Here is a 71491-nt window from a genome sequence, read left to right on the forward strand (position 1 = left end):
GTGTGTGTGGTTTTGAACAAATGGCTACCGCTACTTCTATTTGAACTCGTTTTGTAATAACTATGTTTAAACGCTGATGTATCTGAGATGCGAACTTTTATGTAATATGTGATGGTGACCACTAAACTTATTACGATCTTGGCTGGTATGTGAGTTGGTTTGAAATCCTTCATGATTTCACGGACTACCGGGTTATACGGGCTTAAATTTGCTAAATCGTCAGCTCTAACGGGTGGTTTTCTTACTTAATTTCGTATAATTGGTCGGTTCTGTTACATCCATCCTGCCAGAAAGAACAATTGTCCCACTGAAACTAATGCATTACTTTGCCTTGCCAAATATAACAAGCGCCAGCCGCAACCACTTTGCTCCTCCATCGAGTCTCACTCAGTTATTGATATTTGATAACATTCACTTGAAAACACACCGATTTCACTTCTCTTTGCATAACTGGAATGATCAAAAGGAAAGATACTTCACAATGGGATGCCAAAGCATTTACCAATCCAAACAGTTGTCAATTATTAATGATACAACATATCTCATAATACAAAGTTTCCTAAAAATATTAACTCATCTTTCTACGAAACTAAAGATTTTGACATTTGCCTGATATATGTCTGTCTTACTGAAAATGATGTGCCCTGCATTATAATAAAATAAAAATATTAATAAACATAAAATGAAGAGAGCGTTAGTGCAGAAAAGAAGGGGGAAACAAGGGCTGATCTGCTCCTCTTACTGATAGCCGCAGCTTGCAAAAGTGAACTTGGCAGGAATGGCCACACAAGCGTATTGCCTCCACCAGAGGGCCATATCATATCACCATATGTATATTCCTCGGGTCGGTTACCAAAAAAAACTGCATATTTCTTTTTTAGATATATGGAACTGGGGCAATACACATCTCCTTTATAAAATAATTGGTTAGAGCATTAACAAAAAGGATTGATCATATTAGGTTGATCCCTGTGAGATAACAAACAAAGAAACGAAAATAAAACTACATATGTTGTAACTCCCATGAATTACCAATATGAGAATGTAGCTCATTTTCTTGGATGCGAGGCAATCAACTCTAATAGAGCAATGACAAAAATCGACCGCATGTAGAGTCCATTCAATTAGAGATGGACAGTGCAATACATAAATTTTTCAAGAAGATTAATGAGTGAACCGAAATTATGACAGTACTACCATATGTTACAAAACGAATTGTAATGTGAAACATTTGAAATAAATGAATTTCTTTCAGTAACTAACAAAAACCTCCAGCGAAATTCCTCTGCTCTAGCATGCAGTGAAATGGAAAGCAAACAATACGGAAATTAACATCAATAACAGGTGACGGCCTCTAACCACAACTACTACTATCCTGCTAGCACTGAGTAACAAACAGGAAGAGTATGATATCACATTTTTTTAATATTCATCAAGACGGGTGACTCAGGTGAGTAATAATGGATCGAACCTCCGTTGAGCAGGGATGGCTTGGACTTGGCAGCGTCCTCAGCTTCGGTGAGGTACTCCTCCTGGCGCCCTCGTCCTCGTCCACATAGTCAGCGAACTACAGGAAAGCCACGGACGGCTGCCCCGGTACCCCCCTCCCCCGTACCAGGTCTGGGTCAGGGTACCCCAGCACGTAGACGCAGCCGAGCAGGAGCCAAGAGAGCACCACCGCCATTAGCCAGGAACTAGCCAATCGGGCGAGGTCGTGATCGCGACGTCCAGCAACTTGTTGGGTGAGGGCGGCGCATGATCCTGGCCAGCCGACCGGGGCGGGCGGAGCAGGCGCCGGGCGAATCGGAGCGACAGCCAAAGGGGGCGGTGGCGGTGCACCATGAACACTTGTACTGAAGCTACAAAATTCTGCGAAACTGGGCGCAAGAAACACAAACCTGATCAGATCCTGGAGCTACGCACTGCAGATGAGAGACCGAGTGGGAGACGTACCAGCGCCGGAGGTGCATTGACGTGGTTGCCGGTGCTGAAAATCGTGGCCATGTTGAGCAGTTTATTAGAGTCGTAGGGCACCAATCGGAGGACACCGAATGGCTGTGCAGTCTTGGAGGCATCGTCACGTTCCCGTTGGGATCCAACTAGCGTCGGGCGTGGGGGCGTCCTCAGATCCAGCGATGGTTGGGCATGGGGTGGGCGGCGTCGGAGTCCGCGATGAGGGACGAGTGGGGGTGGCGCGGTATCGGCGGCGACGGTGGTGAGGGCGTGTGCGATGGGCTATGGAGAGGGACGGAGGAGCGAGGGCGGCGCACCATGGGATTGTGAGTGGAGAACGCCCCCTTCCTATTTACAAAGCCACGGGTGGTGAGCGTCTTCTGGGTGGGCGTCTCCCATGGGGGGGTGAAAGGTCCTTGTTTGGTTTTGGTAATTGAGTGACAACTTAGGTGGACTAATTATGTTTATGTGAGATACACAGGTGATTAGTCCACAGGTACATGTGTGTGAGCAACATATACCATGAAGGTGAAAATGGCTTGGAGATGTTGCAAAGCTCACACATGTGATGATGAAGTAGCTTAAATGCACATGAGACATGACATTGAGTCATGTGATCAAGGTGGAGAAGATCAAGACAAGACTTGGCTTGATGGACCGGTTGCAAGCGTGAAGGGCAAGTCGAAGGCTTTGGAGTGATGGACCGCGTGGCGGTGAAGCTTGAGCAAGACTTGGTGCTGATGGACGATGGCAACGGTGAAGAGCAAGTAGAGTCAAGATCGATGAACCAATATGATCATATGATGATATGAAGTGGATCATATCATTGTTGATCGTGTTGGTGCATGTGTTGCATCAACATTGAAGGAGATGGAATGGAATGCGCAAGGCAAAGGTATAACCTAGGGCATTTCATTTCACCGGTCATAGGTGTGTAGAGAAGTTTATGACCGGGTTTAGGATAGATGGCCGTACTATCAAGAGGGGCAAACTTGTTTGCATATCGGTCATCTAGTGCCACTCGAGTGATCTAACTTTGCATTATCGCTAGGATCGAGTGGCGTGGCAAGTTGAGTGGCTAACATCCTTTGGGAAATGATTGTGAAAATGCTAACACACTTACACATGGTGGTGTACACTTGGTGGTGTTGGCACATTTACAAAGGAGGTGGTGTTTGCAGGGGTGAGATGGGTTTGGGTGAAGAGAATGGAGAAGATGCTGGCATCGATCAACTGACCGGACGCTGGATCTGAATGCACCGAACGCTGGAAGGCTACGTCCGGTCAGGCTGACGTACGGTGACGCAGTAGCTGGAGAGTGACCGGACGCTGGCTGCGTCCGATCGCGTTCGACCGGACGCGTCCGGTCATGCTCGGGAGCTTACTGGAAATGACCGGACGCTGGGGGTTCAGCGTCCGGTCAGTTGAGTGCTGCTACGTTCGGTCAGGTCAAGTGACCGTTGGAACCGGGACACGTGGTCGTCTATGGGCGACCGGACGCTGAGGTCCAGCGTCCGGTCAACACGACCGGAGCGTCCGGTCGGCCCGACCGTTGCCCAGTGAAGGGGTAACGGCTAGTTTAGCCCTTGGGGCTATAAATAGAAGTGGCCTTCGGCCATGGCGTGTGTGGAGCACCTCAAGGGACTTAGTGTCCATGCTTGTGAGTGCTTGGGAGCCCTCCATCTCACACATACTTGATAGCGATCATCCGATTGTGTGAGTGAGCGATTCTAGTGCGATTGCATCGTGAGGTTGCATCGAGTGGCACTAGGTGATCGAGTTGCAAGCCGGTGGTGCTTGTTACTCTTGGAGGTTGCCACCTCCTAGACGGCTTGGTGGTGGTCTCCGTCGAAGCGCGCAAGAAGCTTGTGCGGCGCTCCGGAGAAGTGCTTGTGAGGGGCATTGTGCTCGCCCCGCGGGAGCCGCGAAGAGCAACTCTAGTAAAGCGTGTCATTGAGCTACCCTCACTCAAGGGGTAGGTTCTTGCGGTGCCCGACGTGCGGGCTTAGCGGGTGATGCTAATTAGCCGCCGAACCACCAAGTGAGCGGTCGACACAACGGGGACTAGCGTGTTGGCAAACACGTGAACCTCGGGAGAAAAATCATCGTGTCAACCTTGTTCTTCCCGTTGGTTTGCATCCCCATTACACAAGCTTGCAATTACTTTTATACATATTAAGCTTGTGTAGTTGCTCGTGTAATTAGATAGCTTGTGTAGCTTGCTAATTACCTTCTTGCTTGTGTAGCATAGAAGTAGCTCCCTTGCGTGGCTAATTTGGTTTTAGTAACCTTGTTAGTCACATTGCTTAGTTTGTGTAGCTGAGTATTTGCGCTCTCTAATTAGGCATTGGTTGCCTTGTTATTGAGCATTGCTAGTGAGCTTAGTTAGATTTGTGCTTTTGCTTACTAGCATGTGTAGGAGCTCCCTTGTCGCTTAAAGTACTAGTGGCATAGGTTTGTGTAACCTTGCTCCTAGAATTGTTTAGGAGAGCTCTAGCTAGCCCGGCACCTTTGTTGCATAATTGTTATCTTTGCAAGGTGCTAGTGAACATATATAGTGGGGTATAGTCTTGGCTAGACCGATAGTTTTAATTCCGCATTTGTATCGGTTAGCCGACGCAATTAAGTTTTAGAAAAGACTATTCACCCTCCCCCCCTCTAGTCGCCATCTCGACCCTTCAGGGGGGCGCAGCGCTGGGTCACCCCGCTGCCATCGCGATGCCGATGAAGGGAGATGGATCGACACGGAGGGGGCCACGAGCGTGGAGGGAGGCTGCAGGCGTGCGGGGCTGGCGGCGGGGGGAGGTTGGAGTGGAGCGCGTGATGCGGTATCGCACGGACGGGAAGGAGGAGCAATAAAAAAAATCACATGAAAAAATAGTCTTACTTTTGTTCTTTTTAGTTGTAGGAGATTAGATTGATACTCCCTCTCCATGCGCTCTATTGCACAAGTTTTATGTAACTATAGTCACTATATTTCTTGCCTTAAAGCTATTGTCATCTTTATCTCCTTTTCGTGTGAAATAAAGTTAAGCCGTCAGTTTTCTCTTGGTGAACTATAATCCTTGATAAACCAATGTCGAGTCTATCACAATTTTTTTAGTTTCTTGGACCTCTTGTAAAATAATTTTTTGGATCATTTTATACCTTCTTTTGAGGATTTGTAGTTTCTTCTTCTTTTTACCTAAAACATCATTGAATTCTAGTAATAATAATTAGTTGTATACCTAAAGATGTATCTTAAAATGTAGCCTTCTTTATAAATCATCACAACAAAAGAGGCTACCTTTAAGATACAAGTCTTATGTATACAATTATAACTTGAACTTCATGATACTTTTGGTAAAAAGAGAGAGAGAAAACTACAAATCTCCAAGAAAATGTACAAAATGTTCCAAAAAAATAATTTACAAAGAGGTCCAAGGAACTAAAAAAATTCTATGGGTATCCTATTTAGCTCGCACAAAATAAAAGTTGTTAGAGTTGTGCTATTTTGCTCAATTAAGGTGTGTAAAATATAATATTAACACTGTTGAGGAAAGATACATGGGTACTTTTGTAATAGAAGTGCCAAACAACAAAGAAAAAAATTGATGTTGTAAAAAAAACAAAGAAAAAATTGAAGGGGTGACAAATAGGAAAGATTTTAAGTTTACGTGTCAAATATGAAAGTTTTTCAAGTGTCAAATAATTTTTTTTCTCATTTAACTCTCCAACTTGCTACGTCAATTCGTCCATGGAGGTAGTTGCAAGCATCGTGAAGAATGGATCATGGCTAAGAATCATGATCCGTTGGATATGGTTTTCATCTTTGCAGATTACTCACTAGAATAATAGCAGATCAGGACCAGCATAGTAATATTAGTTGAACGGTGCACGACCTCGATCATCACAATTTTGTGGACTTTGTTTTGTCTGGGTAACCAGCAAACAACCCCACAAGGCCACAAGTTAGCACCTACTAATAAAATTCAATAGATCAAAAAACTGCCTAAGGAATTGTTAAACACGGGTCCTCCGCTTCATTGTTCAAAGTAGACTCTTATTAAAATGTGGAACTTGACATGGTAGTTCATTAGGAGTGCCATTTACACCAAATCCTATGGTTAGTTATTATGTGAATGGTTGAACAGACACAGGGTAGACTGGGCAACCAACTCCCAAACATCAGATTTCATCGGTCTGGATCGTTTCATTTTTTTTTGGGTACCAAGAGAGTATTCTCGTAGCGTGCTCCAAAGAATATATTTTTAAAAACACGAAACTACCATTGGTGCGCAGGATTCAGCATCCGGTAATCAAATCGTAAAACTCTTAGTACCACTAAGATCACTCATCTCAAGATAAAAGAAACAATGATGACGGTCCCGTTTGGTTCCTGTAGGTGCCACGTCGGATCTTTGATACCAACTAACATAGGCTAATTATAAAACTAATTGCATAAATAGAGGCTAATTTGTCAGACAAATCTATTAAGTCTAATTAGTCCATGATTTGACAATGTGATGCTACCATAAACATTTGCTAATGATGGATTAATTATGTTTAATAGATTTATTTGGTAAATTAACCTAGAGCTTTAACAATTAGTTTTATAATTATCATCCAAACATTTGATGTGATAAAAGCTAAAATTTAGCCACGGATCCAAACACCCCTGAAGTTGTGCCGCCTTTGTTACCAACCGGAGATGCCAAGATACCGCTTTGGGTCCCCAGCTGATGCGACGAGGGATTAGAATTTTAATTCTACCCCATCCATCGAGATGCCCCGCCGTGGAACTACCGGTGCCCGCAATTAGACAACAACTGCAAATGCCAAATGGGTCACAGTGACTCAGGCCCCGTTTACTTCCAACCCAAAAACAAAAAATTTTCAAGATTCCCCGTCACATCGAATCTTGCGGCACATGTATGGAGTACTAAATGTAAACGGAAAAAAAACTAACTACATAGTTGGCCAAGAAATCGTGAGACAAATCTTTTAAGCCTAAATAGTCCATAATTGGATAATTTTTGTCAAATACAAACAAAAGTGCTACCGTAGCCAAAAGCCAAAAATTTTCGGAACTAAACGCGCCCTCAACTCAACACCGGTGTGTCCCCAAAAACCCTTGTCCTATGACCGGAAAGTGCGCGCGCAGCCGCGCACGGCACGAGGCCGGCAGTGGCGGCCACGGTCAGTGATCGCACTCTTGCGTGGCGTCTGCTGCTGCTGCTGGCGGCCTCGAGGCACCTGCCGCCGCGGTGCGATCTCGTCGTACGTACTCTCTGCAGCGAAGCCCCTGCAACTTCTCGTGCATGTTCTGATTCGACGCCACACGGGAACACGGCGGCGGCACATACTAGCAACTGGGCAAGGCGGGGAACGAGCCAGCGGCGGCTGCGTGCGTGTATGATGGATGCATCGGTAAGCTGGCGGTGGACGCGGACAAGAGAGACGCACGCACTCGGCACTCCTGCTGTTCCCTCCCCGATGCCGATGGAGACGGTGCGTACTGCCTGCGTATGTGTCCACCTCGTCTCTCCACATCGTCACGTGCCGTTGCAGAGGTATCCGAGGCCCAGGTCGATACGCTCTCTCGCTCGCCATGAATACAGATACAGGGGACTGAGAGATTGGAGATATGAAGCGTGTGCGGTGGGATATGGGTACGTGGAGCCCGCCGCTCACACACACATGGCGGGGGCTCGCTCTCTCGCTCTCGGACTTATCATCGCTTCCGCCGGCGTGGATGCATCCTGCTCGATCCGGCGGGGACAGCCCACGATCGAACAGGAGGGCGTGCGTATCCAATAATCCCCCTCCGTCGTCCTGGCGACTGGCGAGGTGGGGCGGAAGCGGAGCAGTGGGCAATCGGCACCGCCGACCTGCCGTGCCGTGCATATGTACCACAACGTCCGGCCATTCATCACCCTTCAGCGCGAGATGGACGAACACCACATGACGTTTCAACCGTCGCGCTACAGTCGACCGGCCGGCCGACGCAGTTCCTTTTGTTCGTCACGGCAGAGGCAAAGGGCCCGTCCGTCCGTGGTGCGTCCGGTTCCTTGCGACCCCTAGGTTTCATTCGGCTATGCCGATGCCCTAATGCCCTCCCTATGTAGCAGCATGCACGAAGCAGGTGGTAGCGGGCAGGGCCACCGGCTCCCCGTCCCCGTGCCGGGCCACGAAGGTCAACACAAACACAGACACGTACCACGTCGTCACCCACCCTAACTTACCTTACCTAGTACGAGTCTACGACGAAGACTCGACTCAGGCCCCGTTTAGATGAAATTTTTTTTGGATTTTGGCTCACTGTAGCATTTCGTTTGTATTTGATAATTAGTATCTAATTATGGACTAATTAGGTTCAAAAGTTTCGTCTCGCGATTTCTCGATCAACTGTGTAATTAGTTTTTTTTTCGTCTACATTTAGTACTCCATGCATGTGCCGCAAGATTCGATGTGACGAGTACTGCGCAAAATTTTTTGGAATCTAAACAGGCCCTCAGCAAATTTCTCCCCAAACTTTTCTCATGTACATTCACTCACTCCTAGCCGTAAAACCGAGAGGTACTGCCGGTCGGTCATACCAGCTCGTCAAATGCCGGTTTTATAGGGCTACGGTACACGCCCCTGCCGCATTCATCTCGTCGAACCGCCGCGGGTAGAGAAAGAAGCGACACATGAAGAAGAGAGATGATCGGTGGCGGTGGCGTACGGGAACGTGTTTATGTGGCTCAACTGCTCAAGGTGGCACGCCGCGACTGCGATCTGACGCTGCCGGTGTCAACTGGAAGCGGCCGTAAAAGCCGTGTGGCTTCTGCAGCAAAAGGACCGTCCGTCCACGCGTGTTCCGTGCATGTGTCTGGACCGTGGTATCCCAGGAGCCAGGAGATGCGTAACCACAGACCACAGTAGGCTGCTGCCGTGTGAGTCGTCAAGACTCAAGACGACGGAAAAGGGATGATGGAGAGAGCGAGGCAATCAACCGAGAAGATATCGGATAGTAGACTTGGATCTTGGTATCCCGGAATCCAAGGAAGGCATGGGGTGACACCTGGCCTACATGTCCACTCTCATGATCCTAGTTGACAGGCAATGCAATTTGCGTTTCAGAAACAAGAATCAGCATACATAGCACCGAGCCTCTGCAGACAGCAACAAGTGAAACAACTATTTCGAGGGACTTGTTTACAGGTGAATCTTACCGTGTCAAGGACCACTTTGCAGATGTTATTGTCCAGGTAAGAACTCAGAAGATGCTGTGGCAGCTGTGCAAGTGCAACAGCAACAACAGACATTTCTGAACCTGAGTTTCAGAAACAGAACAGGCTACAGGCCCGTCTGCGCATGCCCAGTACATCTGCGTGGATGACGCCTGTTGCTCCAATGATAAGCGCGCGCAAAGAGTTCACCTGCGGTTTCTACCCCCCAGAAAAGCGATGTATTGTGGCATCGTTCTCAATTAGCTCATTTTAGATGGAAAAGCTCTCTTACGGAACTGAAGAACCAGAGTCAAGCATTCGAATCCGGATCATCTATGAATCCTAAAAAAGGGTACCGGTAGTACTATAATGTTCAGAATATGCCGTAGCACATAGCAGGTGAGTGCATATATCCGCAGAACTGACAATTACATGGGCGCCAACAATTCCTATCGCTTGACTCAATCCTGAAAAGCAGTGTGCAGTTTCATCGTCCCAGAACAATCTCCATTCCTGCAGTTTCCGCTGATGAGATCTTAACAGAGACAAGAAACTGGACATCGGCCACATCTGGCTTTAGAAGACATGAAGAGGCTCATCAGAACTAAAGAAACAAAACTATATCAAGTATAGTATCCATATGAAATTACTGTACCACATTACATGATATCAACTTCAAATAATTTTTCTTCTTATCACAGAACATCGTTTTGGACAGGATCATTCTAAACATCACGTAGATATATACAGAGTCCAGCCTTTGAGTAAACTTGACAATTCCTTACTTTTTTTTAAAAAAATGACAATTCCTTACCTTTTACTGTAGCACGCTACCACTGACATTTTAAGGCAAAAGCTGCTACAAGATATCCTGCGTTAAGGATTTCGACAAATGCTAAGAGAGTAGATGTGAGATGTGGCGCTATGAGAGAAAGAAACAGGTAGGAGAGGAGAGGTTTATTGGATGACAAATAGACCTAACATGTCACCAAATATTTTTTTGAGAATTATACGGTACGCCCACAACACGCACGCACTTACCCATGTAAACACACGTACGCAAACCAGGGGTGAGGTTTTCTTTGTATTGGACAGGTCTTTAAAAACCACAATATACTGTAGCTTCCTAATAACTACTTCTGGATCGTGGGCGGGTTTGGAACCCTTGAAAATTTTTGGATTGAGGTTCTGTTTGGAACACTTGAATTTTTTTTCTATTCCTACATTTTCTTTGAATTCAAACTGATTCAAGTGAAATCTACACAATTTTTTTTATGAAATTTCTGCATTGGTAACACAAACAGGCCCATTGTTTCGTATTGATATGCTAACTGGAGTGCAAAACTCAACCTCGGCCGAAACATGCTGCGGACTCGTTCAACAAGGTCACAATAGGCAAATCTATATTTTAACTTGGCGACGTATTAGGTGCAAACCAATTAACCTGTGCAAACTTAGAAACTATCAATCAAAACCACTGTGATGCTGATTCAATTGATGCACCAAAACCACTGTGATGCTGATTCAATTGATGCGGTGAGGGACTTAAGCGCAAAAAAAGGTCGGTGAGTGGGGGGCTTAAGCGCAAAAAAAAAAATCCCACCTCTCACCCCATCCATTGGATCAGCATGTAGTGATCCTGATTGTTAGTTTCTAAGTTTGCACAGGTTGGTTGGTTTATGCCTGATACGATGCCTTTCAACTTGCCCTATTCGCTTGGCTGATAAACCATGACTGAAAATACTGTTGACTAATTTATTGTGAGAAAAATACTATTCGTTGGCTGAAAAAATACGGCTTATAAACCAAGCGAACAGAAGGTTTTGTATTCCAAGGAGGCAAGATCGTAGTCTCGATTAAAGCTAAATCAAAGATATTACAGAAAATATCAGCAATGGGTCACAATCGCAACAAATTATATTAAAACTGTCAACCAAGAATTAAACGAGTCAAATTAGTCCATCTTAATCAGGAAGAACTGAATGAATTGAGACAGATAGAAAAAGAACAGAAATAACCATGCAACATTGCTCATTGCTGAAGCAAGGTACTCAATTCATAATAAAACATCGAGATAGGGTAGCAAAACTTTGGTTCAGCAGCAAACCAACCAGCATAACATCCAACACTGACATACTAAATATCAGTCTCCTACAAGGTTAAAATTCGGACATCATGACTGGTTTCCTCTGCCCTGATGATAACAATATGTCACAGCACTTAGTCGAACAGGCTGAAGCCCATGTCCTGCAAATAAATGTTCAACATCAGTAAGTGGCTGAGGTCAGTTTAATAGATCAGTGTTATTACGACTGGTGCCTAAAATAAGACTAAACCATGATGGCATTTGGAGTGAAATCACAAACTAACATGAAATAAGGTACTTGGTCATGAGAAAACATAGAGAACAATGCTGTGTGAGCTTACATCATCACTCTCTTCCTTCTCTTCCACCTTCTCTTCCTTCTTCTCAGCTACAGGAGCAGCACCACCAGAAGTAGGGGCAGCTGCTGCAACAGCAACACCACCGCCACCGCAAGGGAAAGAAGCAAACTTCTCCCTACCGGCAGCAATGAGCTCAGTGATGTCCTTGCCACTCAATTGGGACAGCAGGTGTTCCATCTTATCAGTGTCAATCTCAGCACCAACTGCAACAATAAGAAATTTAATTAATTATACACAGAATGCATCATATCATAAGAGCGTATTTGTATTGCAGTGATCAATTCAACACAGAAAAAAATATAATCAAACACTTGAGTAAATGATCAACCTTATCAGCATTCTACAATCAAGCATCTGCCAAACTAGATGTCTTCTTTTGACAGAAAGAAGATAAATTAATTAAGAATAATAAAAGATTGTAACGGGTATTCAGTTAAATGTAACTACCTGACTCCAGAATAGTTTTCAGATCCTCCACAGAGGGGTCATTGTTGCCAGCGAGAACAGCAAGCAGATAGGCAGCAACAAACTTCATCCTGCTCAAGCCAAAAGTAGTGTCACAATTAGTCCATATTTTTAGCACCATGAATGAAAGTAACTAAATTAAGACATATAGTGAATCAACATGAGTACATTCAGCAAACTCAATGACATGATTATACAAATTAACCTACAAATCAAATTGAAACCACATTGCAACTCTATAAGAAAAGGAAATCTACGTGTAATTGCAAAACAATGAAGTTAAGTGTTTCAAAGTACAGGGGTGATACACCACTAGGAAATATCCATCGGATCTCCATAATCCGGATACACGAATCGATATAAACCGATACACATCTACTATAGAGAGCGTTAAGTGGCGCAACAAATCTTAACCATGGTTTCGCCTGCTTGTAAAACCAGGCTAATAATTCGATAACACAAGCCAAATATAATTAGTCCTAATTGTCAACATTCGATCAGAGTACAGAGCACAAATTAAACAACTCATCCAGACCCGAACCTCCACAACCAAAAAGCATCGCAAAACACCTTTGTTTCGCCTAAAAAAAATCTAATCTACAGCGTCAATATAACACTTGAAACCATGCATTTTGCACCAAATATACCAGCACTAACAAACCCCAACACCAACAATCAGATCGCTCGCTGCAATGATCCCGAACAAGGACACGTAAACAGGAACCAGGATACGTAAAAACAGGAGAGGATTGAGGCGACGTACCTGGATCGTGGAAGGAACGAGCCGAGAAGTAGCGGCGCCGCGGCGGCGGAGGGTTTCTTCGAGCAAGGGGCTAGTGAGGTTTGAGGAGCCGCTATTTATACTGCACCTCGCAGAAACCCTTACGCGCAGGCCCAACAAGGCCCATTAGCCATAGGCCCAGCTTCTCCCAGACTGCCCCGCCGCCAAGGGCCCACGCGCAGGCACACACGCGAGTAACCCGAGTCGCCGACTTGTTCGGTCCTTCCTCCTGTCTTCTCTCTTCTCCCGTTCTCTTCTCCCCCACATTTCCAAAACCCTGGCGGCTGCGGCGGACGGCGGTGACCTGGGGCTGCGGGTGACCGCGCCTGGCGTGCAGAGCGGGCATTCGACCACCGAGCGCTCAGCGTAGGGTGTCCGGCGGTCTGCCACTCCGCCGATTGGAGCAGAGACGGTGAGCCACTGCAGATTGGAGCCTCCGCGGCCGGCAGCGCTGGGCGGCACCGAGAGGCCAGGGCGACGGGCGATTGCCGATTGGAGCAGAGCGAATGAGCTACCACTCCACCTGTCCTGTCCACCAGCACCGGTGAATTGAATTTGTAAGTTATTAATTTGGTAATAAATCACTCAATTGGCTTCTCTGTTATTATTATTGGAGTTAATTTGTGAATGACTTCAAAGGAGCAGAGCTAAAACATGTGAGAATTACTTAGAGCAAGTTGAGTTGGCTTGTAATTTGTAAGTTTTTTTAATCATTTTTGTTGTTTCATATCCTCTCTATATTTCAGACATTTTCATTTTGATATGTTGAACAGTTGGTACTTCTATGTTAAACAATTTCAAGTTATGTTCAATTCTATGAAATCGTGCTTAAATATGTGTTATATCTGCTGTGATTATACAATTACTACTATATGGTGTTATACATTGCCAAATATTACATTTTAGGTTGTAAAAAGTATTTGACGACCCTCTCCTGCCATTGCTGCAGGGTTTTCGGTGTTAACTGACTCAGGTTGCTTGTTCACTGGGGGTGTGCGAGCTTAATCAGCCACCATGGATGGTAAGGGCACACCTTCTCTCTTTCTGTTCCCATTTTGTCACTTACATGTAGGGATGAAAATGGGACGGATATTTCCCGATATCTGTCTGTCCCGAAAGGGCTTAAAGACTACATGGATAATCCGTATATGAATCTGGACATTTAATATCCGTACTGTTTCCTAATCCGAATAGTCAAAGTTAAATTTCTTATATGTATATGGAGTAGTTATTAATCTCTGCTGCATCCGACACTACGTATTTGAGATCTGCAATATCCTTTCGTATCCGATCTAGTTTCATCCCTATTTACATAAGTTATGTGGTGTCAATTTTGGGGGAGTAGTCAGATAGATTGGTAGCTGGTTACTAGTGTTGGGTTGGGAGTAAGATTTTTGTTAAATGGTTTGTTAGCAAGGTGCCAAGCCCTTGTGCTAAAGGTGATGTCAGGCAGGTTAATATAAGAACTGCTCATGGAAATAGCACATAATCTGGGAATGAAGTAGTAAAGTTTAATTGCAAAAGGAGTATAGAAGGGGCGCACAATGCGCAATGTTGCGCTGCAACACATTGAGCAGAATAGGTTTCGTATTTATAAATGAATGAGATGTGGATGATAAAAAGCTCTTTTGCTGATTATGCAAGTAGTTGATTTATGCCATCAAAGAATATAAACAAGTGGAAAAACAATTTGAATCTTCAGTTTATAGTAAGTACCTCAGCTTTGCTGAATCCAACCGCAGTTTGCAGCCTTCAACTTTGTGGAATGATTATAGCTTCTGTATCATGCGGTCAATTTCTCATGACTATTTTTCTTACAGTTGATAAGCAAGAAACAATGGAGGAGACCATCCTTGTTGGTGATGATCTCATGCGCGGGCCGCCATCCCCTGTCATACCGAAAGAGATCGCATCACATGTCCTTGAAGGTGTTGAGCTTTGTGATGGTATACTCAGGAACCTTTTCTTATGTGAGTAACTGGTTTTTGTGACATTGATATCATGTTTCTCTTATTCCGTGTGCATTTGTGAAGGAAGTGTTCTATAGAAAAAACATTATTTCTATTGTCCAGGCCTACAAATCAATGATATTGAGCCATTCTGCCAAGATGAAATTGTGTTATACCGACAATGTGCTGAGAAAAGGGTTAGTTATACTAAAACCATTTGGCCATGCCTGATCTTATTTGGTGTTTATTCAACAGTACAGCTTTGTGTCTTATAACAGGACAAGGAAATAAGAGAGCGGATGCAAAATAGTGAATATAAATTGGGGTTTTCAATGCCCCTGGAACAAGGGAAGGAGAGAGCTACTCAACTCCAATCAGAAGTAACACTGCTAGAAAGGTAGTTCAGTACTAACAAGTTTCCCTTTAATCAATCATAGCAATGATCATGTGATAAGCAGCTTGTGAAATGGTATTCCTATGATCCTATCTGCTATATGAACCTTCAAAGTTTTTTTTTTCCTCATAAAACATTTAGGAACTGTAGTGGAGTGATACACTTAACAAGGAATGCATTTGTATCAAGGTTTTTCCTCCCCATTGACACTAGTAACTAGGTAAGGAGTCTGGCATGAACATGTGCATTGGAATTTTAATTTCTTCACCATTAATCTGGATAATCCAAGTGTGTATACTGATCCAACAAGCTTTCAGAAGATTCACCAATACATATGGTAGTGTTTTTAAAATTTGATGTAACCTTCTATATCAATGGATGTCTAAACTCCCATACGAAATATTTGTCCTGTGGATGTGGTAGTCTAGTTTGTGATTTTGTCACATAATCCATTATTAGGCCATTTGATGCTTACATAGCATACAACTGTTTGCTTTCCTCGTTGCTTTGACAGTTATTGCACCTATTAGATTTAATTGCGTTGTAGCAAGCTTCAATATAGGAATTGACTATTTTATGAGCAAAAGCTTATGTAACACTACTGGGGTGAATTGCATATTTTTTTAGAGAGTAATGGTAGTAAACATAATGGGATGCCGACAACCATTTCTATCAAGTCTAATCCTCCAACATATTAGGAAGCTAAGTGTGTTCTGTCTACCTTAAACATTAATGTTCTTTTTTTTGTCTTAAATGCGCAGGAGAGCTGTGTGTCATTTCATTAAAAAGGAAATAGTAACAGAGAGTATGCAAAACATGACGCACACACTCCACATATCCACATGCACTAGAAAATAAGAACAATCACACCACGGATAGGAGAGAGATGACCACTAGAACCAGGGAGAAAGAAAAACTAGACTACTCCCAAGACCAACAGCCTGTTGGCTTGGTTGTAAATGATCGTGGATTATAAGCTAGAACAGTATTTTTCTCTCACACCAAACCAGCTAGCAGTAATAATCCACGATCATTTCAGCCGAAACGAACAGGTTCCTGAGATCCTAGGCCCAGGCTCTTAGTGAGGAACAACAGATCATAGCTGCTCTCAATGCATGTTAGCTTCATTGTGCCAAATACATATTTTCTTATTTTTCCTATATCTATTTTTAGGATAAATTTTCTACTTGACCTCACAGAGCTGTATTGACTGTTGCCAAAGAATCATGAATCATGAAAAACAAAACACACAATGTAAACATCTTTGTACAGTATGCTTCTGTGCTTTTAGATTAGATTCATAGCCCCTACACCCCCTAAAATCCTATGTTTCACCAAATCCTTTGGCATTTGAGATAGCTGCTCAGATCCTACTTAGCATACTGTTATTGTAGGAAGGAGCCCCTAGACCTTCATGTGTACACCAATTATTTGTTCTGACAAGTAGTGCTTATTCTGGTGTTCCACACACATACGTGTAACACCGGACATTCCAAAAGAATGCGCTAGTAAAACTAGCCCTGATGATATTTTACAGTTGTACCCTGTTGGTTCCATTTTTGTAAGGCATATTTTGGTCAAGCACAAGAATTAGGTGACAAACAAAGAGAATGTGAAGTGACATGTCTGGGATCCTTAGTGTTAAATCTCTTGGGACCACGTGATAGTAGATACAATGGTTAGTGTGGATGTTATTCATAAATGCTGAGAGGTCAAATAAAATTCTTAAATAAAAGAGGGCAAAAGTAATAAAAAAATTCCCTAAATATGCATGTCGATCTGATTTAAAATAATATTACATAGCTTTATTTTAAAATTGGAGACATTTTATTTTGTTTAATGTTAGTTACAGTACAGTAAATGGAGGGAATCGTGAACCATATTGAATTTCCTATTGACTCGTTCATGCAGCTTTATTCTGCTTGCGTGTGGTCTTACATGCCTTTGTAGGCGCATGATTCTTGCTAGTGGACTTGAGGGTATGGAAGGATTTCGACAGAGATGGAGCTTGCACGGACAGCTTGAAGATACAAGGTAGTTGTTTTGATTCTGTACTAGTCACATACTAGCTTGTGTTAATTTCTGTTACTCTATAACAGTTGAAAGGATTTTTCTAGTAAATATGAACTATGACATAGTGGGCTAATGGTACTTACCTCTTTCTGATTTGGAATGACAATGATCAACATAAAACCAGTAGCTTCATAATTCAAATCCCGATAATGATCTAATTTACAAAATCAAGCATCTGAAATGATCATGCCAACTTTGGCTAAGCTTCAGTTATGTATTGTGCACAGAAACGCTATGTGATCATTAACAGGAAAGTAAATTTAATTGATTATACACAGATACGTATAGTTCCGCCCTCGAGTGACTTGATACATCTTTACAGTGGTACATAGTTTCTTATTCCTGTCATCACTGTCCATCTACATTGTTGTTTTACCTTCTTGATTAATCAATATTCCTTATTGAATTTCTGTTTTGGTTTTGCCAACATATTACCGATGTGGCATTTGCTCTGGAATAGTATACTAAAGAGTGCAGAACTACGGTCTGCAAGTTACTGAACAAAGCAATATATACTGTCACTAAAGTGCTTCAATGCTTGCTTCAAATGAAAGTATTCATTGTCTTAACAGTCTGTACTTATATACTTCTAAATCTGTAATTTTGTTTTTTGCAGGAAAAGGCTAGAAGCACTGAACCATGGCATGGCAAAACGAGAGAACCAAAGTTCTACAGGGGAGAGGACAAAATCTCCAGCTGGGAGGAAGTGGTTCTTTTGGTAGGTTAGTATCATTGTTTCAAACTTGAGAAATATTGTTGCTTGAGGTGTATTATCAGCAATGCCACACACTTTTTAACTTCCACAGTACTCTGCCTCCAACTAGCCACTTAATTTGCTAACAAGTGATTTTGCTTATACATACCTGCAAAATGTTAAAATCATGTATCTGGTGATGATACAGTTACATTCCACTTTGTGACTTATGACAGCCACTTGTCCTCCCCATTGTTCGAGTGCCTATTTAGATTATGGCTATTTCATAGCCTCCATTCAGGAGTTAACGACAGTTTGTGTTTTCTATATTAGTGGAGTAAGTTGGCAAACACACTCAATCTATGCAAATTGTGGATTTACAATTCACGTTGTGTGCAATATGCAAACTCCAACGGTAGCCCAGCTGTGTGGTCCAGACTCGGGATGACTTGTTAGGAGAGTAACATCCGAAACGCCTAAACCTGAACCATGATACTATAGCAGCTAATAAAGCTAAAAGGATTTGCAACATGTGCATCTAGGGTCGTGCCCTACACAACTACACCTCCCCCTAAAGATTGTACCGTACTCATGTGTTTTTCCATTTACACCTAGCCCTCTTTGGATGCAAAGTATTTTTGGAGCATTGGAGAAAACTACGGTCTTGCTAAATACTTGTTTTTTAAAAGCTATGGACTGTTTGGATATAACAAATCTTGTAGTTTATAAAGCCATGGTTTTGTTAAAACTGTAGTTTTTGGAGTTTTTAGTAACTCTCACTCATGACCTTTTTCAAAACCCCACGGTTTTGTATATCTTTGGCTTATAATATCACAATTTTCGAAAAGTACATCCAAACAAGGCCATATTTGGATGTTGTGGTTTTGAGAAATTGTAGTATCAACTATCAAAAAACTTTGATTTTAGAACAAGATATGCGCCAAACCTTGTTTAGAGAGATGTGGAGTTTCTGAAGTTTTAGCAGTATCATGGTTTTCAGAACTCGAAGCTGAATCGGTGCCGCGGTGCGTATTCCTTTGCCTTCGTAGCAGCCGGACAGTTAAATTCTCTTTGCAGATGCTGACCATGTATATTCTGTTTGTGGTAACGTGGAGAGGATGTCACTCCACACCATTATCAAGAACAAAACAGACAGCTAGATTTCATCAGTTCGTTTCATCTTCTGACTATCCCTCTCGCCTGTGTTGCCCGGCATGACAAGCATGGAATCGTTTCATGTGATCCGGGTGAACAGTTGACTTCCCGAGACTTGATCCATGAAAAAGCCATGCTTGGTTCCAACGACACTGTTGCTAGTCAGAGACAATGGCGCATTGCACCCCCTCACCCCGACTATAAAGAAGGCCTACTACACACCGTGCCACTCACATCAGCGTGTCCACCTTCAACTATCATCGTCGTCTCATCTCCGGTCTCAGCCGGCAGGCACCCAAACTGAGATGGCGTCCGTCCGGCGGTTCGCCGTGGCCCTGCTCGCCGCCTCCTTCCTCGCCGCGGCAGTGGGAGCCCAGCCGACGGACCCTACGAATCCCATCTCGTCGGACCCCAACGTGATCCCCGTATACCCCCCCACCTACGTGACCTGCTACAACGACACCCATGGGCAGCAAGGGTCGGAGCCCAAGTGCAACGTCCTCGCGCTCCAGTGCCCTCGCGGCTGCCGGGACACCTGCTACGTCCACTGCCCGTCCTGCAAGCTCGTCTGCCGTAAGCGTCCACACATACATACTCTACGCATTCGCTCTATCCTGCTCAAAGATTTTGATCAGTTTGTGATTTTGAGCAGTGTGTGAGCTGACCGGCACGGAGTGCTACGACCCGCGCTTCGTGGGCGGCGACGGCAACAAGTTCCTGTTCCACGGCCGCCGGGACGCCGACTTCTGCCTGCTGTCGGACGCCAACCTGCACATCAACGCGCACTTCATCGGCAAGCGCAACAACGCGGGCGTGGCGCGTGACTTCACCTGGGTGCAGGCGCTGGGCATCCGCTTCGGCGGGCACCGGCTGTACCTCGGCGTCCGGAGGACGGCCACCTGGGACGACGCCGTGGACCGCTTGGCCATCACCTTCGACGGCGCGCCCGTCCCGCTGGACGCCGTGGCCGGCGCCAGCTGGAGCCCCACGTCGGCGGCGCCCGCGCTGTCCATCTTCCGCACGGGCCCCGCCAACGGCGTGGTGGTGCAGCTGGACGGGGTGTTCCGGATCGTGGCCAACGCCGTGCCGGTCACCGAGGAGGACTCGAGGGTCCACGGGTACGGCCTGCGCCCCGAGGAGGACGGCAGCCTCGCGCACCTCAACGTGGCGTTCAAGTTCTACGCGCTCAGCTCCGACGTGCACGGCGTGCTGGGCCAGACCTACCGCCCGGACTACGTCAGCGCCGCCGGGGTGGACGCCGGCGCTAGGGTCCCCGTCATGGGCGGCGCCCGCAGGTACCAGGTGTCCGGCGGCATCTTCGCCACGGACTGCGAGGTCGGGCGGTTCGCTGGCGACGACGACGGGCCCGCCGGGCCCGCCGTGGGCATCATCGAGGAGCCCACCGACGCGGCCTGCGGCAGTGGCGAGGTCACCACTGGCCTGGTGTGCAAGAAGTGACGAGGCCGCTGGTGTAGTGTTTTATGCTTCATTCACGTGTCTAATTGCGTGCGTACGTGCTGACATATATATAGCTGCTGCAGCTGCGAAGTAGTAGTAGTTCTATGTATGGCGACCGAATAAAAGACTGACGTGTCTCGTGGTAGTCGTGTGGACAACACTGGGAAATAATGCCGTGTTGCTCTGATGTCGGAAGTGTAGTGCTGCAGTGTCGGGCTAGGATAGGATCCGCATGGTTAAATTCCTGTGGATATAATCCTAGCTACTTTGGTTCTCGTGTTTCATCATTCAAATAAATAAAGTTCTCTAAATTAAGCAGACACCTTTTACTATCAAAAAAGAAGTTCTCTAAACAGATCGATTATGTGATTTTTGTAGCACGTGTTTGCATTTTTTTCACTTAGGCCAACCTCAGCGGATAGTTTTACGACTGTTATTTTCAAGACAATGAAACTTAGATTAAACACCCGTTCTCAATTTAAAGTTTTATTTTATAGTTTTATAGGCATTTAATTTCATGACTCATAGATACTTGCTAATCGTGTCAAGAGAGTTTTATTTCTTCTCTCTTTTCTTAAATACACTGTCATATCATAAAAAATACCTACTCCCTCCATACTTAAAAATGAAGTCATTTTGGACAGCGACACGGTCTCCAAAGCATAACTTTGACTACTTTATTTTTATAAAGATATTTATCAAAAAGTGATATATGTAAATTTTTGTGAAAGTATTTTTTAAGACAAATCTATACATATAGTTTTCACATTTCCAAACTCAACAACTTAAAAGTTATTCATGATTTATATTCACGATGTTTGACCCAAGTCTTGTCCAAAACCACTTTATTTTTAAGTATGGAGGAAGTATGTGTCAATTTATTGAGTCTGTCTACTTAACAACCATGTGTTTTATGCAGTTTTAACACATGAATTTTTTTACACCATAAAATTAAGATCCAACAGCCTCCACCCTCCTTCTACCTCCAGCCTCCAGCCTTCTTCTATCTCTAGACAATCATAAATCACAAGATCACAGATCAACATATCATAAGAAATAATTTTTTTCTATGAAATGATAAATCACATATCGCAGAGGAGGATGAGAAGTGGCCTACTTAGAGAGCTGGATCCGCCGCCGCAGAACCAGCTGCACCACGCACGCAGAGCGGAGTCGGTTGCACCACGCACGCAGAGCGGATCAGCACGTAGAGCGGAGCTGCACCACGCACGCTGCACTACGCACGTGTCAGTGCACGCAGAGCAGAGAGAAAAAAATTTATGTGTTTCTTTGTGCTAAAACACATGTGTATTGTATAGTATTTCCGTTAATTTAAATGAAACTCACGTGACCGACACTAGCCTTATAAACATCAGTGATCCGTTATCCGTGCCCGAACTCCGGACCCGATCTGCGATTGCTAACTGTGCCTGCAAGAAAACACTGCACGTCGTGTACCACGTAGTCTTTATAGCTGCGAGCCTGCGACACACGATCCTCAATCGTCCCCTGAAATCAGCTCCCTCCCTCCTAAACATATTCCTTGCGTTCGCCCGGCTCAAACAACACCGTGCGCGGCAGAGCAGCGATGGACGGAGGAGAGGCACCGTCCGCCGACGCGCGCCAACAACAGCCGCGGCCATTGCGGTCACCGCGGGGGCGGGCAAGAAAGAGATGGAGCCGCCGCCGCTGCCGCCTCGTCCGCAGCCTCGCCCTGCTGCTCGGCCTCCTCGCGTTCCTCCTCTACCTGCGTAGGCACCGGCGCGTGCGGCGTCGAGGTCGAGGGACCAGTCGACGGCGCCAACGGGACGTCGTCGTCGTCGACGATGGAGTAGGTGGTGCGGCTGCGGGCGGCGCGCGGGGGCCAGCATAGTCGGCGTGCAAAGGCCGCCGGCACTGCCGCAGAGGTATTTAGCCTGTGTCATTGTATCGTTTAGCAATGGCGTCGCCATCTAATCTAAACTAATGATTTGACTCGTCGCCCATGTAAATTGCCCGAACCGCGATTATTACATCTTCGTTTATACGGACTTAGGGAGCTTTCAAGGATTTTGTATAGAGAGTCAGTCTTTCGTGTGTTCTCAGATCTGACAACCGAGTGAGCTGTCAGATCCTTTCCAAACACTCAATTTTACCAAGCTAATAGAATCTGAGTGTTCCAAGGCTACAGAACACTTGATTCCCTAACCACATGATCTAGATCTAAGGAACCGAATATAAAAGATCAAATAAATGTTAAAATATATATCAAAAAACAAATAATAAAAAATAAATACAAAGAGTGCCCAACAAAGGCGAAATTTCAAAATAATACCAAATCTAATAAACAAAAAATCATTAAAAAGGCCAAAAAAATAACAGGTTAATTCTATGAAAGGAAAATTGAAAAAATTCAAATGGAAAGTAAATAAAACATACAAAATTCAAACAAAAAGGCCAAAAAAATACTAGATTATTTCTATGAGGGGTAAATTGGAAGAATTTCATGGGGAAAGCAAATAAAGCATACAAATTTCAAATAAAAAGGCCAAAAAATATAAGATTATTTCTATGAAGGGCAAATTGGAAGAATTTCAAAGTGAGACAAAAAAACAAACAAATAAATACTCATAAAAATTGGGGAAAAAATCAGAGAACAAGACAAATAGTTCAAAAGAGCATTCTAAATAATGCAGTAGCAACATACACTATAGGATAAAAAGATTACACATCAAAATGAATAGTAAAATACACTACAATTGCATGTAGTTTGAACATAAATAAGCAAGGAGTGCAAGACAAAAGCGCAAAGGGAAAGAAAACAACACACAAAGCAGTAATATATTTCAAACAAACATAAACACATTAGAAAGTAAAAGTTCCAAGTTACTAGTTAAAGTCACAAACAAACACTAGACATAACCAGGCTTAATCAGAAAGATAATTATGGCATAGATACCACCAAATACTTCCACGGATCTAGATGAAAGTTCAGGGAGGCTGAAGTTGCTAGTTTATCATCATCTTCATCCTCTAACTTCTCCTCAAAATAACCATGGCAAAAATTCTTTGAGGGGCTCCATGGTATCAGCGGTGGTAGGGGGGCTTGAGCCCCCCACCCCCACCCCATTGGTCGAGTTCGGCAAATTGGTTACAAGCTTTCTGCCAAATTTTTTTTCAAATTGGTTGAGTAGTAGAGGACATTTATCTAGATATAATATAAGAGATAGTTATTTTGGAGGAAAATACAGGGTGGGCCTCGTTAAAAATCCACCTCCTCCAAGTGGCAAAAACAGCATAACTCTTCGCTCTATGTTGGTTATGTTGGTGTTTATTATTATGTCACTTGTTTGAGTACTTAGCCACCTATTATAAACCTATATCCCCTAATTTTACTAGGTTGTCATCCCTAGTGATGATGCCAGAGATATGTGTTGGTACTACATAGTATTACTACTAGAATAACACTTAGCAGTTCTTTAGTAATTATGTGACTTGAGAGAATATATGCAAATCTATGAATGAAAAGTATCCGTAAGCGCACAGATAATATAGCATTGTAGCATTTTATCCGAGAGTATTTCAGGTATCGTTATTTATATTTTTACCACTGGGAAGGTCTAGCATGCACATGTATTGATAACTTATACTATTGAAGGAGAAATAAACCATAGCTATTACTATACTCACAACAGGGATAAGTCATAGGATAAGATATGTATAAATGATAAGTAATAATAATGATAAATCACTCAGAGCACTCCTTTCTACAGCGTTAGCACGACCAGATAGAATATTAGTGGAATAATTCCTAAGTCATTCTTAATTACAAGTCAAAGCATACATTTGATTAGTGCAATTATACCTAGTAATCATGGCTATAATCATCATCATATCTACACATAAGGGATATTACTAAGGAAGATTGAGGGCAGAGCTTGTTCTACCTTCGTAGTCGGACCCGTACGTGCACCTATATTCGGGGAGTGGACTATAAATGATTTAACGAGAGTGTCACATCCGCGATCTACCATATGACCTAGAATATAGGGTGGATCCATAGGTAAACAATATATAAGCACCATGCTTACACAATGTCAACCACGCACCCTGTGTACTTTAGAGTGAGCGCTATACGAACTTGTGCATAAACATAATGATTATCGGGTTCATAAATTCAGGGTCCCCAATGGACCCGTTTCTCTTCAATACTTGGTCCAACAAGCAGTGCAGCGACAGCGCACGTCTAGGCCAGCCCAAATACATAATGATAGGCCGAGACCACAATCCGGTCCTCGACCGGCACCTCCGACCAGGAGACCTGGTCAGAGCCCCAACCGGAAGGCCTGGCCATGGTGGAACCACAGTCCGACTCCGACCTCGTTCCTCCGACCGGGGATATGTCGGACCTTTGCTCACCTCTCTTTCCTGATCGACATGGTTGGGGCCGACTGGGAATGACTAACCAGGATGCCTGCTTGATGTGGGCCTAAGGAGCAGGCGGAGCAGATAAGGTAAAGCGCTCAAGTCAACCGTAATATCGAGGACCATACCCTACCATGCCTTGTGCACCTATAGGACGTGCCGCTAGGCCATGTTAGATGGACACTACACAACCTTCTAGATGCGTCAGAACACAAACAGTATTGTGGGCACCGTCATTTGCCGTCCCTGGCGAACACTATGTAGCCTGCTAGGTCATGAACAGTAAGGTGGGCGAACACTGTGCACCCTGTTAGATACAATAGATCTTGAACAGAAAGGTGGGTGAGGCGTGCTGTACCTAACAGCGTGGGCAACAAGACTAGGTAGCACACGTACACGTTCTCTCCCTTTTTGTCTTTGAGTTGTAAGGCCATCCCTTTCATCTATAAAAGGGGATGCGCTCTCTCCTAAAAGGACGATGGCTAAATAGCTCAACAGCTCTAGAGCTCAATAGCTACATAGTCTACACGCTCTCAATAGCTGATAAGCTCGAATACACAGAGCATACGCTCTAATACTTAGCGCACGTTTGAGCATCCATCACTCTCTTCCACTCGGTTCAGAGTCCGACTGGGCCTCTAACACCCCTTCCTATTCCTTACTCGTTTGTAACCCTGCAGCAAATTTTGAGCACCTAGGCTCAGGAATAAAGTCACTGATCGACTAAAACTGGACGTAGGTCATGTTGCCTGAACCAGTATAAATCCTGTGTCATCGCATGCTAGGCCACATCCGATCATAGTGCACGACAAAACTATAAATATTTACTTGTTGGCCACATTTTTGCACCGACAGTTGGCGCCGCCTATGGGGAAAGACGCCATGCGTTCATGCTTTTGGTCATCGGATGGCCCACCTTTCCACCATCTTTGGCATGGCGGGCTCGAGCCATATGATTTGTTTTGGCTCGCTGGAGTTTCCCACGCTCCCACTTGTCAGGATGTGGGTTCCTCCTGTCTTCATGCCACTCCAGACCTTCCTCTTTGGGAGCCTAGACTTCAACGCCGACCAGCTCGGCATACCCCGCTTCCATGAGGAGGTGCTTGTCTTGGCGCCCACTGGAGGAGGAGAACCCTCCACCGGCCCTAGGCCACTCGACGACCTCAACGTCGAGACACCCACGCTTTGCCTCGAGCCCATACTAGGCTCAAACCCCACAGTGAGAGATGTACATATTGTTCTTTACTCACTATTTAACATCTTTCGCTAAGTCTCCAGAGGGACCCCATTGTCCTCACCATGACCGCCGTGCGACCGGTCCCCCTATGGCTTTGTGTCCCCGTGGACACATGCGCATGGGGGCTCCAGAGGATGCTGACACCACCCCCTCTCATGTTTGAGTTCGTGGGGATGGTGGGCTACGTCCCCGCCTCCTTCAATGACCTCATTGATGATCAGGTCGAAAGCGACGGCTCCAGCCTCGGTGACCTCATGGCACCTAGCCACCCTTTGTCCTGGGAGTGCACTATGGCGGATGCCTCGGGACAACTATCAGAAGTGGTGGAGTCTCTGCAGACTCACACCCCTCTAGACCCCCGTACACAATCCCTGGCGAGTGTGTAGGAGCACGGTGAGGAGTTACGACAAAGGCGACAGAGCCAGCCGCCCCCTGCGCCTACATGCCCGGTGCAGCACGCTGCACCACATGCGCGCAACCCGGCAAGCGGCGCTCGAGATCATGCTCGTCAGGTCTAGCTTAACATACTAGATAGAGGGGATGACCCCCTTAGTTTGCTCGGGCTGGACAAAACATCACTGCTGCGGCGATGCTTCTACATGGCCTCCCCGAGCCTATCGACCCCCAGAAGCAGGCAATCCACCGAAACCTCTGGGTGCTGGTGGAAACCGCCATCGTTCAGCAGGCGGAGAGCTCCGTGTCGCAACACTGGCTTGTGGCCTCTTGCCCAACCAGGGAACTAGGGCGCACCAGTTGAATCACTTCGTCCACTCATCATAGCAGATGCCGGGCGTGGAGCCAGAAGCCGTAGCTGCATCGCAGCCCAACCCGACGCCCACTCCACACCGACCACCTATGCGCTAATGGCTCAGGCCAAACCGTGATGCTCGCAGCGTCATCAACAATCGACGCCACGCCCAACATGATGATGACGCCCATTGAATGGCAACCAAAGCAGGCGGCACGAGCTCTGGCCTAACCATCGAGGAGTGCGAGGACACGCATCCCTGGCATGGCGTCTGACCAAATGACTAGAGCCCTAGTTTGGATGGCCTGGGGCCATGAGCCTTTGGTCACCGCATCCAGAAAGCATCGTTCCCATAGCGCTTTTAACCACCCACTAAAATCACCAGGTACACCGGGGAGACGAACCCCGGTATATGGCTCGAAGACTTCCGGCTCGCCTGCCGAGCTGGGGGAGTGGATGATGACTACTTCATCATCTAGTGCCTCCCCATCTGCATGGGGGAGCATATTCGAGCATGGCTTGAATTCCTTTGGACCAACAACATCCATGACTGGGCGGATCTCAAGAGGGTCTTCATCAGAAATTTCCAAGGGATGTATGTCCGTCTTAGGAATTCCTGGGACCTCAAGAGCTACCAGCAGGAGCCCAATGAGTCCCTACGGGATTACATCCACAAGTTCTCAAAATAGTGCAACTCTCTTCCTGATGTCGTCGATGCGGATGTCGTCAGTGTGTTCCTCACTAGGACAACCTACAAGTCCCTAATCCACAAGCTCGGCTATGTGAAGCCCCGTACCACCCGTGACCTGCTTGGCATCACTAGGAACCACGCCTCTGGTGAGGATGTGGTCGGGGTGGTCTTTAGTGGTGGTCGGGATAGGGGCAAGGCTAAGCACGAGGACCAAGGCGAGGGCCCCTCCACACAAAAGGGCAAGAAGAACAAGAAGGATCGGCGCTGACTGACCAACCCAGCTTTGGTCGCCACGGTCGACCATGTGGGAAGCCGCCCCAGCAGGGCTAGCCCAGCCACTTTGACAAGCTCATGGAGAGTCCATGCACCAACCATGCCTATCCCGTCAAACACCTCTACAAGGACTGCGAGCTCCTCAAGCGCTTCCTGCGGCAAGCTGCCAAGCCAAAGGAAGGGAAAGGCAAGGAGGAGGCAGCCAAGATGGGAGGCACGACGGGTAAGGATGGAGACAACTTTCCTGACCATGAGGAAGGCCTCATGATCTTTGGGGGATCCAACGCCATCCACTCTAAACGCCAGCATAAGGTATGCTACCGAGTGGCATGTGCTGCCGAGTCGGCCATCCCCTCTTTCCTTAGCTGGTCAGACTCCCCGATCACTTTTGATCAAAGAGACCATCCTTCCCACGTCGCCCAACTGGGTTGCTACCTACTCATCGTCGACCCCATCATTCACAAGAAGTGCCTCATCAAGGTGCTGATGGACGGAGACAGCGACCTTAACATTCTCTACGTTGACACCCTCGATGCCATGTGCATCCCCCGGTTGGAGCTCCGCCTAGTGAGCTCTCCCTTCCACTGCATGATCTTGGGGACGTAGGCATACCCACTCGGGCAGATTGACCTGCCTGTATTGTTTGGTGACCGTGCCAACTTCTGCTTAGAGGTCCTAACCTTCGAGGTAGTAGACTTTCCAGGGTCCTACCATGCCATCTTGGAGCGGCCATGCTACGCTAAGTTCATGGCAATCCCCAACTACACCTACCTCAAGCTAAAGATGTCAGGGTCGAATGACGTCATCACCGTAGGTAGCACCTTCTCGCACACCTACACGTGCGACCGTGAGCATTATGAGGTCGCCACTAACGTCATCAACTCCACCGAGTTCCTAGAGCTCGAGAATTTGGCGACTCTAGCAGTCCCCGACTGCAATGGGGAGACCTCCTCAAACACTTTCCATCTGACTGAGGATACTAAGGCGGTGGAGATCAACCCTAGCAACCCAACCAAGATGTCTTCGTGTGGGAGCCTTCTGACATGCCAGGCATACTGAGGGAGGTCGTCGAGCATGCACTATGCATCATCCTAGGCTCAAAGCCCACCAAGCAATGCCTACGTCGCTTTGACGATGAGAGGTGTAGGTCCATAGGCGAGGAGATCGCCAAACTTCTAGGCAGCCGGATTTGTCAAAGAGGTATACCACTCTGACTGGCTAGCTAATCCTGTTCTTGTGTAAAAGAAGAATGGGAAATGGAGAATGTGTGTTGACTATACTGGTCTCAACAAGGCATGCCCAAAGGATCACTTCCTTTTACCACACATAGATCAGATAGTTGACTCTACTTTAGGGTGCAAAATCCTCTCCTTCCTAGATGCCTACTCAGGCTACTACCAGATCACGATGAAAGAGTCCGACCAGGTCATGACTTCATTCATCACCCCATATGGTTTATACTATTACGTAACCATGCCTTTTGGTCTAAAGAACGTTAGTACCACCTATCAATGATGCATGCAGCAATGCTTCACCGACCAAATTGACCCGCCCGACCAACCTGACCAAGTCGAGCGGCCAAAACCAACAATCGCCATCTATGTAGATGACATAGTGGTGAAAATGGCTCAAGCTAGCGACCTAATCGCAAACTTGGCCGCCACATTCATGAACCTCCAAAGATTCAACATCAAATTGAATCCTAAAAAATGTGTTTTTAGGGTTCCAAAGGGGAAGCTGCTCAAATACATTGTGTTCGAGCGCGGCGTCGAAGCAAACCCCAAAAAAATCATGGCCATCTCCAACATGGGCCCTATACATAACATCAAGGGCGTATAGAGGCTCACTGGCTGTTTGGCCACCCTGTGCCGGTTCATCTCCTAACTAGGCGAATGGGGGATGCCTCTCTACAAACTTCTCAAGAAGACAGACACATTCGTCTGGACAAAGGTGGCACAACAGGCTTTGAAAAGCCTCAAAGCATCACTAACGTTGGCCCCAATCCTCGTCGCTCCTGAACGAGGAGAATCCCTCCTCCTCTACATCATGGCAAGCAACCACGTTGTGAGCGCCACCCTCGTCATCGAGAGGGAGGAGCCAGGACATCCTCTAAAGGTCCAACGACCGGTGTACTTCGTCGGTGAGGTACTCATTGATGCCAAAATTCGCTACCCCTAGGTTTAGAAGCTTCTGTACGCTGTGCTGATGGTGACCTAGATGCTCCTGCACTACTTCACCGACCACGAGGTCATGGTCGTCACCTTGTTCCCACTCAAGTAGGTCGTCTATAACCATGATACCACCAGCTGGATCTCCAAGTGGGCTCTTGAGCTCATAGGCCACGACATCAGGTATGTGCCCCGCACCGCTATTAAGTCTCAGGCTCTTGCCTACTTCATCATCAAATGGACGAAAGTCTAGCTCTCGACCTCGAACATCACCCACGAGTACTAGATGATGTACTTCGATGGGTTGGTCAGGGCGCCTAGCTTAGGGGCTGGAGTGGTTTTGATCTACTCGGATGGGAGCAGGCTCCACTACGCGATCCGTCTCCATTTTTCAGCCTCGAATAATGCCACGGAGTATGAGGCCCTCATCAATGGACTATGCATCACCATCGAGCTCGGCGCCACATGGCTATATGTCCATAGTGACTTAGAGTTGGTCGTCGACCAAGTCATGAAGGAGTCCTCCTACAAGAGCCCTCTCATGGCAGCATACTGCTAGGAGGTGTGCAAGCTCGAGGACAAGTTCTAAGGGATTGAACTGCATCATGTCCCTTGAAAGGACAACGCCGCCGTTGACTTCCTTGCAAAATTGGCGGCCAGATAGGAATCGCTCGCTGATGAGGTCTTTGTAAACGACCTCCATGAGCCGTCTGCTCGCATCCAAGAGGATCCAACCTAGACACGCTCCAACACCAACCTAGCACTCGGGGGCTTTGACCCCCCGACATGCCCCAACCCCGACCGAGCACTCGGGGGCTCCAACCTTGGTGCCTCCATGGCAACATCGCCCGCCAACATCACCATGATGGCACTCGATCCGACCGACTAGAGAGCACCACTACTCACCTACCTCCTCGAGGAGGTTCTCCCACTAGAAAGGACTAAAATGTAATGAATCGCTCGACGCGCCAAGACATTCGTTGCCATTCGTAACGAACTTTACAAGCGAAGTCTGTCGGGAGTGCTCATGAAGTGCATCCCGATCGACCAGGGAAACAACTTCTCCTCAAAGTCTATGCCAGAATCTATGGACATCACGCGGCCCCAAGGTCGTTGGTCAAGAAAGCCTTTTGCCAAGGTTTTTACTGGCCCATTGCGCTGTGAGATGCTGAGGAGGTGGTTCGTAGGTTTGAAGGATGCCAGTTCTACGCTTGACAAACTCACCTGCCAGCGCATGAGCTTCAAACCATCCCCATCACCTGGCCATTTGCTGTCTAGGGCCTCAACATGGTCGGACCCCTCAACAAGGCCCTAGGTGGCTTCACTCACCTACTCATGGTGGTGGACAAGTTCACCAAGTGGATAGAGGCAAAGCCCATCACCAATATCTGCTCAGAAGAGGTTGTCAAGTTCTTCCTCGACATCATCTATCGGTTTGGTGTTCCTAACTATATCATCACCGACCATGGAACAAACTTCATTGGGAAGAAGTTCCTAGACTTCTATGATGGATACGACATCAGGATCGATTGGGCCTCGGTCAGACACCCACGTACTAATGGTTAGGTCGAGTGGGCCAATGCATGGTCCTCCAAGGACTCAAGCCTTGTATCTTCGACCAACTCAAAAAGTATGTCGAGCGATGGGTTGTAGAGGTCCTAGCGATCCTCTGGAGCCTAAGAACGACCCCAAACTAGTCCATGGGGTTCACCCCTTTCTTCCTGGCATATGGAGCCAAAATAGTGTTGCCATCCGACCTTGATCATGGCGCCCAAAGAGTAAAGGCCTTCGACCAAGACCGAGCCATGGAGATTCAGCAGGATGCGGTCGACCTGCTTGAGGAGGCTCATGAGATGACCGTCATCCGCTCCGCTCATTACCAGCAAACTTTCCATAGGTACCATGAAAGAAAAATCAGGTGGAGGATCCTCGAGGTTAGTGATCTCATACTCCAGAGGACCTAGTCAACCAAGGACAAACATAAGCTCTCTCCTCCTTGGGAAGGACCGTACACGGTGGCTGAGGTGATCCGACCGAGCACCTACCGGTTGAAAGACAACAATGGCAACATTCTCACCAACACATGGAACATCGATCAGTTAGGTTGTTTCTTTCCTTAAAGCTCGGTCTTACCATTTTATTTCCATTCAATGCTTGCTCCTATAGCGCCCTAGCCCAAGCACTATTAGCCTGGGTCTCTCGGGGGCTCCATGGGGTGCAATACCACCCCCTTTTTCTATCATTTTAACTATCATCCAGTAACACTTTTCGCCCAAACAAAAGGGCATCGCCCAAACAAAAGGGCATCCCATTCCTTTGATTGTCCTGCATAACTTGCGCTTTAACCTCTCGACCGATCACACCCCGCCATGACCTATGGTTACGAGCAACTAAGCCTCGTGGGCCATGTCCAAGTTCTTAAGGTTGCAGCCTACGGGTCAATGGGCAGGTGCAAAAAAAGAAAGGACAAAAAACAAAGCTACACAAGGATAAAAACAAGGGCGGACGGGACAAGCTTCCCCTCATGAGTGATTTCATCACAAAACAAATTTAAAATATCCATGAATGTAAAACTGTTCACACAGGGGCTCCCCGATGAATTCATCTTTTACATAAATTGACTATTTCTACTCTAACTCTATTGTGCCCCCCCCAGTGTCATCGGTTGACAGTGTAGCTGAGGTTAGGACGATGGCGCTCTTCTTGGCTATGGTCAGGACAACGTTCGGCTCAGTTGGGGGTGGGACGACGCTTGCCTCCAACTCGACCTCCGCTGCCTCCACTGGCTGGACGACATCTTCCCGGCGCACATCTATGGCCATGATCGAATGGCGAGCCTCCATCACCCACTGCGCGGTGACCTACTCAGCGACCACCTGTGCATGTGGCACCAAACTTTCCCCCAGCGCATGGATCTCGTCTGCGCTCCACCCATCATCATATCCTCTATAGATGGCCATGAAGTCTAGATCAGGGTAGTGGGTCACCACCGAGGCCAGCACCCCTGACGTCCCATAGAACATGCCATCGGAGATGAGCACCCAAACTTCATTCGGGACCTCTACCAGCTGGACGACATTCGTACTGGTGCTCGGTCCCAACCCGAACACCTCGAAGACCACCACCTGCGCAATGTTGCGAAGCTGGTCGAGCTCTCCCTCAAGAGTGCGTCTCTCCTTAAGGGATTGGGCTAGCGCCTCCATGCTCTGATCGCCCACCGCTTTGACCGTCTCCAACTCTTGCTCTAGGAAGCCGATCTTCCCACCCAGTTCTAGAAACAGATGATAAATTCAGGAGCAACTTGCTGGAGACTGAGGCAGCGCTCAGGAAGTCCCTCCTCTCCTCCTTCGCAACCGGTGGGGGAGGGACCACAAGAGTCACCTCCCACCCAGCCTCTACCATCACCATGGGGATCACTGCCATCATGGTCGCCGTCGTGCTCACGACCGATCGGGAAGGTGCAACCCCTATTAAGGAAGGTCACGCCACCACCAGCCTACTTCACTCTTCTCGCATAGAAGGTGGGGAGATCCCCAGTCCTATTGGCTCCTGGCTACTGCCATACAAGTGTAGGTTAGTCATGCTCAAAAACTCAACTATGAGAACAAAGGGAAGCTTGAATACATACCCAGACGAAAGTGGCAGAACCTTGAAGCCCCGACCGGTTGATGATGAGCTGACTAGACAAGGATCACTCGAGGGTCGTGACCCATGCCCCCTCAGATCAATCAAGGGAGGGGGCAACCCGGTCGGTCCCCGTGCATCCCTCAAACGGTCACCGTCAGCTCATGGCAAAACCATCAGAGCAACTAGCGAGCATCTCCCCATTAGGGGTCATGCACACACATCGACCTCGAAGATGTACGGGAACAATCACGTCCCCCCGACAAACTAGCATGCTCTACCACACTCAGAGCAGGGGCCCGCGAAGCCAATGACACCTCCAAAGGGCATGATGACCGTGCCCACTTTGCCTCCCATTCGCGGGTAGCATCCTCACCCACGACACGTTTCCTTGACTCAAGAGCATCACCGCGTGTCTCCATACCGCGTCCACTGTCGACAGGTGTAGCCATAGGCTCACGGTGCTCCACCAAGGTTACTGTGGTGCCCCTATCTCCCTCATCCTCTAAGGAAGTCACGTCATCACCCATCTCTGTGGGCTCCTCTGACTTGAGCTCCACCTCCATGTTGCTTCGGCTCTTGCCACCATGGTCCCACTAGTTGATCTCCTTCTCCTTATCAAACCTCCTCTAGACCTTCTCATTTTTCTTCTTCTTCTTGGCAAGCATGGCCTCCCTTTGGGTGGCTTGCCAAGCCGTGCCTTCTGCCCCTCTTAGAAGATGCGGCCAGGATTTATACCCCGTGAGCCCCTATGAAACAGGTGGCTTAAAATCTATCTAAAGATCAGAACAGAAAGGAAAAAGGTCATGGGAAAGGAGTATACCAGATTGGACAACTTCGTGGCATTGAGAGGTTCAGTCATCCCTTTGAGGGACTCATCATCCCCCAACTACAGTACCCGATCGAGATGACTCTAGACTTCATCCCTTGATAATCTCCTCCGGCGACGTGCGGTCGAGATCCATTAGGCCAGAATATTTCCACATCGGCCACGTTCTCTCCACCAATAGGGTGACCCAATGATGAAAGAAGGTATGGAAGACCCACAACCCATCAAGGTCATGTCGCATGAGCCTCTGAAGCTCCATCTCGATGATCTCCAGCTTGTTCTACTGACGGGTGGGACCCCATGACCAGCTTTCCCTCCTCTCTGGCCTCTCCCTGGTGAACATTAGGAATGGCACCTCTACTAGGTTCCTGATGTAGAACCACTCGCCGTGCCATCCCCAGTTGGCGTCTGTAGGGGAGTACACCGGGTAGGGGACTGATGGCTTAGGCCACTTCTGCATGGCAAACCCACCAACAGGAGTGATTCTGGGCGGTTTCCCTTCAGATAGGGCCCTCCCACTAAAGATCCACCGGAAGAGGTCCACATGTGGCTCCATCCTGAGGAAGGCCTCATAGACGGTGATGAAACCGGTGATGTGCAGCACCCCAGTCGAGTTGAGGTGCTGCAACTCTAGGCCCCACTCATTGAGGAGTCCATGCAGGAACTAGTGCACGTGGTACCCAAGCACGTGCTCATGGAAGGCAAGGAAGGAGATGACCTCGTCGGCCTAGGGTTGTGGAACAACCTCCCCTGGCATGGGAGCCCTCCAATATGCCACTTCCTTCTATGGGAGCAGCCCCTTCTCCGCAAAGGCGACCAGCACCTCCTCATCCATGTTAGAAGGCCTCTAGTTCGACATTGCACCTCGGATTTACAAACAAATCTATGAGTTTTTCCTCTCCCTCACTCTATCCTCCTCTCTCCTAGAAACCGCCGCGGCACACAAATAGGCTTGGCGAAATGAAGGAAGGAGAAATGACAGTGGTTGAAGAATGGCAAAAGAGTGGGAGGAAAACCATCTCCCTTTCCCCCTATTTAATGCAGAAAGGCATGCGATAGGACATGGCCCTTGCTGACGGGACGTGGCCTACCCGATAGGACGTCGCCTGGCTAATGGGACGTGGCCTGGGCGGGGGACACCACTACCACAATCTAGGTATGGGAAATGAGGCGCAACCACACATAAACGACCCTTCGCCTTCCTAGGCAGGGTTTAGAGGGGCCCACCGACGGAATCCCCATTGAGGAGAGTCCATCGGGTCACCTGAGTCGATCGGATGGCTCAGGCGGCTATCGAGAGATAGGTAAGGAGCAGTGGGATGCCCCATGCGGGTTATGTCGACTCTGTCATGAATGATGGACCTGGATTCCACTCGAACATATCCGATAGGAGCTCCCCGAACCCATCACTCCAGCCATTGAGGTAACTTTACCAACCCTCGTTTTACTTTTCTAGTGCATGAGCATTCATTCATCCATTCTCATGCATGCATTCATACATACAGCCATACATTCATCCCATACATCCAAGCATTGCATATGCAATTGTTGCATCACAACACTTTGTGTCGCATCACGAAGTGGTAGTCGTCTCATTCGATATGAGTTGCGACCGACCGGGGTTCAAAGGCCAGCCCACGAAGGGCTCGAGGCCGCCTCATGTCAAATAGAGCCATAGGAGAAAACACAGATGAGCCCTAGCGGCCCTCACCCAACCCGCTTGAGAGCGGATAGGGTCATCTCAACCTTCTCGTTTGATCTTGACATCGAGCCATGCCCATAGAATCTCCATCGAGGAGAGGATAGCTGGCCACCTGAGTTGATCTCTGGAACGGCTTAGGCATCTACCGGGAGGCGGATTAAGGAGCAATGGAATGCCACATGAGGGCTATGCCAACCCTGTTATGAACGACAGACCTAGATTCCACTTGAACATGCCTGTTAGTGAGCTCATCAAGCACGTCACTCAAGCCATCGAGGCAAGCGACGTTAGCTCAACCCCTCCGATTACAGAAACCATGGATGGATTGATGTAGGAAACTCGACTGACCCCTACTAAGCCCAATGGGGCTCAGGGGCTCAGGCCACCTGACATCAACTCAGGAATCTAATCATCCACGTAGGTTGTGGGGGGGGATGAACACGGGCCAACACCCTAACCAGTAGGAACACAGGAGTCTGTAGCCATAGGAAAGACTACTAAGGTGTTTAGCCTCTTACCGACTCACCAGTCGGCCATAGGCTCAGGGACTACACCCACCGGGTGCGCGCCTATGTCTACTCCCTTTGGGGGCTGGGCGCCTATGTCTACTCGGCACGCCTCCATGGCCTTCGCTAGTCTCCTCATCAAGGGCTGTGTGATAATATCCCCCAGCATGCCTCTATGGCCTTCACTAGTCCTCCTCGTGGAGACTGGGTGCCTAAATCCTACTTGGTTACCCTATGCGGTACAACAAACCATGGGAGAAAACATCAAAGTTCCAATAAATAGCCTGCCTCCATGGCGCAATGGGCACAAGAATTACAAAGCAAATACAAGCTTTCATTAAGCTAAAAACATAAGCCCCGGGCTTTTACAATAACACACAAAGCATGTGTGAACAGCCTCGGGACTGCTCCGCACCTTGGGGCATGAAGCGGAACAAGGGAGCCAAGATCCTTATTCTTCCGCTACAATGCCCTCCTCCCTGTCTTCGTCCTCTGATCCAAAATCTGGGACAGGGGTCCGTCTGAGACGTATGATGCTCTCACCTTACGAGAGATCTTCTAGCATCATACTTCCGTACGCTCTCAAAAGCGGCAACTCAACAGCCCCTTTATGGCTTCACAGAAGCCCCAAAGGGGCTCGGGGGCTCCTGCCGGGTTCATAAACCTGGGGTCCCCAATGGACCTGTTTCCCTACAATACTTGGCCCAATAGGTAGCGCAGCGATAGCATGCATTTGGGCTGGCCCAGATACATAATGACAGGCTGACACCACGATCTGGTCCCCGACCAGCACCTTCGGCCAGGAGACCTAGTGGGAGCCCCACCCGAAAGTCCTGGCCATGGTGGAACCACACTCTGACTCTAACCCCATTCCTCCGACTGAGGATATGTTGGACCTTTGCCCACCTCTCTTTCCTGACAACATGGTCAGGCCGAACTAGAAACGACCGACCAGGATGCCTGCTCGATGTGGGCCCGGGGAGTAGGCAGATCAGATAAGGTAAGGCGCTCATGTCAACCTTAATACCGAGGACCATACCCTGCCATGCCTATACACCTATAGGACGGTGCCGCCAGGCCATGTTAGATGGACACTATATAGCCTTCCAGTCATGTCAGAACACAAACACTATTATGGGCGCTGTCGTTTGCCATCCCTGGCAAACACCATGCAGCCGGCCAGGTCATGAACAGTAAGGTGGGCGAACACTGTGTAGCCTGTCAGATACAATAGGTCATGAACAAGACTAGGTAGCACACGTACACATTCTCTCCCTTTCCGTCTTTGACTTGTAAGGCCATCCCCTTCATCTATAAAAGGGGATGCTCTCTCTCCTAAAAGGACGATGGTTAAATAGCTCAATAGCTCTAGAGCTCGATAGCTACACAGTCTACACGCTCTCAATAGCTGATAAGCTCGAACACACAGAGCATACACTCTAATACTTAGCACACGAGCATCCGTCACTCTCTTCCACTCGGTTCAGAGTCCGACCAGGCCTCTAACACTCCCTTCCTATTCCTTACTCATTTGTAACCCCACAGCAAACTTCGAGCACCTAGGCTTAGGAATTAAGTTACCAACCGACTGAAACTGAAAGTAGGGCATGTTGCCTGAACCTAGTATAAATCCTATGTCATCGCGTGCTAGGCCACATCCAATCACAGCGCACTGGCAAAACTACAAATATTTACTTGTTGGCCACATTTCGCACCGACAATGATAAACTAGCTATACTAAGTATATAATCAAAGTAGATGTTGAACATCATAACGAAGAACATGAATAAGATGAACACTGAGATTGTCATAACAATTGTAACTAGCATATAAAAATAATGGAGAAACAAGAGAGAGAGGGGTATAATGTTTATACCGAACGACGCTCTTGACAAGATTAGGAATCCAAGCGAAGTCCTGCTTGCCTCCCTCTAGATCTATCCTAACTAGCTATGCTATGGAGGAGGATCTCTGAGGAGATTAGGGTTTCTATCTTCTCAATGACTTGATGACTTAGGTTATGCCTGGGGAGAGGCAAGGGCTGGATTATATAGCCTTGGGGGGGTCCAACATGAGCCATTGGATCAAACTGACTTAAGCAATGACCTAGATGCATCCTCAAAGGTGGTGGGAAACTAACATAGTGATGAGGCTGATAGGTGGGGCCCACAAGGGTCAGGCGGCCCCACCAAGAGGCCGGGCGACCCCACCTGTCAGGGGGTGGCCCTTCGCTTCGGTGTCCTAGCTTCTGGACCCTTCTAAAGTCTTCCCACGTAGGTATCATGGCGGAACTATGTATTTTCCTTTGATGATTAGGTCCTCCTTGGTGGTTTTCTAATTAAACCCTGCTGGAAACATATATTCACCAAAACTTGTGGAATTTATTAGTTTAAACCCCTAAACCTTCATTGGTGATTATATTTATGCCAGTTATGCATGTTTAATTGATAATTTATATTGGTTGTTAACTACCGTCAACAACTCCCCCAAGCTTACCTTTTGCTAGTCCCTTAGCAAAACTAAACTTAGTAACTAAATCTGGAGTTTAAGGATTTTGAAAACATTGAAGCAACTCCTCAAAAGTACAGCATGCAGTTCAAACAAGAATTCTCCTCCGGATTAGAATAAACCGATCTGACTTTCAAACTTATCCATATTACCTTCAACCATGGGGCTTCTCAGCCTTCACTTAGGTCTTGAGCAATTGAAAGACAGAACAATCAAGTCAAGCACTATGCCTCAAGTTCTTCGCTCAACCATTATTCTAGAGTTTTTATAAATTTTCAAAATAAAACTCAAAGCTTCCCTTGTATGACACTCTCAAATCTCTCAATATTTGTGGTATTTGTGGATCCTTACCAAGGCAATAATAATGTTATGCCTTTCTCTTCCTACAACTAAGGCTTATGTGGAGCTCATAGGAATGGAGAAAGCATAAAGAGCATACTTGCAATATATATATTGTAAAGTCAAACCTTGGATCCAAAGAGAGTTAAGTCATACAATCAAATCAAGATGTGCATGTGTGTGGATGTATATGGTGGCTAACCTAATTCTACTTTGCTCCTTGAAAACATATCTCTCTTTTCAAACTTAGAAACAATTTTGTAAGAAATCATGGGCTATCTTATTCAACTTTCTTTTTTTAGGCGCACATTGGAGTACTCATTGTTTTCAATATCTCAGGCACTTGTTTATTTTTTCTTTCTTTCTTTTTTTATGAATAACTTTTGCATAGCCCCATGTCTCTTTTGACTACAACAAAACTTTTGAGAGATAGCAACAAAAACTTGGAGCATTTATTTGGTGGATATCCTATAGGGCATATTTTTGGTGTTTTCTCCCTAGTGTAGGAGTAAAACATTTTTGGGTGAAGCTAGATAGGAGTAGTGCATATTTGGGTGGTGTGTACAGTGATCTTGATTTTAAGAGCATGACAAACCTCTCATAAGGCATCAACAAAGCTTGACTAAACTAAATACAAAACAAGCTGCATATATGAGTGAAAGTTTTTCTAATCTAAATATCATATATGACCTTAGTAGGAATTTAAATTGTGTCATACAGGAGCTCATCATGTAAGATTTTTATGTTTTTCAAAAGATAAATCTTCAGAACTTTAGTATCACTAGGAACAACATAAACAACAGCTCAGACCTTCTCATATCATACCCGTCAATTTCCTAGACTTAGATCAAGCGTATGTTACCCACGAGTTTCAAGTTTAGAGTAAATTCTTATATCAGAACAGTCTTATCCAAAACTCAAGAGAATTCAAGGCTTGAAAACTAGATACTTGAAAGGAATTACGATAGAGTAACTATTCATCATTTCCATTGCAAGAGATTATCCTCAGAGCTCATATATTTAGCTCCTAAAAACTAGACACACTCTTTTATTTTGTTTTTTATTTTTAAGATCACACCTTACTATATATATATCTAAGATGAATTTTTATTTTGTTTTTCTTTATTATGCATCTTTTTATGACTTTAGCAAATATATAGAAAAATCAAAGATAGTAAAACTAAAAAGGGAAATAAATACTTAGCTAGATACATGGGGGATGCTCCTCCCCCAAGCTAGATGTTGTCGTGGTCTTTCTTAAGATCTTTCTTATCATTTCAGAAGTTGTTTTCCTCGTGCAGCGGGTGTAGTAGCGATTTAGAAGAATGTACTTTGGATGGATGATTTTACTTCTGATCATCTTGCAAAATACTCCAATAAGAACACCAAAGCTCGTGGCACAGATTAGGATAAGGGGTTAGCGGTCACTCATTCAGAGATTTGTTGTCCTTGGAGGTTTAGACAGATTTTCTAATTGACAAAGTTCTAGCAGGATGTCTATTTAATATTTTTGGATTTTCTTATATATATAATGCAGAAAGAAAATACGCATGCTTGTTTATTTTTATGCCACCATAGTGAATATTCCCTTAGGCTTCTACACACCATAGATTTATTCACACTGGGGCTTAGGATTTTCCTGATGCAATGATGTAATGCAATAATAAAACTTTTTATTTTTCTTTTCTAAATGCAATGCTAATGTAGAAAAGTAAATATGCTAAAGTGAAAATAATTCTTGCAATACTAAAAAGTAAATATGGATAACTACCGATGTTACCTCACGGCTAGGGTTTGGATTTTAAGTCCTTTGGACATGACTTTATTGGAGAAGAATCCTTCACTTTTGGGGTGCATCATCTGGTCCTAAGGATGGAGACCCAGATGGCTACACATTTTGTGATGGTGATTCCTGATGATGATAATGTCAACTTTTATTTCCACACCTGCCTGGACTGTGGACTTATCTTAGGCGGAGTAGGTTCATATTTCATAGGCTCTTTAGGTTCTTCATCTTCCCATCCATTCCATCAGGGGTTGGTTCCTTTGACATTGGGATGATCGATGTCTCCTCCTAGGGTGGCTCTTCTTTGGATGTTCATAAGTAGTATAACTATTGAAATAACAACGTACCTTTTCTCTAGGGAATTGGAAGTGGATTTGTCCTAGATCCGACGTAGATGGATCGCATTGGTGGTGTTGAGGAACGATCTTCCAAGGATGATGGGTGTATTGTCTTCTTCTTCTCCTGTGTCTAGGACCATGAAGTCGGTAGGGGTATAGTGATCTTGTATTCTTACCATAACGTCCCTCGCTATTCCCTCAGAGAATCATATTGATTGGTCCACCATCTGCAACTGCATATATGTAGGGAACAAAGGTTCGTTACCGAATAAATATTCATACGTTACCTTGGACATTATATTGACGTCCGATCTAATGTCATAGAAGGTCTTGTGGAAGATTCTTTGTCCAATGGTACACTCGATCGTCGGTACACCAGGATCATCCTTCTTAGCAAGGAATGGTGAAGCGAGGAGGTGGTCATACTCAGATCGGAGTGTGTTGATTATGCTGACCGTTTCTTCTTGTGGCTGACCGGTCTTATTCTTCCTCCTTCTTTGGTTGTTCTTCTTCTTAGTCACTATTGTCTCTTTGGGCATGTATGCCTTTTGTGGATGACTAGGAGATTGCAAGATGAGGTTCTTGAAAGTGAACTTCTCCTTTCTATCCTTGATCGTGAAATAGATCTTGGCACTGTCCGCAGTAGATGATGGCTTTTGCGGTGCTTACGAAAGGTCGGCCCAAAATAATGGGTGCCCTTACAACTCCACCAGTTTTCAAAACCATAAAGTCTATGAGAACATATGATTGCCCCACTAGAATAATAGCATCTTTAAGAATTCCCTTGGGGTAACAGAGTGACTGATCTGCAAGCTCCAAACGCATATTTGTGTATAACAAAGTATCTCTATTAATTCGATCATAAATTACCTTAGGCATGATGTTGAACTTGCTCCGAAGTCACAGATAGCTTCTTAGAAGATGTGAGGTTCAATGGCGATGGGGATGACAGGTCTCCCTAGATCACCTTTCTTGTCAGGCAAGGTGTAATCTATCCACCTTTCCATCGATGGCTCCATGTAGTAGTAAGCTGCATTGTGAATATCAACAAGATTTATAGTTTCTAGATCTTCCAGTTGCCCCGGAATCTTACCTTTGTCAGATGGAGGAACAACAGCCGCCAGCTGAGCTATTTGTGATTCTATTATTTTATTAAAGCTACTGCTGGTTCTTAATGGTAGAAGCAAAGCTATCTATTCTATTACTTATATTTTCTAAAATTTTATCATTGGAAGCTATGTTTCTAGATAATCCCTCCATAAGTTTGGACTGACCAGCAATTAATTCTCTTAAGGGTGTTTGATTGAAATTATTGAAATTATTACCTTCAAAGTTACCTTGATTATTACCTTGGTAGCTCGACTTTTGTTGATGGTTCCATCCTTGATTCTGCTGAGGATGGAAGTAGTAGTTGTTGACAAAATTCACATCCTCATGGGTCTTAGGACAACTATTCTCTAAATGCCCAGTGCTTCCACACACTTCACATGTCATGCGAGAATCATGAATGTGCATGACTTCTTACTTTTCATTAGCTCGGTCTTCGAGCTTCTTCATGAGTAGGTCCATCTTGGCAGATAGCATGTCTACCTCCTTGAGTTGATGCATACCTCCACCTCTCTTGCGGGTATGAACACGTTCTTCATTCTAGCCTTGGTTGGAGGCCATCTTCTCCACAAGAGTGGTCGCAGCTGGAAGTGTAAGTGACAAGAATGCACCTCCAGCAACAGCATCCATGGTCTCACGGGTATTGTTAGTCAACCCGTGGTAGAATGTCTGCATGAGTAGCAAAATCTCCATCCCATGATGAGGACATTCTGATATATAGTCTTGAAAGCATTCTCATGCCTGAGGGACAGATTCATCATGTTGTTGCTAAAAGCTTGAGATTGTCCCACACAGAGCATTGGTCTTGCCTGTGGAAAAGAACTTTGCTAGAAAGGCAGAGGAGCAGTTATCCCATGTAGTATTTCTATCTTTATTGACGTAAAACCACTGCTTTGCCTTTCCCAAAAGTGAGAATGGAAAAGGCGAAGTAGTATGGCATCCTGGGTTACTCCTTTGATGGTGAAGGTGCTGCAGATCTCCAAGAAGTGTTGGAGATGTGCACTTACATCTTCATGTGCCTTTCCACAAAACTAGTTTGCTTGCACCATATTGATGAGAGCTGGCTTAAGCTCGAATCCATTGTCTCCGACATTGACTGTCGGTCTAGTATGGATGTTGGCCATAGTTGGAGCAGAGAATTCATAGAGAGACCTGTTAGCCATGGCTTCAAATTCTAGTGTTAAGCATCGCCTTATATGGTTATCTTCCAATTTCAAAGCTGAGACTTTCTTGAGTTTAGCTCTGGTTCTCCTGATTAATGCTTCTAGATCTTCAACGTAGTTTGTCAGAAGGTCAAAACCAGTCATACATTACCCTGCATAAGATACACAAGTAGACAAAACAAAGGGTAAGCCTGTTTGAGCAGAGGTTAATGGTTATCTCAATCCCATCAATAAGTATAAGTTTATCAATACTTTCTTTGCAAGTTACCTTCTGCGGCAACGGCGCCAAAAATGCTTGTTGGTTTTTATTAACGTGTCACTTGTTTGAGTACTTAGCCACCTATTATAAACATATATCCCCTAACTTTACTAGGTTGTCATCCCTAGTGATGATGCCAGAGATATGTGTTAATACTACATAGTATTACTACTATAATAACACTAAGCGGTTCTTTAGTAATTATGTGACTTGACACTTGAGAGAATATATATAAATCTATGAATGAAAAGTATTCGCAAGTGCACAGATAATATACCATTATAGCATTTTACCCGAGAGTATTTCAGATATCGTTATTTATATTTTTACCACTAGGAAGGTCTAGCATGCACATGTATTGATAACTTATACTATTAAAGGAGAAATAAACCATAGCCATCACTCTACTCACAACAGGGATAAGTCATAGGATAAGATATGTATAAATGATAAGTAATAATAATGATAAATCACTCAGAGCACTCCTTTCTACAACGTTAGCATGGTCAGGTAGAATATTAGAGAAATAATTCCTAAGTCATTCTTAATTACAAGTCAAAGCATATATTTGATTAGTGCAATTATACCTAGTAATCATGGCTATAATCATCATCATATCTACACATAAGTGATATTACTAAGGAAGATTGAGGGCAGAGCTCGTTCTACCTTCGTAGTCGGACCCTACGTGCACCTATATTTGGGGAGTGGACTACAAAGGACTCAACTGGAAGTGTTAGATCCACGATATACCACATGACCCAGAATATAGGGTGTATCCGCAGGTAAACAATGTATAAGCACCACGCTTACACAATGTCGACCACCCACCCCATCTACTTTAGAGTGAGCGCTATACGAACTTGTGCATAAACATAATGATAAACTAGGTATACTAAGTATATAATCAAAGTAGACGTTGAACATCATAACGAAGAACATGAATAAGATGAACACTGAGATTGTCATAACAATTGTAACTAGCATATAAAAATAATGGAGAAATAAGAGAGAGAGGGGTACAAAGTTTATATCGAACCATGCTCTTGACAAGATCGAGAATCCAAGCGAAGTCCTACTTGCCACCCTCTAGATCTATCCTAACTAGCTATGCTATGGAGGAGTTCTGAGGAGATTAGGGTTTCTGTCTTCTCAAATGACTTGATGACTTTGGTTATGCCTAGGGGGGAGATGCAGCAGATGGATTATATATCCCTGAGGGTCCAACGTGAGCCCTTGGATCAAACCAACTTAAGCAACGACCTAGATGCATCTTCAAAGGCGGTGAGAAACCGACATAGCGACGAGGCTGACAGGTGGGGTCCACTAGGGGTCAAGCGGCCCCACCTGCCAAGGGGTGGCCCTCCGCTTTGGTGACGTGGCTTCTGGATCCTTCTAGAGTCTTCCCACATAGGTACCAGGGCGGAACTCCATATTTTCCTTTGACGATTAGGTCCTCCTTAGCGGTTTTCTGATTAAACCCTGTTGGAAACATAGATTCACCAAAACTTGTGAAATTTATTAGTTTAAACCCCTAAACATTCATTGATGATTATATTTATGCCCTTATGCATGTTTAATTGATGGTTTATATTGGTTGTTAACTACCGTCAACACTCTCCGCTATTATGTTTATGTACATGGCAATATCGTATTGGCTTCAATGCCCTTACGGTTAATTTATGTAGCACACAGTCTAACAAGCGAAGAAATATTAGTGCGGTGAACCCAATGGCCATGTTGTCCCGCGACTTCTTCATGTATAGGACTTGATGAAGTGTAGAAGCAAGGCAACGAACACTCCTACGGAGTACGATATGACATACCAAGCTTTGATGACACATGAGGGCTCCATAGCATCAGCGGCGGTACAGGGGCATGACAACCCCCCCGCTAGATCCACCTCTAGCTTTCACCATCATTACGGCACTACAGTGGCTAAACCTTGTCCACACGAATAGGCTAGTAACGGTCATCATTTTCAGACCGTACTTCAATGCCAAGCACATAGAAGAAAGACATATCTTCACTAGCCATTTGAAATGAACGACCAACCATTAAGTTAGCATCTTCGGCATGAGTAACCAAAACATAAATAGTACCATTTATTGAATCTAAAGCAAACTTGTACTTCTACATAAAAGAAGGCCACGGTTCTGTGTAACGACACAAGCAACAAGTTTGACCTGGCCGCTATAGAGCTTCGTCGTCGTCGATCCATCGTCCATGCAACGTCGATAAAGAACGAGAAGTAGAGAGGAAGAGAGGGTAAAGAAAGGTTGTAGATTGGTTTTTGTGCAATTGTGTATGTTGGACACCTCATGTTGGACACCTCAATCGACCGTGGACCTTATATATTTATAAGGTGGGGGTGGTATTATCCATCAAAGAGTCGAAACCCCTTTCAAATCACGTCAAAATGTGTTTCAGACCCGTTCTGGACCGGACATAGTCATCTAAACCGACTTGTGTGGGCTCTGGGCAAAATATTTTTGAAATGCATAATTAATTCATCCGGACTCCAAACGAGGTGATCCATATATGTTTTTCGATCAAGTCGACGAGAAAAACGCAATGGTGCAGTTCGTTCTTGCATTTGAGAAAATTGAGAAACTTGCAATGATCCAAGTATGCTTTCTGGTCGTCTTGACGATAGAAACATGATGGGGTCCATTATGCACTCTGTACACTTTTGTGTCAACATCTTTGTTTTCGTATCTAAGGTCCTTGCACATGTATAGCTGGGTCAGACCGAATCCTGCACAGTGCCCAATTTGTGAAATTGTTTGCTGTTTTCTTTTAATTTAAATCGTTGGGTTGCATAGGACCAGGCTGAAGGAAGAAATTTGGGGCCAAACTAAGTTTGGGCTATAGGTTATCCTATATAATTTTTAGAGCGTTATTTTAAATAATATAAATAAACATTATTGTCTGACAAAAATGTTTTAAAATACGTTTATTGTTTTGTGCATGCTTGATGTTTTGACATATTTGGTAGTAAGATGTTTCTCTTAATAAAAGTTAGGAACCGTCTATGTGTTGATGAATAGTGTGAGTGTGTGACGAAAGTATACTTTGAGAGACATGCACTACACGACGTGGAAGTGTAACGGGCCGCAAATTTACATCTTTTGGGCAAAAACAAGAGATGGCCCGCTTGTCCGCTACAACTCATCGTCCCATGAATTGACGGCGGCGGGGTCGGCGGGCTGCCGGCACGAGGCGTTGGCAGCCAGGCTCTCCAGCCAGAGGTCGTCGCGAACCACGGAGTCCGCGTCGTCGTTGCGGTGCCACGACCAGTGCGCAGTGGTCGCGTTGACCACCCTCAGCCGCCCGTGCCCGAAGCTCGCCTCCCTCATCATCGACAACGGCGCCAGCTTGTGGTCCTTGTCAAAGCTAACAAATCAACATGTCCAGATGAGTGATCAATCAAGCAATAATGCGAAATAAAACAATGCGGTTTGCGAAAAATATCAGGGTTGGGCATGGCGACTAGCATTGATACTCACTTCAAGGCAAGGCCTTCTCTGTTGCCGCCGTCGCCTATGGTGATGTACACGGGTCCGCACGGGTTCGTATCGTTGTCATACACCCTTGTCTGCGACGACATCAATTTGAATTGGGACGAGTACGTGTCATCGGACAGCCAACAAATTTGCCATAAACTGATGATCAGCAGACGACGGATCAAGCGATGACACTCACGAAGCGTTCGTAGGCATGAACGTGGCCAGCGAAGACGACGTCGACGCGCGCCTCGAAGAGCAGCCGCTCCATGGCCTTCCTCATGGCCTCGCCCTCGCCCTGATGCGCGGCGTTGGTGTTGTACCAGGGCGCGTGCAGCAGCACCACGATCCAGGGCGTGGCGCGGCGGTCCACGGCCGCGAGGTCCCTCGCCAGCCACCGGTACTGGTCCGAGCCGGCGTTGAAGGGGGCGTACGAGCCCAGCATCACGACGTGCACGGCGCCGCCCGCCGCGTCGAAGGAGTAGTAAAGGTTGGACGGCGACCCGCTCTCCTCGTGCGGCATCCGCCACCGCGCGCCGTAGGCGGCGAACGGGGGCGGCGAGCCTGGGACAGGCAGCGGCAGGGGCGCCGCCTCCACCTCGTGGTTGCCCTGCGTGACCATCCACGGCCGCCGGCTCGCGTGCCGCTGCACGAACCGCCCGAACGAGTCCCACAGAGGCTGCTGCGTGTCGGCGTACGACAGGTCTCCCGGCACCAGCAGCATGTCGTAGTCCGTCTTGCTCACGTGCAGCAGCGTCGACGCCGTCCATTCGGTCTGCCCTAGGTCCCCTGCACCATTGTCAGCCGTCCGTCCGATCGAAAAGTCAGCGCCTGATCAGGTCAAGGCTGAGGGTAGTTTTGTGGATTTTCTTCCTCGTCCCTACGTAGTACGTACCGACTAGGGCGAGCTCGATAGGCAGCGCGGCCGGCGGGGTCCTGAGGCTGAACTCTCTTCCGGCCTCGCCGCACCGGTAGTAGTACACGGTGCTGGGCTCCAGCGGGCCGATGCTGACGTGGTGGATCTTGCCGGAGGAGTAGAGGAAGTAGCGGTACGATGTGTGGTCGCCGGTGGCCGACATGGTGTAGTTCCGGGAGGCCGTGCCGTACTCCACCACGGACGGCGCGTGCTTGTCGTCGGTGATCCACGACACCCTCATGTGCTTCTCCCCGACGGCCGATACATGGACCTGCAGAGATCACGTCGGTGGTCATCTTGATCATGTGCATAATAACAGCACACCGGCGTCCGTCAGCCATCAGCCGTCAGCAGTGAATAGGAAGGTGTGTACCTGCTGAGGATTGGCGGCGGGCTCGGTGTGCTCCGTGAGGATGATCCGCCCTGGCAGCGGACGGACATACTCTGCCGCAGTGGCAGCAGCGGCGGCGGTGGCAGCCAACAACGCGGAGACGACGAGAGCTTGGGCGACCATGAGCGTGTAACGCGTCGTGCGCATCTTCTTTATCAACGGACAAGTTCGCCGGGCAACCTGAGACGTTGATCGTTGAGCATGTGCATGGACCATGCATGTGTCCATATAGGCATGTTAGAGCAGTGAGGCAGCAGGCAATGGTGTTGCCGCTTTGGGGCTGGGCGGGCGCGTTTGATGGCGTCAAGGAATGGGAATGGCGGGATGTGACCCGCGGTCCGTGCTGCTGTCGTGCAGGCTTTCGCTTGAAGCGTTGCGGACTTGCGGTGCAGAGACGAGCAGGGTGCGGCGTTGAGCTCTGCACGGCATCCCATCGCTTGGAGTGGACGTCTTCTCCGATCCACCTCACAAGTCACAACTCAGATAGTACCTTGCTTGAAGCATTTGCAAGTTGCAACGCGGTGCGGCGGTGCGGAGCAGAGGCTGCAGAACACGTCGAGCAGAGGGGCAGGTGCGTGCAGCCAGTGTGGAAGGCTCTGGCAAGACTAGTCCGGAGCCTGTGTTGGTAACATGTACGTATGGGTTGGGTTGGGTTGGGCCCTTCAAGCGTTGCTTGCTTCATGGTATTTTTTGGAGCAAAAAGGGATGAGGTATGCATCGTCAACGAAGATGGCTTGGGCCGTGATGAGGTTGTCATTGGGTTATAATGGGCTGTGAATTTCCATGGATTTGGTACTGTGCTTCCCCCCACGTAAAAATGGTACTAGGCTCTGCTTCCAGACTACCTCCTTGGAAAATTCAGAAAGAAAAATTCTAATTTACCTTCCTCAATTACCGGGGTCCTTCGATTTTCCTCCATGAAATACAAAACTAGTTTTTTTTTACCTCCCTCAACTTTAAAAATCATTTGTTTTGCACTATGGATGGTTTGGTGGTTTTGCTAATGTGGCGCCACGTTAGAAGAGTAAATCGTGCTAAATTGAAAGTTCAGGGAGTAAACTAGACTAGAAATATTTTTAAAAATATCAAAAATTCATAAAAACAAATTTCCAAAGAATCTAAATATTTTAACATGGAAAATAATTCAATTAAAAATACTAAATTTTGGTTTAATCTTAAAAAATCATTGAAATTTTGTTTTACCTCAGAATGTGAAACTAGTTTCAGTTTTTTTTTAAAATATATATATTTGCTCTATCTTATAGTGTCTAACTTGGAATCATTTGAATCTTTATAAACTCATTTTGGTGCTTATTTGATGGTAGAAGCTATTGTTATCTATTATCATTATTCGATATCGATCGTCGAACCACGTAGAAGCTCTAGTAGAACGTCGTCAGGACTAGGTATGCACGGCAAGGTGCGCATTGGTCCCCTAGCCTAAATAATATTAACTTTTTGTATGCGCTCCTCCCGTTCTAAAACAACATGTCGGTTTTTAAGGAGTTAAAACTTTTCAAATTTTGACAAAAAATATAAGAATATTAATCTTTATAACGTGTAATAAGTTTTATTAGATTAATAATGATATATATATATATTTGTAATAATAAACATATTAGGAGATATAGATGTTGCTAAAGTTTTCTATAAATCTAATAAAAAATTTAAAAGGTTGACTTAAGAAAAGAGATGTGCAGTTATTTTGGATTATTTAGTTAAAATCAAGATAAATTGTTTGAGAGTATGTCTTCAAGAGTTGGTAGAGGGCTAGAAATATATATTTTTTCTATAAGAATTCTCAAGAGTCAAGACACTTTTCGTTGGCCACATTAAAAAATGCCGTGCCACGATGTTTTTGGTCTCATCTCCATCATTGCGTCTGCTCTCCCTAAAAGGCATGCAGCCTTTTGTTGCGATGTGTTGGGCAGCCCGAACGGAAAGCTGAAATAAAGCTGTGATTCTGTGAAACATTAAGGCTGCGACGCTAGTTACGCTTACGCGGCTGCAAAACGCAGCGATTAGCCAAAGCGATCCTTTGGATGCCCCCCCGTCCCGTACTCCCGTCCGTCCGACCGATGGAGATCCCCGGGGGCGCCCCATTTGTCGACTGATCCGGTCACGAGAATCAGGTAGACTACTCCAGCCGGCCGTGGTACGCACCACCTTTCAAACCGCGCCATCATCCGCGGCTCGATCGCTCAATATACGCGGGCCGGGCGTGCCAGACGCCCAATTAATTCCCCACCAACAATGACGCTTTTTGCTTGTTTTCGTCGGACGCATCATGCGTGTCCGACGAGCGACGACTCCGACGGCAGGGCCTCAGGACAAGTCTAGCCTTGAACCTGCTATAGGCAGCTCGGAGACGCGTCGCACGTGGGATTTGATGCGCCTCAGCACGAACGGTGGCGGGATACACGGATGTGAAATTATTGGACACCCAGCCCAGCCCTCATTTTTTTACAATTTGCTCTCTTTTTTAAGAAAATTTACGTTTGGTCTCTTAAGAGACTTAAATTTATCTCTAGATCCTAGGGTCGACGCCAGGACTTATGGCGTCGAGGTAAAATATCTCGGCGCCATAGATCTTAGCTCCGAGGTGCCTGACCATGCACAACAGGTCATCCTAGGTGCCATTCACATGGCCGGTACCTTAGCGCCAGAATACATGGCGCCGAGGTCGGCGTCAACATCTGTGACGCTAGCACCGACCTCGGCGCCATGTATTCCGGCGCCGAGCATGGACTCAAAGCGTGCGGCCAAGTTTCTCTTGCCGAGTCTGCTCTTATTTCTTCCTCCTCCCTCTCGGTTTCTTCCTCTCCCTAACCCGTTCAATCTTTTGAATCGACGAATTTAACCTTGGATACTTGGATTTGATCCATACATCTTCGCGAGCAAGGTATCCTCTCTCCCTTTATCATTTTTACGCATTCATTTGGTATATATTATGTCTATTTTGCAATCCTAGATACGTTATTACCTAATGTTTGAAGTGATTTTTAATTTTTTGTATTATGTAACGGTAGGATGTCAAGACGTGGTAAAGCTAGTAAGCCAAGGTAATCTCTTATCATCGTGTTATATTATGTTTTTATTTTTGTGTAACAAATAGAAAAACCCTAAGTTTAGGGTTTAATGTTCATTGCTTTCGGTTTTAAGAACAAATTTGGTTCAATTGTAGTTATGGCCGGATGACTGGAAATGTCTTCGACCCATTGCCTCTGCCTAGTGGTGTTCTAGTGCCCATGTTCTTTTACGGTGATCCTTGCAAGGTAGCCAAGTTCGATGAAGAGGACACGTATAGGCAGAGGTATTGGATGTGTGCCAATTTTGCGTTTGAGCATACACTTCATCAGCGCTGCATTAACAAGATGGTGATAAATCGATGTTGTTTAATATTTATTTTGTGTCAAATGAAGTCTTGCATGATTTATTTATTTTGTAACAATTGCATTTATTATAGACCCCTCCACCGCTCTATGATTTTGAATAGTGGATCGACACTGAGATCAAGTCGAAAGACAAGGAGTGGATGCAGAACTGTTATGGTGGGAGGCAGAGGACAAAGAGATGATGGAGAAGAGACGCAGAGAGGAAGCTCTAGAAAAGGAGCACAAGGAAGAGGAGGAAAGGTGGCTTGTTGCTTCGCACAGGGAGGAGAGGGAGAGGAAGCTTGAGTATGCGCTCTGAGCAAAGGCAACGATGGAGGAGAATTCCGATGCCCAGAGGAAGAAAAAGTGGCCTCATTGCACTCAGTAGTCTTCATGACTTGCTAGTTCTATGGTATATTCATGAACAATGTTGTCTAATCTTGAATTTTGCATTGTGTTGTCATGTAATGCACTTTTAGTTTGTCGTCATGTACTTCAAATATTGTTATGTTGATTAATGTGCTCTATTATTGGATCTTTCATAGTGTTGTTGGTTTCATTATTTGTTGTCATAATATTGAGTTTAATATTGCATAGGTAGTGAAACGAGCTCACGTAGTATAAATAAAACGTAACGAAGTAGTGGATTACATAATTCAACACACACAACACATGAAATGGTATGTGATAATATGTACCAAACTAGGGTACAGAGATCCTGAAGTAAACCTAACATGCCTTAGGTAATTGAAGCAAACAACAAGCACATAAAATGGCATGTGAAAACATGTACCAAACAAGGGTATATATTTCTTTCGACTAACCCTAACATGCCTTAGGTGATTAAACCAAAAAAACAAACACATGGATGTGGCCCGTTAAAAGATTGGTTTGTTCTAGTAGTGTGGCTACATAGCAAATTGTGTTGCATATTTTCCATAGTATCCTCCCATTGTTGACGGGGGTGGCGGCGGAGGACCCTTTTTCGTGTGATTAGGACATGTGCAATATGGATCATTGCAGAGTGCCTCCTGTAAACTGGCACCATTGTTGTTGTCGTCCTATTCGTCGTCCTTGTAATCGCTGCTAACTTTCCTTTCTAGATCGAAGATACGGTCCTACAGGTAGTAGATGTACTCTACATGCGGATAATTAGGTCGACGATCGACCCACCTATTGAACCCACAGTTTTCTTCAACCAAGGAAGATTGCAATAAGTATGTCATGTAAGTTGTATAGAAGAGGAACATATTGAAGAAATAAATAGGAATAGTAATTACCCATGCTCGTGGGCATTTGAAGAAACGACGACCTCCATCTATTCCCTCGGTGAACATCTGCACTAGGCAGTCCTCACCATGCATGTATTTTGGCCACTCTTCTTTCCGTTCATCATATCCTCTCAGTGGTGCCTCTTTGGTGAAATTACTTTTGCTCTCAATTGGGAACCTCTCATAAAGAGCTTCCTCAAAAAAATTGGGACCAAGAGAACCCTCCCACATAATGGTAGTTCTCTTCCTCTTTCCTCTCACTCTGGATGACCCTCTAGACATTGGTACTGCAATGAAAGAAAATATTGAGGAGTGCTCTTCTTACTTGTTGTGTGTGTGAATGAGAGGGAGTGGGGGTTATTTATAGGTTGAGAGGAGTAATGAAGGCCTCTTAATGTGCCATGTCAGCAATCTGTGTGTTTCTTCACCTTAGCCCTTGGATTAAACAGTCATAAGATGGATGGTGGAGATGGAGTGGAGTGGAGTTGTGCTTCCTTGCATGCCAGTACTATGTACGGGAAGTGATAAATCGTTGTTGTCACCGTACTCCTCGTCCTTGTAACTAAAAAGTCTATTTTCATTGTCTGAAAAGCCTAGATTCATTCACTGTTACTGAGAAGCCTAGATCCGTTCAGTGTTGCTAAAAAGGCTAGATTCGTTCACTTTTACTGAGAGCCCTACCAAACAACTCACAAAATAATGGTCGATTATTGAATATCACTGGCACCCTTTGCATTCCAACAAAACTGATGAAAGGTCCTAATGGCTAGAGGGGGGTGAATAGCCTATTAAAAATTTCTACAACAACACTTAACAAATAGGTTAGATAATTATGAGGCGAAGCAATTGTTGCGCTAGCCTACTAAAATTGCAAGCCACCTATCACAATTCTAGTTTATATAGTTTCTTTCCACACAATAGCTATGTCACTACACTAAGTTAATGTGCTTTCAAAGGCTAACTAAAGAGCTACACTAACCAAACTAACATGCTCTCACAACTAGTTTGCGGTAATATAAAAAGAGTAAGCAATTTGTTTATACCGCCGTGTCGAGGAAGGAGCCAATCAATCACAAGAATGAATACCAATGAAGACCAATCACCTCACAATCAAATGATGAACACAATGATTTTTACCAAGGTTCACTTGCTTACCGGCAGGCTAGTCCTTGTTGTAGAGATTCACTTACTTGGAGGTTCACGCGCTAATTGGCATCACACGCCAAACCCTCAATAGGGTGCCGTACAACCAACACAAGATAAGGATCACATAAGCCATGAGCAATTCACTAGAGTACCTTTTGGCTCTCCATCGAAGAAAGGTCAAGAACCTCTTACAATCACCATGATCGGAGCCGGAGACAATCACCAACCTCTGCTTGACGATCCTCGCTGCTCCAAACCATCTAGGTGGCAGCAACCACCAAGAGTAACAGGTGAATCTCATAGCGAAACACGAACACCAAGTGCCTCTAGATGCAAACACTCAAGCATGCACTTGGATTTACTCCCAATCTTACAAAGATGATGAATCAATGATGAAGATGAGTGGGAGGGCTTTGGCTAAGCTCACAAGGTTGCTATATCAATGCAAATGGCCAAAAGAGTAAGCTTGAGCCGGCCATGGGGCTTAAATAGAAGCCCCCACAAAATAGAGCCGTTGTACCCCTTCACTAGGCACAACTCGGGGTGACCGGATGCGTCGTTCATATTGACCGGACGCTGGGGTGCCATGTGTCCCCTCTCTTCAAATACTAAGCGCTCGATCCCAACGGTCAAGTGATGACCGGATGCGCTGCTATGAAGTGACTAGACGCTGGACCTCAGCGTCCGGTTGTTTTCAATAAGCATCTAGAAGCGAGAAATCATGACCGGACGCGTCCGGTCATGCTCGACCGGACTCACCCAGCGTCCGGTCACTCGGCGTCTCCTCTGTGCACTGCCATGTCAGTGGGACCGGACATAGCCCTCCAGCGTCCGGTTATAGACCGATGCCAGCGTCTTCGCTGCTTCTTCTGACCGGATGCGTTGGTCCTTCCGAGACCAGGGTCCGGTCACTCACAGTGACCTTCGTCTTTTCTATATAGAGCGTCGGTGGCACCGTCGGATTATCTACACTCTATGGGTAGACACTCCACCGGTGAAGTTCCTAACCTTTGCTCAAATATGCCAACCACCAAGTATATTACCTTATGCACATGTGTTAGCATATTTTTACAAACATTTTCAAGGGTGTTAGCACTCTACTAGATCCTAAATGCATATGCAATGAGTTAGAGCATCTAGTGGCACTTTGATAACCGCATTTCGATATGAGTTTCACCCCTCTTAATAGTATGGCTATTGAATCTAAATATGATCACACTCTCTAAGTGTCTTGATCACCAAAACAAAATAGCTTCTATCATTTATACTTTTGCCTTGAGTCTTTTATTTTTCTCTTTCTTCTTTTCAAGTTTAAGCGCTTGATCATCACCATGGCTAGAGGGGGAGGTGAATAGCCTATTAAAAATTTCTACAACAACACTTAATAAACCGGTTAGACAATTATGAGGCAAAGCAAGTATTGCGCTAGCCTACTAAAAATGCAAGCCACCTACCACAATTTTAGTTTATATAGTTTCTTTCCACACAATAGCTATGACACTATACTAAGTTAGTGTGCTCTCAGAAGCTAACTAAAGAACCAAACTAACAAGCTCTCATAACTAGCTACACTAAAGAGCTTGACAACTAGTTTGCAGTAATATAAATAGAGTGAGCAATTTGTTTATACCGCCGTGTCGAAGAAGGAGCCAATCAATCATAAGAATGAGTACCAATGAAGACCAATCACCTTGGAATCAAATGATGAACACAATGATTTTTACTGAGGTTCACTTGCTTATCGGTAGCTACTCCTTGTTGTGGTAATTCACTCACTTGGAGGTTCACGAGCTAATTGGCATCACATGCCAAACCCTCAATAGGGTGCCGCACAACCAACACAAGATTAGGATCACACAAGCCACGAGCAATCCACTAGAGTACCTTTTGGCTCTCTGCTGGGGAAAGGTCAAGAACCCCTCACAATCACCATGATCGGAGCCAGCGACAATCGCCAACCTCCACTCAACAATCTTCGCTACTCCAAGCCGTCTAGGTGGCGACAACCACCAAGAGTAACAAGTGAATCCTGTAGTGAAACATGAACACTAAGTGTCTCTAGATGCAAACACTCAAGCAATGCACTTGTATTATCTCCCAATCTCACAAAGATGATGAATCAATGATGGAGATGAGTGGGAGGGCTTTGGCTAAGATCACATGGTTGCTATGTCAATGTAAATGGTCAAGAGAGAGAGCTTGAGCTGGTCATGGGGCTTAAATAGAAGCCCCCATAAAATAGAGCGTTGTACCCCTTCACTGGGCACAGCACGGGGTGATCGAACGCTCCGGTCATATTGACCGGACGCTAGACCCCAACGTCTGGTCACGCGATGCGTGCCATGTGTCCCCTCTCTTCAAATGTTGATCGCTTGATCTCAACAGTCAAGAGATGACTGGACACAGCAGCTCAAAGTGACCAAACGCTGAACCCCAGTGTCCGGTCGTTTTTAGTAAGCATCTAGAGATGACTTTTCACGACCGGACACACCCAGCATTCGGTCACACGGTGACTCCCCTATGTGCTGCCATGTCAGTAGGAACGAACGCACCCTATCAGCGTCCGATCACTAAGTGACCCAGCGTCCGATTAGAGACTGATGCCAGCATCATTGCAGCTTCTACTAATCGGACGCGCCGGTCCAACCGAGGCCAACGTTCGGTCACTTATAGTAACCTCTGTCTTTTCTGTCTAGGGCACCGGTGAAATTCCTAACCCTTGCTCAAATGTACCAACCATCGAGTGTATCACCTTGTGCATATGTGTTAGCATATTTTCGTAAATATTTTCAAGGGTGTTAGCACTCCACTAGATTCTAAATGCATATGCAATGAGTTAAAGCATCTAGTGGCACTTTGATAACCGCATTTCGATATGAGTTTCACCCCTCTTAATAGTACAACTATTGAACCTAAATTGATCACACTCTCTAAGTGTCTTGATCACCAAAACAAAATATCTTCTATCATTTATACCTTTGCCTTGAGCCTTTTATTTTTCTCTTTCTTCTTTTCAAGTCCAAGCACTTGATCATCACCATGGCATCACCATTGAAAGCATCTAGGCCCCTAGTTGAGTTTCGGTGATTAATGACAATACATGATTACTATGACTGACGTGTGTTTTATAGAGGCAATTAAGTTAGGTCATGGTAATGGAGATCGATTGGGCTATCATGGTGGTCATGCCCCTACGATGGAAATCATTTTGGTTTTCGAAGGATGGACGGTAAGGTTAAGGATAGACTAGTTCTAAGTGATGATTGGAGTTGAAGAGACACTTAGAGTAGTTTAGGACTTTGTTTTTCCTTTGGCCGTACTATTAAGAGGGGTATGGACGGGTAGCTTGACCTAGATAAGTCTAGTGGGTTAAGTGTGGTGCACACTTACTAAACCTAGCACTATGTAGCTCCTCAAAAGCCCTTAGATCCATTGGAGCAACTTCATTCACGTATGATCAAAAGTTGAAAGTGAATGGAGAGTCAAATGCTGACCGGACGCTGGCTTTGGTGTGACCGAACACTGGCACAGAGTCCGGTCAGTTCATTTGATCAAGGTGAAGTCATCTGGAAGTGTTCGGACGCTGAGAGGTGAAGTGACCGGATGCTGAGGGCCAGCGTTCGGTCGACTCCAGTAAGGTTCCAGAGAGGAAAAATCACAACTGAACATGTCCCGGTCGCACTGTAAACACTGGAGTTCGGGGTGAACTGACCGGCACGTCCGGTCAATATGACTGGAGCGTCCGATCACCTCGTAGAGGCACATAACGGTTCATTTTTCTGCCCATATTATAAATACTTCCTTCATTCGTGTGTGTAGGTACTTTTGCTCATTCCAACAGTTGAAAAACACCTTTGAGAGTGCCAAGAAAAGCAAGGTCCTAGTGGGGTGATTGAGATTTGAGAATCCAAAAGAGAGCCCTCATTAGTGAGATCAAGAGTAGCAAAGTGTGCATCCACCCTTCTCATTAGGCTTGTTGTGGTCAAGTGAGAGTTCGTGCTTATTACTCTTGGTGATCGCCATCACCTAGATGGGTGATTGGAGAGCTTGGTGATCATCTGGCGGAGCTTGTGGATGACTCAACTCAAGTTGTGAGCGGTTGTGGGTGATTCACCGCGATGGAGTGTCGAAGAATCAACCCGTAGAGAGCACTTGATCCTTGCGTGGATCAAGAGGGAGCTACACCCTTGCGCGTGTGCTTCAACGAGGACTAGTGGGGAGTGGCGACTCTCCGATACCTCGGCAAAACATCGCCGCATTCTTCCTTCTCTCTTTACTTTGAGCATTTACTTTGAGCAATTCAATTTTTATCATTTACATTCCTAGAATTGCCATGTTAGAGTAGGATTGGAACTTAGGGTGCTAAACTTTTGTACGTTAGATCAATAGAAACACTTTCTAGGCACAAGGGGTTAATTGGGCTAACCATAGAGTTTAATTATTACAAAGAAATTTAGAATTAGCCCAATTCACCCCTTTCTTGGGCATCTTGATCCTTTCAACCATCATCATGCCATGATCTTCATTTGCTTCACCACTTGAAATGTGATACCTATCTCATGATCACTTGATAAACTAGGTTAGCACCTAAGGTTTCATCAATTCATCAAAACCAAACTAGAGCTTTCACACGGTCAGGCACCTCAGAGCCAAAATCTGTGATGCCGAGACATGTTACCATGGCGCCATGAGTTCTGGCGCCGACCCCAGGGTCTAAAGATGAGTTTACGTCTATGGCAGAACCTCCTAAATTATAGGGCCCACATGCACCTGTCACTGTCCGACGACCTTTAACATCTATGCATGTGTTTCTGTTAACTTAAGAAGACTGTCGGGTATCCTCGGGGAACCCCGAATCATCCACGATTTCCGAGCAGGATCATGTTACAGAGTCATTGCAGTATTACAACATTTATTCAAATATCAATACCAGAGTAAAAACAGCGGAAGTCTTACGATAATATAGTTTACAAACCAGTTGTTTCAAACCTTACAAACTAAGTTCGATACTTACTACAAACCATAGTAATAGTGGAGTGGCATAATTAACATATACATTACACACAAAATAAACATCATGCCCAAGGATCACACATTTACTTCTCATCGTCAGAACGAATGATAGTCATGCAGCACGATCCAAAACAGATCTGCTCATGAGGCTCACCTACAACAAGGGTCAACGAACCCTGAGTACAAAAGTACTCAACAAGACTTAACTGAAATATTAATTGATAATTTAGGAATGCCGGCTCAGGGATTCAAGGTATAGCTTTAACAATGATCAAAGTTCTTTTGCATAAAAGCTCTTTTAACAAAATTCTTTATATAGAAAACTTCATAAGAATTATATACAAAGCTAACATGATCCACGCTGAGATCATGAAACTTCATATCCAACACCTTCACGAGCCTTATTTAAGTTCCAGTTATTAATTCTACGATGATGAACAGTGAGTTGAGTCTCCATAACCGAGGAGCAATGATGATTCGAACCGATTATAAACCCAGTTGGGAATTCTAGACCACACGACATATGCAGGTCCTCGACCTACATATACCAATCTACCCTCAGATCCTCTAAAGCAAGAACGGGTCCACGCCACCCGAGAATACAGTACTCTACCAATCTAGCCCATTGCCACGTGGGTACACGCTATTCCCGCCATCTCTCCACTCCCAGTGCGCGAGTAGCCATTCTCGTAATAGAATCGCCAAGTTCAGGCTTACCGGAGTATGTGGTTAGTACTACAAAGTCTCACCTCATGCAATTCAACAACGGACGTGCCTTAATCGACACAGGCAGAAAGAACCCGCTCACAAGACCTCCATGTCTTGTGGCTCACACACACCGAGTCCACCCGGTCTAGATTTATTACTCCACATTCCCATATCACATGATAACATAAGTAACCAAGGTTCCATTAGAAACTTGCATGTGACAGTTAATCACCTGACTTTATCATTCTACGCATAGCTAAGCAAGACTAGGCATATACGAATTTAAAATTGGTAATATGGTAAATATGGAATAACAAGGTTGATAATGCACCAATTAGGCTCTTACTTAACTTCTAATCACTTAATGCAGTAACGAGAAGCAAAAGCGAAATCAATTTGTAAAATACAAGGTAGGGTTGTATGCATCCGGGGCTTGCCTTCGTTGACGGAAAAATCCGGTTCCTGTGACGTTTCACAAGTATTCGATCCGACCTCAACAGACGGATTAACCTCTTCCGCAACTTAATTAACTACCACGTGTTCACCTTCGTTCACTACACGTAGTAACAATGCCATGTTTAACATGATGCGGAATACGAAACATAATGCTCGATGATGGATGCAAAAATTAACAATTGAATACAACTTTCCTTCGCGGTACAGTTGCAAGTCAAACAATTTAATCTTTTTCGTAACACATACATCAATTGCCAAGGATCATTATCAACTAATGACCCAAGGTCACCACTCAATCCAAAATTTCAAACAAAACCTAAATCATCAAAGGTTACTATTTGCTTTTATGAATTAATTATTTAATTAAAAATTATGAAATAAATCAACTTATTCAAATTGAGCTCAAAATTTTTGTAAATGTTCATTACATGATAACTAAGTGGCAAAACAAATTTCATAATTTTTGGATAAATAAATAAGCCTAGAAAAATCATAGAAATCCATTTATTAATAAATTGAGCAATTTTTATCACATTCAAAAAGTACTGAAAAACATTATCTCATATTTTTCTTAAATACTATACATCACAGAGAAGTCACACAAAAAATTTTATAATTTTTGGAGCTCCAAATAAATCTACACAAAAATAACAAATTGCATCACTATTCATTCAAATCTGAAAATAGAAAAATCCATTTGAACGCTGAGTCACTGATAACGGGTCCCACCTGTCATCCCTAACCTCGCGCGTTTGACCACGACGACGACGGCGCTGACCGACGTAAACTCGTCGACGGTGAGTCCAACGGCGACGGCTAAAGTATCAAAATGATCACCAAGACTAGGCGCATCGATTAACGTCCCTACCAGCACTGATTACGGCCCTATACTAGCTCGTCGTCGGCCATGGCGGACGCGGTGGCACGGCAGCGCTACACCGGCGACGTGAGACCTATACAGCTTAAACAGAAGGCCTAGGAAGCATCAGCAGCTCATCCCAAACGCGATTGAGTAGAGCACAAGGCTGGAGGAGCAACGGAGAGGTGGGTTGACGTCCCGAGCAAGCACGGCGGAGCAGATCGTCGTCGGTGATGTTGTTCCGGGAGCTGTGATGGTCAAAATAAGAAATCAATGGGTCATGGAGGGCTACAGCATCACAGCGAAGCTGAAACAATACTCAGCAGGGGCAGAGGATCACCGTAACACGCTGACCACGGCGAAGTGCTCGCGACGGGGACGCTGCCGGCCGCGAGGAAGAAGAGCGTGCACCGCGAGTTTCTGGTGAAGACAAGCCACAAGGACTGGTTTGCTGGACGCGCAAGGAACTAGCGGAGCTGGGACATGCTTTGCTGTGATGGCATGGGCGCTGGTTCGACGACAAAAGCTCAACGGAGCTATGGTAACGACGGCGGTGGAAACAGAGGAAAGGAGCGGGGGCAAACGGCGACGGCCAGGGCTAAATAGAGCGGCTCAGAAGCACAAGGAAGCCACGCAGGAGACTTCTCCACGCCAGCGCGAAGCCGTGGACGTCCACGCGCGCGCCTGGAAGCGAACCGAAGGTCGCCGGTGGTGTAGCTACGGCGGCGAACACTGTTCACAGTAATTACAAGTTTACCATTCGCCAAAATTCACAAATTACTCTCAAATTTTCATAACAACTCAAAAATCTCTAAAAATAAAAGTTGTTCAAAATCAAAAGTTCTACAACTTTGCTTTTATAACCAAGTCCTAATTCAGTCTAGATTTTGAAATGAACTTTTGAATTCAAATGGAGAAATTTAACGACTTACGCCTTTTTGAATTACTCCAAATTTTACTAAACAACTTGAAAAACTCCAAAAACAAACTTTGCTTAACTTGTCAAGCTCTACACTTTTGCTTTTGGGCTCAACCCCAAAATATGCTTAGATTTTGAAATGGATTTTCAGGGTAGGATTTAAATGCTGAAAAATCGGGGTTTTTACGAAAAATTCAAAATCAACCAAACTTTGAACTTGAGTCAAACAATACAATTCAACACATACCACATGAATATAAACTTGTTTTAGTGTATGCATCTCAAAGTTTTCACCACATGCCAAATGCTTTGCAATGCATATGATGACATGTTAGATTTTTAATATTTAAACACCCGAGGTGTTACAACGTCTCTCAGGGGTCAAATGTAAATTTTCTTTAAAAAGGGATCAAATTGTAAAAAATTGGGGCCCCGCTCCCAGAGAATTTTCGGACCAAGGACGTCGACATCATGGCACGCGTGTGCACGCTCGGCTCAAAGGAGATTTGGCATCATTCGGCCCCGTGCGTGCCCAACAGTAAAATTTTGGGTGTCACATCAGATGTTATATGAAGGTGTCGCATGGGATATTCGGATACTAATAAAAAAATAAATTACAGAATCCGTCAGTAAACCGCGAGACGAATTTATTAAGCCTAATTAATCCATCATCAGCACATGGGTTACCGGAGCACTTTATTGTCAAATCATGTACTAATTAGGTTTAAAAAATTCGTCACTTAAAGTGGTCGCAATCTGTATAATTAATTATTTTTTATTATATATTTAATACACAGGTGGGGCCCATAGGGGAGTGGCCCCACCTGCCAAGGGGTGGCCCTCCGCTTGGTGACGTGGCTTCTGGATCCTTCTAGAGTCTTCCCACATAGGTACCAGGGCGGAACTCCATATTTTCCTTTGACGATTAGGTCCTCCTTAGCGGTTTTCTGATTAAACCCTTGGAAACATAGATTCACCAAAACTTGTGAAATTTATTAGTTTAAACCCCTAAACATTCATTGATGATTATATTTATGCCCTTATGCATGTTTAATTGATGGTTTATATTGGTTGTTAACTACCGTCAACACTCTCCGCTATTATGTTATGTACATGGCAATATCGTATTGGCTTCAATGCCCTTACGGTTAATTTATGTAGCACACAGTCTAACAAGCGAAGAAATATTAGTGCGGTGAACCCAATGGCCATGTTGTCCCGCGACTTCTTCATGTATAGGACTTGATGAAGTGCAGAAGCAAGGCAACGAACACTCCTACGGAGTACGATATGACATACCAAGCTTTGATGACACATGAGGGCTCCATAGCATCAGCGGCGGTACAGGGGCATGACAACCCCCCCCCCCCCCCCCCGCTAGATCCACCTCTAGCTTTCACCATCATTATGGCACTACAGTGCTAAACCTTGTCCACACGAATAGGCTAGTAACGGTCATCATTTTCAGACCGTACTTCAATGCCAAGCACATAGAAGAAAGACATATCTTCACTAGCCATTTGAAATGAACTACCAACCATTAAGTTAGCATCTTCGGCATGAGTAACCAAAACATAAACAGTACCATTTATTGAATCTAAAGCAAACTTGTACTTCTACATAAAAGAAGGCCACGGTTCTGCGTAACGACACAAGCAACAAGTTTGACCTGGCCGCTATAGAGCTTCGTCGTCGTCGATCCATCGTCCATGCAACGTCGATAAAAGAACGAGCAGTAGAGAGGAAGAGAGGGTAAAGAAAGGTTGTAGATTGGTTTTGTGCAATTGTGTATGTTGGACACCTCAATCGACCGTGGACCTTATATATTTATAAGGTGGGGGTGGTATTATCCATCAAAGAGTCGAAACCCCTTTCAAATCACGTCAAAATGTGTTTCAGATCCGTTCTGGACCGGACATAGTCATCTAAACCGACTTGTGTAGGCTCTGGGCAAAATATTTTTGAAATGCATAATTAATTCATCCGGACTCCAAACGAGGTGATCCATATATGTTTTTCGATCAAGTCGACGAGAAAAACGCAATGGTGCAGTCCGTTCTTGCATTTGAGAAAATTGAGAAACTTGCAATGATCCAAGTATGCTTTCTGGTCGTCTTGACGATAGAAACATGATGGGGTCCATTATGCACTCTGTACACTTTTGTGTCAACATCTTTGTTTTCGTATCTAAGGTCCTTGCACATGTATAGCTGGGTCAGACCGAATCCTGCACAGTGCCCAATTTGTGAATTGTTTGCTGTTTTCTTTTAATTTAAATCGTTGGGTTGCATAGGACCAGGCTGAAGGAAGAAATTTGGGGCCAAACTAAGTTTGGGCTATAGGTTATCCTATATAATTTTTAGAGCGTTATTTTAAATAATATAAATAAACATTATTGTCTGACAAAAAAGTTTTAAAATACGTTTATTGTTTTGTGCATGCTTGATGTTTTGACATATTTGGTAGTAAGATGTTTCTCTTAATAAAAGTTAGGAACCGTCTATGTGTTGATGAATAGTGTGAGTGTGTGACGAAAGTATACTTTGAGAGACATGCACTACACGACGTGGAAGTGTAACGCGCCGCAAATTTACATCTTTTGGGCAAAAACAAGAGATGGCCCCGCTTGTCCGCTACAACTCATCGTCCCATGAATTGACGGCGGCGGGGTCGGCGGGCTGCCGGCACGAGGCGTTGGCAGCCAGGCTCTCCAGCCAGAGGTCGTCGCGAACCACGGAGTCCGCGTCGTCGTTGCGGTGCCACGACCAGTGCGCAGTGGTCGCGTTGACCACCCTCAGCCGCCCGTGCCCGAAGCTCGCCTCCCTCATCATCGACAACGGCGCCAGCTTGTGGTCCTTGTCAAAGCTAACAAATCAACATGTCCAGATGAGTGATCAATCAAGCAATAATGCGAAATAAAACAATGCGGTTTGCGAAACATATCAGGGTTGGGCATGGCGACTAGCATTGATACTCACTTCAAGGCAAGGCCTTCTCTGTTGCCGCCGTCGCCTATGGTGATGTACACGGGTCCGCACGGGTTCGTATCGTTGTCATACACCCTTGTCTGCGACGACATCAATTCGAATTGGGACGAGTACGTGTCATCGGACAGCCAACAAATTCGCCATAAACTGATGATCAGCAGACGACGGATCAAGCGATGACACTCACGAAGCGTTCGTAGGCATGAACGTGGCCAGCGAAGACGACGTCGACGCGCGCCTCGAAGAGCAGCCGCTCCATGGCCTTCCTCATGGCCTCGCCCTCGCCCTGATGCGCGGCGTTGGTGTTGTACCAGGGCGCGTGCAGCAGCACCACGAGCCAGGGCGTGGCGCGGCGGTCCACGGCCGCGAGGTCCCTCGCCAGCCACCGGTACTGGTCCGAGCCGGCGTTGAAGGGGGCGTAGGAGCCCAGCATCACGACGTGCACGGCGCCGCCCGCCGCGTCGAAGGAGTAGTAGAGGTTGGACGGCGACCCGCTCTCCTCGTGCGGCATCCGCCACCGCGCGCCGTAGGCGGCGAACGGGGGCGGCGAGCCTGGGACAGGCGGTGGCAGGGGCGCCGCCTCCACCTCGTGGTTGCCCTGCGTGACCATCCACGGCCGCCGGCTCGCGTGCCGCTGCACGAACCGCCCGAACGAGTCCCACAGAGGCTGCTGCGTGTCGGCGTACGACAGGTCTCCCGGCACCAGCAGCATGTCGTAGTCCGTCTTGCTCACGTGCAGCAGCGTCGACGCCGTCCATTCGGTCTGCCCCAGGTCCCCTGCACCATTGTCAGCCGTCCGTCCGATCGAAAAGTCAGCGCCTGATCAGGTCAAGGCTGAGGGTAGTTTTGTGGATTTTCTTCCTCGTCCCAACGTAGTAACGTACCGACTAGAGCGAGCTCGATAGGCAGCGCGGCCGGCGGGGGTCCTGAGGCTGAACTCTCTTCCGGCCTCGCCGCACCGGTAGTAGTACACGGTGCTGGGCTCCAGCGGGCCGATGCTGACGTGGTGGATCTTGCCGGAGGAGTAGAGGAAGTAGCGGTACGATGTGTGGTCGCCGGTGGCCGACATGGTGTAGTTCCGGGAGGCCGTGCCGTACTCCACCACGGACGGCGCGTGCTTGTCGTCGGTGATCCACGACACCCTCATGTGCTTCTCCCCGACGGCCGATACATGGACCTGCAGAGATCACGTCGGTGGTCATCTTGATCATGTGCATAATAACAGCACACCGGCGTCAGCCGTCAGCCGTCAGCCGTCAGCAGTGAATAGGAAGGTGTGTACCTGCTGAGGATTGGCGGCGGGCTCGGTGTGCTCCGTGAGGATGATCCGCCCTGGCGGCGGACGGACATACTCTGCCGCAGTGGCAGCCAACAACGCGGAGACGACGAGAGCTTGGGCGACCATGAGCGTGTAACGCGTCGTGCGCATCTTCTTTATCAACGGACAAGTTCGCCGGGCAACCTGAGACGTTGATCGTTGAGCATGTGCATGGACCATGCATGTGTCCATATAGGCATGTTAGAGCAGTGAGGCAGCAGGCAATGGTGTTGCCGCTTTGGGGCTGGGCGGGCGCGTTTGATGGCGTCAAGGAATGGGAATGGCGGGATGTGACCCGCGGTCCGTGCTGCTGTCGCGCAGGCTTTCGCTTGAAGCGTTGCGGACTTGCGGTGCAGAGACGAGCAGGGTGCGGCGTTGAGCTCTGCACGGCATCCCATCGCTTGGAGTGGACGTCTTCTCCGATCCACCTCACAAGTCACAACTCAGATAGTACCTTGCTTGAAGCATTTGCAAGTTGCAACGCGGTGCGGCGGTGCGGAGCAGAGGCTGCAGAACACGTCGAGCAGAGGGGCAGGTGCGTGCAGCCAGTGTGGAAGGCTCTGGCAAGACTAGTCCGGAGCCTGTGTTGGTAACATGTACGTATGGGTTGGGTTGGGTTGGGCCCTTCAAGCGTTGCTTGCTTCATGGTATTTTTTGGAGCAAAAAGGGATGAGGTATGCATCGTCAACGAAGATGGCTTGGGCCGTGATGAGGTTGTCATTGGGTTATAATGGGCTGTGAATTTCCATGGATTTGGTACTGTGCTTCCCCCCACGTAAAAATGGTACTAGGCTCTGCTTCCAGACTACCTCCTTGGAAAATTCAGAAAGAAAAATTCTAATTTACCTTCCTCAATTACCGGGGTCCTTCGATTTTCCTCCATGAAATACAAAACTAGTTTTTTTTTACCTCCCTCAACTTTAAAAATCATTTGTTTTGCACTATGGATGGTTTGGTGGTTTTGCTAATGTGGCGCCACGTTAGAAGAGTAAATCGTGCTAAATTGAAAGTTCAGGGAGTAAACTAGACTAGAAATATTTTTAAAAATATCAAAAATTCATAAAAACAAATTTCCAAAGAATCTAAATATTTTAACATGGAAAATAATTCAATTAAAAATACTAAATTTTGGTTTAATCTTTAAAAAATCATTGAAATTTTGTTTTACCTCAGAATGTGAAACTAGTTTCAGTTTTTTTTAAAAATATATATATTTGCTCTATCTTATAGTGTCTAACTTGGAATCATTTGAATCTTTATAAACTCATTTTGGTGCTTATTTGATGGTAGAAGCTATTGTTATCTATTATCATTATTCGATATCGATCGTCGAACCACGTAGAAGCTCTAGTAGAACGTCGTCAGGACTAGGTATGCACGGCAAGGTGCGCATTGGTCCCCTAGCCTAAATAATATTAACTTTTTGTATGCGCTCCTCCCGTTCTAAAACAACATGTCGGTTTTTAAGGAGTTAAAACTTTTCAAATTTTGACAAAAAATATAAGAATATTAATCTTTATAACGTGTAATAAGTTTTATTAGATTAATAATGATATATATATATATATATTTGTAATAATAAACATATTAGGAGATATAGATGTTGCTAAAGTTTTCTATAAATCTAATAAAAAATTTAAAAGGTTGACTTAAGAAAAGAGATGTGCAGTTATTTTGGATTATTTAGTTAAAATGAAGATAAATTGTTTAAGAGTATGTCTTCAAGAGTTGGTAGAGGGCTAGAAATATATTTTTTTTTCTATAAGAATTCTCAAGAGTCAAGACACTTTTCGCTGGTCACATTAAAAAATGCCGTGCCACGATGTTTTTGGTCTCATCTCCATCATTGCGTCTGCTCTCCCTAAAAGGCATGCAGCCTTTTGTTGCGATGTGTTGGGCAGCCCGAACGGAAAGCTGAAATAAAGCTGTGATTCTGTGAAACATTAAGGCTGCGACGCTAGTTACGCTTACGCGGCTGCAAAACGCAGCGATTAGCCAAAGCGATCCTTTGGATGCCCCCCCCGTCCCGTACTCCCGTCCGTCCGACCGATGGAGATCCCCGGGGGCGCCCCATTTGTCGACTGATCCGGTCACGAGAATCAGGTAGACTACTCCAGCCGGCCGTGGTACGCACCACCTTTCAAACCGCGCCATCATCCGCGGCTCGATCGCTCAATATACGCGGGCCGGGCGTGCCAGACGCCCAATTAATTCCCCACCAACAATGACGCTTTTTGCTTGTTTTCGTCGGACGCATCATGCGTGTCCGAGGAGCGACGACTCCGACGGCAGGGCCTCAGGACAAGTCGAGCCTTGAACCTGCTATAGGCAGCTCGGAGACGCGTCGCACGTGGGATTTGATGCGCCTCAGCACGAACGGTGGCGGGATACACGGATGTGAAATTATTGGACACCCAGCCCAGCCCTCATTTTTTTACAATTTGCTCTCTTTTTTTAAAGAAAATTTACGTTTGGTCTCTTAAGAAACTTAAACTCATCTCTAGATCCTGGGGTCGACACCAGGACTTATGGCGTCGAGGTAAAACATCTCGGCGCTATAGATCTTAGCTCCGAGGTGCCTGACCATGCACAATAGGTCATTCTAGGTGGCATTCACATGGCCGGTACCTTAGCGCCAGAATACATGGCGCCGAGGTCGGCGCCAACATCTATGACGCTAGCACCAACCTCGGCACCATGTATTCCGGCGCCGAGCATGGACTCAAAGCGTGCGGCCAAGTTTCTCTTGCCGAGTCTGCTCTTATTTCTTCCTCCTCCCTCTCGGTTTCTTCCTCTCCCTAACCCGTTCAATCTTTTGAATCGACGAATTTAACCTTGGATACTTGGATTTGATCCATACATCTTCGCGAGCAAGGTATCCTCTCTCCCTTTATCATTTTTACGCATTCATTTGGTATATATTATGTCTATTTTACAATCCTAGATACGTTATTACCTAATGTTTGAAGTAATTTTTAATTTTTTTGTATTATGTAACGGTAGGATGCCAAGACGTGGTAAAGCTAGTAAGCCAAGATAATCTCTTATCATCGTGTTATATTATGTTTTTATTTTTGTGTAACAAATAGAAAAACCCTAAGTTTAGGGTTTAATGTTCATTGCTTTCGGTTCTAAGAACAAATTTGGTTCAATTGTAGTTATGGCCGGATGACTGAAAATGTCTTCGACCCATTGCCTCTGCCTAGTGGTGTTCTAGTGCCCATGTTCTTTTACAGCGATCCTTGCAAGGTAGCCAAGTTCGATGAAGAGGACACATATAGGCAGAGGTATTGGATGTGTGCCAATTTTGCGTTTGAGCATACACTTCATCAGCGCTGCATTAACAAGATGGTGATAAATCGATGTTGTTTAATATTTATTTTGTGTCAAATGAAGTCTTGCATGATTTATTTATTTTGTAACAATTGCATTTATTATAGACCCCTCCACCGCTCTATGATTTTGAATAGTGGATCGATACTGAGATCAAGTCGAAAGACAAGGAGTGGATGCAGAACTGTTATGGTGGGAGGCAGAGGACAAGGAGATGATGGAGAAGAGACGCAGAGAGGAGGCTCTAGAAAAGGAGCACAAGGAAGAGGAGGAAAGGTGGCTTGTTGCTTCGCACAGGGAGGAGAGGGAGAGGAAGCTTGAGCATGCGCTCTGAGCAAAGGCAACGATGGAGGAGAATTCCGATGCCTAGAGGAAGAAAAAGTGGCTTCATTGCGCTCAGTAGTCTTCATGACTTGCTAGTTCTATGGTATATTCATGAACAATGTTGTCTAATCTTGAATTTTGCATTGTGTTGTCATGTAATGCACTTTTAGTTTATCGTCATGTACTTCAAATATTGTTATGTTGATTAATGTGCTCTATTATTGGATCTTTCATAGTGTTGTTGGTTTCATTATTTGTTGTCATAATATTGAGTTTAATATTGCATAGGTAGTCAAACGAGCTCACGTAGTATAAATAAAACGTAATGAAGTAGTGGATTACCTAATTCAACACACACAACACATGAAATGGTATGTGATAATATGTACCAAACTAGGGTATAGAGATCCTGAAGTAAACCTAACATGCCTTAGGTAATTGAAGCAAACAACAAGCACATAAAATAGCATGTGAAAACATGTGTCAAACAAGGGTATATATTTCTTTCGACTAACCCTAACATGCCTTAGGTGATTAAACCAAAAAAACAAACACATGGATGTGGCCTGTTAAAAAGATTGGTTTGTTCTAGTAGTGTGGCCACATAGCAAATTGTGTTGCACATTTTCCATAGTATCCTCCCATTGTTGGCGGGGGTGGCGGCGGAGGACCCTTTTTCGTGTGATTAGAGCAGGTGCAATATAGATCATTGTAGAGTGCCTCCTGTA

At 45.7% G+C, this 71491-nt stretch overlaps 4 protein-coding genes, 1 non-coding gene and 1 pseudogene across 9 annotated transcripts; 3 read left to right on the forward strand and 3 right to left on the reverse strand.

The window, feature by feature from the left end:
• Positions 1–11156: 11156 nt before the first annotated feature.
• LOC136493411 (large ribosomal subunit protein P2A-like) lies at positions 11157–12903 on the reverse strand. The gene is made up of 4 exons (XM_066489494.1): positions 12820–12903; positions 12039–12127; positions 11574–11794; positions 11157–11393 (listed from the first exon to the last, which is right to left on the reverse strand). Exons 2-4 carry the CDS (start codon positions 12124–12126, stop codon positions 11367–11369), a joined length of 336 nt encoding a protein of 111 aa, XP_066345591.1. The 5' UTR covers position 12127; positions 12820–12903; the 3' UTR covers positions 11157–11366.
• A 154-nt stretch (positions 12904–13057) lies between these two features.
• Positions 13058–19069, forward strand: LOC136494892 (uncharacterized). 5 transcript variants are annotated; one of them, XM_066491060.1, is made up of 8 exons: positions 13058–13394; positions 13787–13858; positions 14658–14807; positions 14910–14983; positions 15065–15183; positions 17092–17214; positions 17870–17975; positions 18933–19069. In XM_066491060.1, exons 2-7 carry the CDS (start codon positions 13852–13854, stop codon positions 17973–17975), a joined length of 579 nt encoding a protein of 192 aa, XP_066347157.1. In that variant the 5' UTR covers positions 13058–13394; positions 13787–13851; the 3' UTR covers positions 18933–19069. The 5 variants fall into 5 exon arrangements, with proteins under 5 accessions (XP_066347157.1, XP_066347158.1, XP_066347159.1 ...); XM_066491061.1 differs by having other exon boundaries at positions 18948–19062; XM_066491062.1 differs by lacking the exon at positions 18933–19069 and adding an exon at positions 13477–13533 and having other exon boundaries at positions 13059–13394; positions 17870–18910.
• Positions 19070–19224: 155 nt separating this feature from the next.
• On the forward strand, positions 19225–20837 carry LOC136494891 (uncharacterized). Its single transcript, XM_066491059.1, has 2 exons — positions 19225–19675; positions 19755–20837. Exons 1-2 carry the CDS (start codon positions 19225–19227, stop codon positions 20558–20560), a joined length of 1257 nt encoding a protein of 418 aa, XP_066347156.1. The 3' UTR covers positions 20561–20837.
• Positions 20838–43511: 22674 nt separating this feature from the next.
• On the forward strand, positions 43512–43620 carry LOC136495025 (small nucleolar RNA R71). Its single transcript, XR_010768819.1, has one exon. It is a non-coding gene; the product is annotated as a small nucleolar RNA R71 (small nucleolar RNA).
• Positions 43621–46974: 3354 nt separating this feature from the next.
• On the reverse strand, positions 46975–49217 carry LOC136493310 (purple acid phosphatase 22-like). The gene is made up of 5 exons (XM_066489383.1): positions 49038–49217; positions 48644–48935; positions 47948–48537; positions 47752–47840; positions 46975–47638 (listed from the first exon to the last, which is right to left on the reverse strand). Exons 1-5 carry the CDS (start codon positions 49200–49202, stop codon positions 47407–47409), a joined length of 1368 nt encoding a protein of 455 aa, XP_066345480.1. The 5' UTR covers positions 49203–49217; the 3' UTR covers positions 46975–47406.
• Positions 49218–65430: 16213 nt separating this feature from the next.
• Positions 65431–67240, reverse strand: LOC136493452 (purple acid phosphatase 22-like; annotated as a pseudogene).
• Between the last annotated feature and the right edge of the window lie 4251 nt (positions 67241–71491).

Source organism: Miscanthus floridulus, chromosome 11, assembly GCF_019320115.1.
Source record: "Miscanthus floridulus cultivar M001 chromosome 11, ASM1932011v1, whole genome shotgun sequence".
In the NCBI taxonomy this organism is placed as follows: domain Eukaryota; kingdom Viridiplantae; phylum Streptophyta; class Magnoliopsida; order Poales; family Poaceae; genus Miscanthus; species Miscanthus floridulus.

Coding starts and splice junctions, on each gene's coding strand:
- LOC136493411 (XM_066489494.1), bottom strand. CDS start 12,126: ATGAAGTTTGTTGCTGCCTATCTGCTTGCTGTTCTCGCTGGCAACAAT. Junction 11,795..12,038: donor GAAAACTATTCTGGAGTCAG/GTAGTTACATTT, acceptor TTATTGTTGCAG/TTGGTGCTGAGATTGACACT. Junction 11,394..11,573: donor AGAAGGAAGAGAGTGATGAT/GTAAGCTCACAC, acceptor ATTTATTTGCAG/GACATGGGCTTCAGCCTGTT.
- LOC136494892 (XM_066491060.1), top strand. Junction 14,808..14,909: donor ACTCAGGAACCTTTTCTTAT/GTGAGTAACTGG, acceptor TCTATTGTCCAG/GCCTACAAATCAATGATATT. Junction 15,184..17,091: donor GAAGTAACACTGCTAGAAAG/GTAGTTCAGTAC, acceptor TCGTTCATGCAG/CTTTATTCTGCTTGCGTGTG.
- LOC136494891 (XM_066491059.1), top strand. CDS start 19,225: ATGAAAAAGCCATGCTTGGTTCCAACGACACTGTTGCTAGTCAGAGAC. Junction 19,676..19,754: donor GTCCTGCAAGCTCGTCTGCC/GTAAGCGTCCAC, acceptor GATTTTGAGCAG/TGTGTGAGCTGACCGGCACG.
- LOC136493310 (XM_066489383.1), bottom strand. CDS start 49,202: ATGCGCACGACGCGTTACACGCTCATGGTCGCCCAAGCTCTCGTCGTC. Junction 48,936..49,037: donor CCGCCGCCAATCCTCAGCAG/GTACACACCTTC, acceptor TGATCTCTGCAG/GTCCATGTATCGGCCGTCGG. Junction 47,639..47,751: donor AGAGAAGGCCTTGCCTTGAA/GTGAGTATCAAT, acceptor TTGATTTGTTAG/CTTTGACAAGGACCACAAGC.